We start from the raw sequence: 72,089 nt of genomic DNA, 5'->3' as shown, positions 1-72,089 counted from the left end.
AGACTTTTGAGATCCCTCATGAAGGGGCTCACCCTCCCTGGAGAGTGGAGTGAGGATTGGGTGGGGGGTTGGGAGGGCTGGGGGCTGGGGGAGGAGGGGAGGGATTGGGAGCTGGGATTGACATGTGAAGCAACCTTGTTTCTAATTTAAAGTAAAAAAAAGAATATCCTTTGAGAATTTAAATATAATGAGATATCTCTGTCCTTAATAGACTTGTCACCTGATGTTTAATCTATTATTTTTGACAATTTCAGGGAAACATTCAACCTTCTTTTCTGAACAACAGACATTTGCATACATACTCAGAATTTTAAGGAATTTACCTTCCTCTGAAACCCATTCAGGGACTCCTTTGGGGTTCTCAGGGGCCCCAGGTGAAGACTAGGATCCAAAACCTATGGTGTGGTCACCAGTGCCCCCTATTTCTTAAGAAAAACCCCATGACTTCCTTTTATCCTGAGTTTATTCTATTTTAACATTCTAAATTCTTTATCAATTTTACCCACAGTCCTTTTATTTCTACTTCTTGAGTTCATACAGAACAATTTCCTCTTCTCTAGGCTGCTTTATCTTGGGTCTTGTTTTAAATTTACTCTGAATTTCTCCAGTCTTCATTTTACCTGATTTCCAACTTTTCTCAGCAAAGAATGGACTGTGAATTCTATATGCTTTCACTAGCTGGTGGGAGTTAAAGTATGGGGATGATAACTTCTGTGCGAAGAAAAGGTTTGCGCGAGTCATGCAACTTAAGATAAGCAATGATCTGATTTCTTCAGAAAATGCTTCAAGATTTCCTGCTAGGGCTTCTAATAAGAAATGAGGCTTGGCATAGTCAAAATTTGTAAACCGGTATTCTGGGAGATGAAGACAAATGTGTAACCACAGTCAAGCTACAGGTAAAAAGCAAAATCAACTCCAAAGCATTTGTAGGTATTCTTATGGAGGCCCAGCACATACCCTGCTGCAGCTTGCCAGCTGTTCCATAAAAGACTAAAAATGACATCTTTTGGAAGCAAAGCAGAAGAATAAATTTAGGTTCAAGAAAGATGTTTTCTACTGAAACATCTCAGTATCAGATTTGGACCCTGCTCTGTCTTTTAGTATCTTTGCAAAATAAACCAAACTGTTTCTCATTTCACATCCTGGACTGTTGCATCATGAGCAAATAAAAAATGGGAGACACAGGCAATTCCTAAGGTAGTCAGTCAGTCGTGTGAAGGGAATCAAACAATGAATGTTAATCATTGGCAATTTGCAGGGACCTGGGGGTGGTTACAATCCCTTCCTGATCCAAACTACTATGCTATCTCTGCTTTTACTGACCTGTATATGCGTCATGGGTAGGGCAGGAATTATTGCCAATGTTTCATTATAGGTGGTAGACTTCCCTAGCCACAGAAAAACAGACGTCCAGACAGCGGCTGTCATTGCCCAACTGCTATAAGGGAACTAAGTCCCTCCTGCTAGAGAAAGCACTTTCTGAAGATAAAACTTCTCTGTCAGGTCAGACAACCCTAGGAGGAAGAGGAGGCCTTTGCAAATTACTCATACAACCCATACACTGTATCAGCTTCCTATACCCAAGTCCCTTGTCACCCCCAAAAGCGCCCTGACCTTTCATTCCATGGGAGAGAAGCTGTGTCTCCTAGTGTGCTCTATACAGTCTCATCCATTGTGGTCAGATTTGCCCACTCTCCTGACTTTAGTTCCTGTATTCACCAGTAACCGTGTAAATTCTAAATGTGATTATAAGGAGGTATGAAACATCCCTCCCTCCAGAGGTCTTACAGTCTTATCAGAGAAAGTTCTTAGTAAATGTGGGACACTGGTAACATAGGAAACAAAAATTCCTTATTTGGAGGACTAGGTTTTCTGGCCCTACAAAATGATTCCCTTCCGCATGACAATGAACCAAACTTTGTCTTTGGACAAGATGTAAGAAAAGGCTGTGATTTCTCTTTCCTTCATTTTTAAAGTTTAGCAAAGATATTGATACATATCATACCACTCGCCCACCCTCCCCACTGCAGGTTGGGAGGACTAGTCCAAAGAGAAAAGGAAACGCAAGTGTTAGAAGAGTAAAAAAATCCAACAAGAGAGAGGAAACTGTGACTCCATTTTCTGTCTCTCTTGTCATGTAGAGTAAACTCTAGAGTTCTTGTACAACCAGTGAGTGGTGGTGAAGATGAAGAGAGCAACCGACAAGGGTATGAAAACCTTAAGTGGGAGACATTTATTTCTGAAGCAAAAGACTTAGGTGAGTAATGAGGAAAACACTACTTTGTGTCTGGCTCCTTGACTCTGGATGTCAAGGTTGTTTCTGCTGTAAGCTGAAGAACATGGGAAAACTATGGATTGTCTGTGTGCTCACAACTTCCAAAGCATTTACAGTCAGGAGACAGTTATTAGCTTGTATGCTTCCTGAAGGCAATGTTTAGACCAAGCCCTGTTGCTTGGCACAAGAGTAGGATGTTTGTTGGAAGATACTGCTGACTGGTCAGAGGTCCCAGCCTCCCCATGGCCTGGCAGCTTATCTCAAAAAGCTCGGCAACATGAGGATCTCTCCCTCCAGCAAAGCTTTCTGCTCTCCACCTACCCTTATCTGGAGAAAGTCCCTGGGCCTGGAGGACTGACCTTAACTAAAAGCTGTCTGTAAACCAGATGCCTGATTCATCTTTAGTTTGACCCTTGGCACAGATCCCTGCTAAGAAGACGTGCTAAGAGGTCTGCTATTGGACCCTACTGCTGCATACTAAGCCTTGTGATAGGAATGTGCCACTTGATACAAATTAGGTTTTGTCCTCAGGCTCCCCAAGCCTATATATTCCTTATACTCTGAAATAAAATTGAACTGATTCACTGAAATCTGTCTCCTAGAGGGCTGTCTCAATTTGCGCTCGTGGGCTGCCAAAGCTTCTTGTCTCCCCATCTGCCTCATACCCTTCTCTGCCTGGTGGCAAACAGGCCCAGAGGAAAAGAGGACCTCCCACAGATGTTTCAATTTTCTAGGAATTGTGAAGGATTGATTTAGAGATTTTTGTGGTTAAGAGAAACCCAGTCATGGGTTCAATGATTCTTTTTTTTCTTTTTAGGTTGATAGAATAAGAGCTGGGTGCAAGGCCAGGGCACAATTTGGGGATCTACTGCAGATTTTTTGGTAAAAAAACGTTATAGTATGTAGATGAGGAATCAATTACATATAGCTATGGAAGATTAATGGGTTGTAGAATTGGGCTAATTTTACAGGAAGACTCCATGAGTTTTTGATGAGTTGGATATAGAGAGGGAAAGAAAATGGATACAGGCTGAGCATGGGTGAATGGAAAGAATATCAACTTTTACTGGAAAGCCATGGTAGACAGCAGGTTCATAGGGGAAACTGGATGACATCAAACACAATGATGTTAGGATGGTAATTAGATAAACAAATGGACACAGCAGTTTGATATATGAATCCTGAACTCAAGGAGAAATCTGGTGGAAGATATACAATTGAGAGTAACCAGGATATATATTTTTAAAAATCCTACTTAAAGTCGTAAGTCTGGATGAGGTCATCTAAGGGATACTGGATGGATCAGAAACAGAAGAGCAAGAGCAGTATTGCCTGGAACACCCCAGCATTTAGGGACCACACTGATAAGATTCAAGAAGATAAGAGATAAGCAGTTAGAAGACCACGCAAGTACTGTATCAATTACTTTCTTATAATACAAAACAATGGTTTTCAACCGGTTGGCCTTGACCCCTTCGGGGAGTGTATGACTCTTTCATAGGGGTTGCCTAAGACCATCAGAAATCACATATATTTACATTACAATTCATAACAGTATCAAAATTAAAACTGGGGGCTGTGATGTCAACAGTATGAGGCTGCCTGCTCACATCTTCACTGACCAAGCTGTAGATAGGGGACAGGAAGCAGAACCAAGACATAAAGTTAGGCCCCACACCCCAGAGAGCCATCCCTTCAGACAGACCTTTTTCCTAAGGTTCCACAGGCTCCCCAAAACAGGGCCACTATCTGGGGACAAAGTGTTTATACGGTTGAGCTTAGAGTTGTTATTTTTCATCATATAGGTGTGTGTCCAGAAACTCAATGAAGCACTTGGATAGTGGAGAAGTTATTAGCTGTCTTCAGAAGTGAGGAGGTGACCTGTTGTGTCAAACACTATAATAGAGAACTGGACCTTGAGTTCAGCAATATGAAGATATTGACAGCAGCTGCCTCTGTGCTGTGTTTGATAGGAAAGCCCAATGATAATCGTTTTCAAAGGAGAATGCAGAAAAAAAAAACAAAGATGAAAACTGGTGAAGATAGTGACAAAATACAGATGCATGAAAAGGAACAGAAAACTCAAGAGACAGACAATATGGAAACATACATTTGTTTTCATATCTAAGATCCCTTAGCTGTGTTCTTGTATATAGATAAAGACAACCAACATAATAGAAGAAATGTGATCAACAAGGACAATGAGAATATAGAAGTGAATGGAGTAGACCCTCCTTGAACAGATGGAACAGGAGGTGATTGCTGTGCTAAAGGAAGATGTTAGCGTAAGGTAGTATAGACAGCTTGTCTATTGTTTAAAAAAAAAGGAGAGGGCATTTGCAGTCCTATAACTTGTACTGGTATTTTGGTCCTGGGATAGTCGTTAGTGCTTAAAGCTGTGGTTTGTCCAGGTAAATTGCTTTCCTTGCAATACTACCTGATAAGGTCCAGTGACATTCATAACTAAGTACTGAGCTTGGTTGATTGTGCATAATGCAGGAATTCTTGTGCTTATTTTAGGTTTTTTTTGTTTTCTTTTTTGAAGAAACATGCACTGCATGTCAATTGCTGAACAGGAGGAAGTGCTCAGGTGTTTTGAGTTTTGAGAAGAATAAAGGGTGAAGTAGTGGTCCTGGAGAATGAGAACATGAATGGGAATGTATTTGCATTATTGACAGTATATTTGAAGCTTGTTACCATGAATTTAAATTGTGATTGAAAGATTTGAATGTGTTCATGTTTACCCTGACCTCAGCCTAATCTTGTGCAGCTACTTAAATTCGAGTGTGAAATAGATTGAGAGTTGGACTAGGGAAGTTGAGTATTTATGCAGCAAAGCATTTCAGTAATGGGGCCAAGGTCAAATGATGTGAGGATAACAGGTATGAGGACAACAAGTATGGGGACAGAAAGAGAGAGAAAAGGTGAAGACTTGAGCTTTTTCTGGGTCATAGAACTTTTGGAGTCACACCATTAAAGGAAGTATGGGTGATGATGTGTGGGCAGAGACGAAATGCCTTAAAATAGAAATTTGGGAAGAAGTTTGTCATTGACCATTAGAAGGTCTAAGGGTGTAATGATGGTAGTGAGTGAAAGTGATGATTTGGTGATAAAACATTGAGAGAAGAGCCATTAATTGAATTGGTTTGATTATATTCTTGAATTGGTTTGATTATATTCTTGGATTTTAAATGACCATGAATGAAGATAGGAACAAAGAGGTAAAGCCCAACCAAGAAGTCTTGAAAGAAGTCTTAAAAGACGATGTGAGTCCATCGATGACTTCACAAGGAAGCATGGCAGCTGATGGAAGGGTCACAGAAGGTACAGGGTTTTCTTTTTTCTTTACATAAAACCAGAAAGTATTCATGGAGAATCTGAGCACTCTTGAATCCTGACTCTGAACATTGTAATAAGAGAATGTGAGAGACATGGCCTGTGTAGCTGGTTGGTGGTATGAATCTGTTGTTCCTTGCTCCATGTGTTTAGTGAATTCCAGAGAGTAAGTTAGAAAGTTGGTTCACATCTCATCTCTTTTAGTCACTGGGTGTAGATGGTTTTGTTACATATCATAGAGCTCCAGGCAACTACTGTGCACATGGTTGAGCCCTTTATATAGATGAGATATTATAAAAGAGAATATTCTCACCTGCTGGTCCAAGCCTTGTCCTCTCAGGACCCTCTTACCAGTTGATGTACACGTTCTTGTGCATTTGATCATTTATTCAAAATTTTATCTGCTCTATTTTTATGCTGGGACTTGTGGAGATAAATAAAGGCTAAAACTTCAAAGGCCCTGATGTCATAGGCCTTGTTTTTGATGGTTTTTATCCCCCGGTATGTGTTGAGGCATTTACAAAACATAAGTCACATCTATCACTGTGTCTGATCTCTATGTTATGTCTTTGAACAAAGTTCTGAGAGTGACTTATCTGTGGTGACAAGTAAGCCTGTGTCTTAACCCAAGGTCCTGATTCCCTAGCCATGGCTGTGGCCTCAGAGCACCTGGCTAATCCTGCATGTTCTTGAAATATAAACTTCTGTCTCATGTGTTTTCCTTCCCTTGTGAAGAATCCCATCAATCTAAGAAGCCAGCTAGGTCTAAGAAACTCTTTGGACTCAATTAGAAAAAAGTGCTACTTAATTGCACAATAGATAAACTAATGTGTAGAAAGCTTCATCAGATCAGCTGGATTGTATTAGAGAAATATGGGGTGGGCCTCTCTTATAGAGGTAGTAAAGGTTGGAGGAAGCAAATAAGAAAAAATCATTGCTTTCTTGTCTGTCAAATGCAATCTAGTTACATTCTTCATGGAGTTCCAGTATGACTTAGACATGGAATGTGATTCTTAAATTCTATTATTGCTACTGTGTATCTTGATGCGTATGTGTGGAGACATGCATGACAAAGCATGTGTACAGCCTTTAGAGAACAAGTTGATGGAGTCTCTTCTCTCTTCACTCCTTGATGCTGGTTCCAGGGATCAAACTTAGTTTCTAATGCTTGTACAGTATGTACCTGGGTGATTGAGCCAATCTTGGATAGAATATTTTTAATTGAATTATAATCTGCCAAGTGTATTCTCAATATTCCTGTACTTTAGGAGAGGCTGTCTTCAAAGAATTAGCCCCTGCTCCATACCCTTGGTGTTGAGGAACTCTTAGGAGGCAAGCTCAGAGGGAGATTTTAAGCTGGTATTCCCCGTTTGACCACTCTGAATGTATTACGATGATTGCCAGGTAAAGAATTATTTCTCCTGAAGACTGATTAGTGAACGTGCAAGGCTGACCTCTGACCTCCAGGAAGCCCTTGTGAATAGCAATAAAGCACTTGTAAAGACTGGCAAGATGTCAAAGCCCCAAGTGAGGATCTTGGGTATGAGGGTATCTTGAAGGTGATGAGCCAGGTACTGCTGTGTTCTGTACGCAGCCTTGCCATATCCTACCTCTCCATGGGAGGATTTGAAACTTGGAAGACTAAAGACAGAGGAGGAGTGATTCTTCAGAGAGAGTGGAAGAGACTCCCAGGACCTGACCATTGCCCTGGTTCTGTTTTTGTCACCTTCTTGGGTTCTCTGAGAAGGTTTCACTACTGACTGATTAAAAATATAGCATAATAAAACTCTACTCCCAAACTCATTAAAAATCTGTTTTATAGGATTCAGGATGTTATTCAAGGCACAGGTCTGTAGAACAAGTCACTAACGCATATTGTGACCTGTATCCTTTAACAAAGCTGTCATTTTTGTTTTCTACATAATTAAAATGTCTTCAGCTCATCAATAGAATAAATTTAACTTTTAAAAGCATTTTGTCTTTATTATCTTTTTTGTTGTTGTTGTTCACTTTTTTCTGGCTGTCTTCATGACTAAGCATATAACAACAAGATATTGATGCAAAACGCTGGACAGCAATGCTTTTTTTCTCTTTCATTCTGCATTTCTTCATATAGAGGATAAATTTAACTTTATCTTCCAAATTCTGTGCTGTGCACAGTTGAGCTTGGCACTTTTGCTGAAAACTATGAGTCATTTTTCATAAACAGAGATTTTCAAAAATGCTGGATACACATTCTAACAACAAATACTGAAAAAAAGTCCCAAACTGAATGAGCTCCAATTTTTCAGATGTTTTTCTACAAAGAGAAGGAGGTGGGAAAATGGTGGTCTTTGAAGATATGTCTTGGCTTTTTATTCTCAGGTTTTTCCATGTTTGAAATTAGGAGGGCAATAGGCATTTAAAGCCGTATCGTGAGTTTCACAGAAACCATCGCAAGGTCATTGTGAAATATTATTTGCAAATTGCCTTATTTTCTGCAACTACTGAAGATTACACATATGACTGATGGTGGAGTCCATTTTTATTTTATAGGTTGTTAAATTCTAGTACTTCAAACTAAATTAATTTTTAGGGAGGAATACTTACATACAGCAGTACAATCTGAATATTTAAAAATATTTAAATCAGTAGGATGGCATCCAGCAGTGCAGGCAATTTAATAAAGCAGACAGACCAGATCCAGTGTAGTCTGTGATGGGCAATTACATTTCTACTTAGAAGGTGTGATTTCCACACAGAGGTAACTTGAGTTTATTGTGTTACATCTGTGAAATGCATCCAAGCAGACACTGCATGATAGCTACTTAGCTACTTAGAAAAAAATGAAAAATATATACCATGTGAGTGCTAAGTTCATACTTTCCCTATCTGTAACAAATAGAAAGCATATATAATGCATTTCATCAACTGGTATGCCATTCAGTAGAATCAGTTTTCAAAGTACAACTGACCAGAATTCAACTGATGTTTTAAGAGATGTGAGTACAGAATACTATGGTGACAGAAAGATGCTTTGTGGCATTTTAAGAGTAACTAAGGTAGACACTCAAGGTAGGTTTTCCCGTGGATAGTCATTGATTATGGATTCATAAGGTTATACTATGAGAAAGCCCCTATAACTGCTAGGTTATACACTCTATGTTTTCCCTTATTCATTGATGCAGAACCATGACATATAGAATGTCAGGATACCCAATTAAAATGTCTCCTATTTGAGCCAAGTTCTTTTAAAGTGACATTCATATGCCCCATTCTTTTGTCTCTCATGGAACAATATCTCACAGTTACAAGAGACAAACAATTCACCTTTCTTAGCACAAGGTGCATTCTGTTTATACAACAGAATATCAGCCTCCATGCAGATATCTTGGCAGTGCACTCTTGTGTGCTGGAGACTAACCACTGGATATGAGACAGGCTCCCAGATATGCGGGGACACGTGACACTGAATTTAGGTAAGATGAGGAGAACATGTCCTTGAGTACTGAATGTAGTTTGTGATGGAAAGTTGTGTGTGCATCTGCCTAGTATAGTGTGTCATAGGAGACAAAAGTGGTACAGGTTTGAGGAGAAGAGAGGAGCTTGTTTTCCTCTCTGTTTATGATACTTGACACAGAACTCTATAGTCTCCTGGGTCTGAAAACATTAGAGAAGATTCACTCTGATACTTAGAGAAGGGTTGTGTATTTTTTGGGCTTTGGCAAGCTGTTTTTAGAAAAAGGACCTTCATGATCTCCCATTTTGCAGTACACTTCTCAGGCTGTTCTAGTAGTTTAAAGTAAATTTGAAAGCCTGCTTGAATAGTATAAATGAATAGACACTTATGATAGACAAAATTCTGTGTTAGCCTTCAAGAGAACTCAAGGCTGGGAGGTAAGAAGCCTCTATGTGCTGCCAGTTTGGCACTCACTTCTCTCTGGGTTTATTTGTAAAATGACACATTAACAGGTGCAACAGCATGTCCTTCTGGTTTTCTCAATACTGTCTTGGCTTTCAAATGGAAGGTCCTACTTCTTGGGAACTCTTCAGTTTTAGTAAAACCAGGTTGGTTGGTTTCTCACACATTAATCATACATGATGTTAACCTATGGGTCCAACTTGAATCTTTGCCTCTACATAGTGCTCTCTTTCTTCTTGGACTCCCCATGTAAACACTTTAGATTGGACTCCAAGAACACATTGAGGCTGGGGTGACCAATGACTCTTCTTTTCCCAGGCTTGAAATGTGTTTCAGTAATCCCTCAGTCTCAAGCAAACAGAGACAGATAGTCTTGGGAGCCAGGCACATACCTTCAACTTCATCAAGCTCTACAACTCAAACCTTGCTTGTTGCAGGCTTGATCTATGTTGACCTGGCATGGTAACCCTTGGGTCTCACAAAGCTGGAAACAGGAAGTAGAGCTGGCACCACTAAAAGGCTGATGATCAAGATAAGAGTTTTCCCATCCTAATCAAATCGATTCAAAACTGTTTAATACGAAACAATACTCAAACACACATTGAGTTCATATATTTTCTCTTTGCTGTTGAACTAGGTATTGCCCCAACAAAACAACAACAACAACAACACCAACAAGAAAAGACTCCTGTGATATAGTTTTGAACATGAACTTGATCAGGTGCTTGATAGATCCTCATGTCTTACATATCTCTATTTAGAATGGAGAGTAGGGTGGATTCCTTCTCCAGTCACCTCCTGTATCACAAGGGAATCATATTCCCTGTTGTTGAGATCCCCTGGTGATTGAATAGGAAAAGCACCAATTTGTGACCCAGAAGGTCCTTCCTATCCTAGATCCACCACTTCTTGATTTTAAACTATGCTTTCCTCCCTATGGTTCAAGTCTCCCCTCACCAAACTAAGGCCTCATTCCACTCAGTCATGCAGTGCTCACATCCTCCACTGTTGGCTGGGTTACATCTCCCGGATTTGTCTTCAATTCACTTAGTGGCTCAGTGTGTACCTCTCCTGGGCATGCTGCTTTCTGAAGGGCAGCTGTGTCTGAATAGCTAATGGATGTAATCAAAGAGGCAGTAAATACTGCCTCATGAAGATAGGACTGTGTCAAAGGAAACGAGTTATTTCAGAAATCTCCATCCCAGGAAATGAGTGGAATTGTTTGTTTGAGTCAGAAGTAGCCCCAGTGATTGGCATTTATCTGGAGAACAACGTGCTGGGGTAGAAGTAGCCAGGCTAGAGATGCCTCAGAGAAAATGGGCAGCCTCAGAGCATTCAGCCCAAAAGCCACCTGGAGTCATTTCAGGCCCAATTCTCACGACCTTTATGACCTTGGCAACAGCTTCACATCCGGAAGCTGCAAGTTGTCTATCTGAAAAGTTATCTTCAAAACAGTTGGTTGTAGGGATCACACGTGCTTAGTTATATGGCACAGCTGTGAAATTTTAAATAGTGAAAATGCAATTTTTAGATGGGTGTTGGTATCCTGAAGAGTTACTTCCAAGTAAGTTGCAGTTTTAATCCCAGCTACATCACCTGCCCTGAGAAAATCACTTAATGCCTAAGAGTTCAAGTTTATTCATCTATATCATGGGCATACTTGTTCTTACCCACTGGGTAATGAGTGAGCTTGCACAAATAATGTTATCAGAACTCTTTACACCTGACAGATCATGCACCTTCTACATTTGGTGACTTCGATAGACTGGATCTAAGTAATGCGTTTGTGTGAATACTTGGTACTGAGATGGTCGTGGTCATTTGGGAGCCTCTGGAACCTTTGGGAGGTGAATTGTATCCGGAAGAAATGAGTGACTGGGAACCAGGTCATGAGGGTAAGGGCATAGACACTCTTCAGGCTTTAGTCTCTCTCTTTTTGTGTATCTGATGAGATGTGAGCAAGCAACTCTACACACTTACTGCTAGAGCTATAAGCTGTTCCCCTACCATGTGGTTCCCGATGTTATCATGTGAAAATATTGTAGAATGTGACCACAGCCAAGCCAGACTCGATATGAACATAAACAAAACTAAAAGTCTTTGCTGGTGAATTAGATATTGTCCTGTGCCCTCCATCCATCAGCTGATAGAAACCACCCCTCCCTTAGCTTCCTTCTTGTCAATCGTTTTGTCACATGCATGAGAAATTATTCACCAAGTCATATATTACATGTAAAACCTTAACTTGAGCTAAGTAGACCCATTAGCTCCTCACATCCATTTCTATTTCAGTTGAGTAGTTGTCCAGGAATCTGGCAACATGGCAAAGATAGAATTCCTCCTAGGTTGCATGGAACGTTTATTTTGGTTCTTGTTTTAGACTTGATAAATAACATACTTTACTTATTAATATATGCATAATTTATCATAGAGATTGTGACTTGTGTCCTTTCCCATTTGAAATCTATCTCTGGGACTTTGAAACATTGAGAATATGCAAATTGCCTTGATATTTGGCAAGGAGATTTGGGTGGGAGATGGGGAATTTTCTCCTGACTGGGAAATTCTGTACATGAAACTCTTCACTATTATTTTATGCTCTCCAGTGTCCCTGCTAGGTCACTCCACCCCCACTCAGCTCATTATATCCTGAAAAATCCCTGAGATTTTATGGGATTCTCCAGAATTTTCTTTGGAGTCTTTAATTTAGAATTATGTGTCAAGAGGGGCAAATAAAAAGTGGTATTGCCTATACTCTTTCTTCCCCAGTGCATCCTGCTGGCTCATGTGAAAAGATCCTCTGAATTGGGGAGCCTGGGATTAGTCATCAAGAAATCTCTTCGCTAGGTGGAGGACCCTAGATTCTCTGACAGTTGTATATGGGAGCAAGTGAGGAAGTTTAGCTGTAAGGATGATATGGGGAGGAGCTGTCAGAAAAAAAGCAAACAAACAAACAAACCCAGGTTGTGACATACAGTGGCATTTGTCCAGCTTAATTTCTCTGGCTCAGTTTGATCAGCAATTGAACTGACAATTTTAACCCCAGTTCCTGTATATGTTTTTGGTTGGTTCCAAACAGGATGAGTGTAGATATGCCCAAAATTAGATACCCCATCATCCCCCTTTGCACTGAAATATAGGGGAAGAGAGAAAACTTCCCAAGTCTACTGAGCTTGATTCATGAATGGTTTCCTATGCACTCACATCGTCCATTTTAGGATGTGATGATGTCCTGTGACCAGAAGTGTAGGTAGACATGAAGGACAGCCTACAAGGTTTAGACACACAGGTTGAAGGGTCTGCTCTGTTCCAAACATCAGTTATGGGTAGGTAGCCATGTCTCATTTTTTAGGTGCCACAAGACTTTGGTTCAGGGACCACAGCTTCTTGTCTATTCATCCTCCATAGCTCTAGACATTCTTAAGGGTAATGGGAAGCTAGGTCTTTCCACTTGGGGACTTCCTTGCCCATGCATTTATTTGCAAAAAGTAATGTGTTTCCTTGTAAATCTAATCAATGTGCAACAAAGTACAGGGGCAATTGTACTAATAAATAGAGAATGGGGTAAATGTTATGAAAGAGACTACTAAGGCATAATTCCTTACTTAATGAGAAACATTGGAGCACAATGGTCCAACAAGGATTACAATACATAACTCAAGTGTCATTGTTCTCATTTATTAAACAATGTTAGATTTTTTTTCTCATTTGGGATCCAGTTATGGTAATTCAACTTTTATTTTTTCTTGTCAACTTGAACCTTTTCAACTTCTGGCATCTTATGTTTTCTTCAGTTACAAACAGAATATGTGATTTTATAATATGTTAAAGAATGAAGCTTTAAAACTATGGTTATCATCAACTATATGGAAAAAGTAGGACTTAGGAGAAGGTAGCAACTCCTCACAGCTCAAGTTATTATGTATAATTATTATTATCTAGGTTATTATCTATGAGACACGAACTAGACTAGAGCCCCACTGGCTGGCTGTGTAATGCAAGTGCTCATTCTTGTATGGGGGGTTGTTTTATTGTACAAATGTGACTAAAACACCATCCCCCACATTTTTGTCCTATCTTACCTAATAACAAGTCTGAAAATCTTTTGATAGACTACCCTAGCTGACCAAGTTTCTACCAGTCTACCAGAATTTTGTGTTCATATTTGTCTCTTAGCTGTTCTGTCAACCCACAGGTCATTCACTCAAGAAAGTCTAGCAAGATTCACAAGGAGACATTGCCAGGATAGTGAGGAGATAGAAAACTGTACTAGATACAGGAAAGTGACATTGTGTGCCATCAAGCTCAGTGTGGGATAATTAGGGGTAGTCTGAACCAAGACGTATAATCAAAATAGTGTAGACTACAGCAGGGGTTCAAATGGAACCTGGTTCTTTCAGAAGTATGGCTCTACTAGGACAAGCCCGTTGATACTATTTATTTATTTGCTTACTTACTGTGTTATCTTTATGAAGTTAAACACGGAATTTACTCTCTGACTCTTTGTTTGCCATGTTATTGATGCTTCCTACTCATCAAATGATATAGATCCTAGCACTGATCTGTTATAGTTGTATGAACAAATAGATGAGCAGATACTTTTTTCCAAATCTCTCAGAATTATATAACTATAAGGATGAATTCCTATTAAAAAGCATTTGGAAAATACTTAGAATTTTTTTAAATTAAATAATTTACAAAGTTCAGTCTTAAATGATATTTCACATTTGTGTAGGACTAAACTGTTGACATCATATTTCTAATTTACCATTCATTATTGTCAAATTGAAGTCCATAAAGAGCCCAGTGGACGTGGACATAATAGCAGCGGGAGATCTCTTCTACTCTTTCTCTTGAAGATGGACAGGAACCTCCTCAGATAAGGAAACAGCTTGTAAATGGTTATATCTCATTCTTTGGTGAAGTGAACTTCACTAGCCATTGTTAGCCAGCCATGGCATGTGGGTGCTCACATGGTGAATGTTGGGTGTTTACCTGGTGAGTGTTGGGTGTGCATGATACATTAGGGGTAAAGAAAGGAACATGTAAGGGTGACTTGTCTATTGTTTAGTCTTTATTTCTTTTCAAAAAATTAAACAAATAAATGTTTATCATAGATTTTAATTTTTCCATCTAAGGCATTAAAAGACCTAGCCTCAAGGTAAATAAGTAGTCAGTGACAAAAACTAGGGAAGTTGCAAATAAATTCTTTCTAAAAGTATATTCACATTCAGTGTGTGTGTGTGTTGTGTGTGTGTGTGTGTGTGTGTGTGTGTGTGTGTGTGTGATGGCATGAGTATGAAGGTCAGAGGACAACTTGCAGACGTGGGTTCTCTTCTGTCACCATGTGTATTCTAGGGATCAGACACATATCTTAGGACAAACTCTTTTAACTTCAGAGCCTGTCTGTTGTCCTAATAAATACTTAATAAGCTTTACCCTGAAGAAACTACGTTGCTTATTATCTCTTCTCCTGATGGTATAACACTAAACATAAATGAAAACTAACAGTAGCAAATGAAAAGATAATACTACGTAAACCAGAAGAGTCCTTGCTTAAATGGAAACAAAAACACTATATGCTTACTAAAACACAATAAAAAAACTCCTAAGAAAAGTAAAGAATATGGGAAAGAATAATTTCCTTACTGAAAATACCAAATAAAATGAAAACAAATTGAGTAAATTAAACACAAAATTTAGAAGGTTTTATTATGGGTAGGAGCAATATAAAATAACGAAAATGAAAGAGAAAAGGTAACATGTATAGAAGCTAAGGAACTCATAAGCCAAAGAGAAGAATGGATAAACTGAAAAATTTTGTTTTGATTGAGGCAAACCAAAAGGGAATTAAATATATCTAAACCCTGTGTGTGTGTGTGTGTAAACAGAAAGTATCAAATATATTCCAAGAATGAAAAAAACTGAATAAAACGTGGAATAAAAAGAGACAGAAATTATGTTTCTGAATGACACCAGGTTCTAATAATTTTGTGCATTTTACATATTCATAGAATGATTCTGTGACTATATGGTATCTTGGATGGGTTTGTCTTCTCTGGTATTAAAGAATCAAGGGTGACAGGTAGCAGAAGAGAAATTCTCAAACCTATCGGGGGGAATCAACCAGCAAAGAAAGACTTTTATTAGTGGTGAGGAAATGTCTACACACACACACACACACACACACACACACACACACCACATGGTAGGCAGGCAGGCAGCAAGCAGGCAGGCAGGCAGACAGGCAGACCATCTCTTTTAAGCAGAGCCTGGACATAGGAGCCTGAAACATCTATTCTCTCCATGAGGGCTGAAGTTTTCGGTCTTTCAATGATCTCCCCTAATTTGAGATGGTCAATTTAAATAAAGACAGTATGGCTGCTTGACCTACAACTGTTGTGTAAATGAGTCCTGAATTGGCCCTGAGCCTGGCAGGCTGGTTCATCAGTGTGGTGTTGGTCCTGCTGGTGGGAGAAAAACCAAACTTTTGTCTAAGATCAGGAGGGTGAAGAAGAGGCCAGCCATCTTGGAAACTGGCTGTCTTTATTACCTAGTCTGAGGCTGTCTTCAGCCCTTATTCCTATGTTGTTGTCTGTCAGGAATCTGTCTAAGTTCTCTTCCCTCAACTTTCATGCTATTGTAATTATTCCTAGAGACAGAAAAGCCAGAAATACTGCACATTAATTTCACCCAAACCTGACAAGTAGAGAACAATGAAGCCATGAGTCACCTGTACTTTTGAAAATAAACAAAAAAGAAAGAAAAGGAAAACCTTTAAGTAATGCCAAGAAACTGACACCTAAAATTACTTTTAAAGATTGGCATAATGTAACCACATGGGCTGTATTATTATAATAAAAATCTTACATCAAATTAGTTGTATTATTTTTAGTATATCTAAATTCATGGATTGAAAAAAACATATTTGTTCATCATTTCAAAGGGGCCTGGAAAATAATTTAATGGTATTAATCTCCCATTTGGAACTAGAAGAAAGCATCCTAAGGGAGGTGACCCAGTCACAGAAAGACAAACAAGGTATGTACTCACTCATATATGGATGTTAGACACAGAGAAACGGATTACCAGCTTACCGCCCACACCTCCAGAGAAACTAGGCAACAAGAAAGACCATAAGAGAGACATACACTGTCCCCCAGTGAAAGGGAAAGGGACAAGAGCCTCTGAAGAAATTGGGAGCATTGGGGGAGGTGGCAAGGATGTAGGAGAAAGAGGAGGGGAGAAAAGGAAGGGGGAGGAGAACATGAGGGATGAGGAAGATTGAGTGGGGAGATGAATAGAGGAGAGCAAGAAAAGAGACACATCAATAGAGGGAGCCACTATAGATTTCAAGAGAAATCTGGCACTAGGAACTGTACAGACATCCACAAGGATGACCCCAACTAGGAATCTAAGCAATAGTGGAGCGGCTACCTTAAATGCCCTTCTCTGATAATGAGATTGATGAAGACCATAAATGCCATCCTAGAGCCTTCATCCAGTAGCTGATGGAAGCAGAGATCCACAGCTAAGCACTGAGTCAAACTCCCAGAATCCAGCTTCAGAGAGGGAGGAGTGATGAACAAAGGGGTCAAGACCTTGCTGGGAAAACCCACAGAAACACCTGACTTGAGCAAGTGGGAACTCATGGACCCCAGTCTGACAGCTGGGGAACCAACATAGGACCAAACCAGGCCCCTTAAATATAGGTGGCATCTAGGAGCACTGGGCGACTCTGGCAGTGGAACCAGGCTATATCCCTATTGTATGAATGGACTTCAGGAGCCCATTTCCCATGGAGGGATACTTCTTTAGCCTAGATAGACAGGGGAGGGCCTAGTCCCTGCCCCAAATGACTTGACAGATTTTGATGATCCCTCATGGAAGGCCTCACCCTCCCTGGGGGAGTGTATGGAGGATGGGATGGGTGTTGGTGGAGGGCATGGGAGGATGGGAGGGAGAGGGAGCTGGGATTAATATGTAAAATATAAAATTCTTTCTAATTTAAATAAAATGTGTTAAAAATTAAAATTAAAAAAAATTCTCCCACTTCAGATAGTGAGTTAAAGTAACACCACTCCCAACAATGTGTAGCAAACTGGGACTACAAGGGCGTTTCTTTGGTATTATAATAGACATGAAAAATCAAAGGCCAATTGCATATCACTTGATTCATTAGAGGCATTTCCACTAAAATTGTGAGTAGGCCAAGGCTACAGAAGCTCATTATCCTAGTATTTCAAGAAGCTGCGCACAAACAACAATGAAACAATCAGGCTCCACTAAGTCCAGTCAAGTCTATAGGATCTGTAAATGGGACAGGGGTCATACTGCCCCAATGTCATGCTGAGTCCCAGTGTCTCATTATTTAGTTAATTTAACCTTTAACTACTTCAGTTTATTTCTTTGTAGACACCCTGATGCCATCAGAATAATAAAGAACTTGAGAATGCCATGTCCCAGTTTATTGCTATTCCTACCCAGGATACAAGGCACAAATAGCAAATGACCGATCACCATCCTGTGTTATTCTTTTTGTCCAGTACACTTTTAAGCATTTTGCTATAAGCTTTTTGTTTATGTATTTTTTTTTTGGTTGTGTAAAATGAGAGTATAGGTCACCAGTCTGAGTGTTCTTATTCTTGGTGACTTCAGTTATCTTTTTATCTGTAAAAGCCCTTTGTTCTTGTGGTTGACATGTTCCAACTTGCCTCCTAGTCTGACAGATCTGATATAATTTAGTCATATATGATAAATAAACATTTCAGTGATTAAATGTGATATCTAGTTCCCAAGAAGAGTCCGAATATTCAAGGGACTCAGCAACATTTTAGAATAAATATATGATGTTAGTAATATGGTTTGATTTTGAAAAATTGAACTAATTATGTAGCTATTAGATATTACTAGGTAAAAGTTACAGGTTACCTTGCCCAGCCCTGATACGACGATTTGTACCTAGTCTTATTATATCTCCTTATGCTGTGTTCTGTTGATATCCCTCGGAGGTCTGCTCCTTTCTGAATGGAAATGGAGGAGGAGTGGATCTAGGAGAAAGGGGCGGTTGGAAGAACTGGGAGGAGTGAAAGAAGGGAAAACTGAGATCAGGATGTATTACATGAGAGAAAAACAAAAAAAAATTACAGGGGAGAAAAATCACAACTGTAATATATCAAAAACAACAAAACTAATATTAAGTAAACTGAAATATCCAGAAATAATAAGAAACATGTAGAAACATGAGAAGACTAGATATCTGTCTGAGGATGCAGAATGCACAGGGATATCTAGACTCTCATTTCATTCCCTTGGTACAGTAGGGAAAATAAAACATTGAAATTAGTTTTCATCTTAATTGTATTCCAACTTTAAAAAGTCAGGGCATTGTGTTTAATTGTTCTAACTCAGGAGTCTTAAGAGCAAAGGAAGTTTCAAGATTGAAGACGTCTTGATTATTTCTTGGCATAATAGCCAAAACTATACACCATTATTGACTCACATTGACAGACAAAAGATGGTTAAATTGAGGAGGGTTTGGTAAAGGGTCTTTTAAAAAAGTATAGACTGATTTTGGAGACACTGTCACTGAATTACATAGAAAGTTCAGGGGAAAGGCCCTAGACAGTGGGGAGTGCTTACACTAAGAAGGAAAGTGAGCGAGCATCTATAGGTGAGAGCAAGAGGAGTCGGAAGAAAAGGAATGCCCACAACAGCCAAAGTTTTTCAAATTAATCCAATGCCATGTGGTCAGGGAGCACAGACAATAAACACTGCTAACCAATGCTCCTTTCTTCTGTACCCTAAATCTAACTGGAAACTAGGGAACAAAACAGCCCCTTCAAGGTTCTTAGGAGATGCCTACTGGAGATAGATCATATTGAACAAAGTATCTAGATTCTCAGAGTAATTCTTGCATGACAACGGACATTATCTCACAACATGCCCAAGTTGACAATGAACCTGAACGTGGTCTACAACTTTCCTCTCAAAGCTATTGATCCACCCAATATTCATTGATGCACAAGGGCATTAGTATAGTATAAATCAATGAGGAAGGCAAGATTATTGGATAAATGGCATTAGAAAATTGAGTAGCACTTTAGAAAAATTAGATTGGAGCCTTGCAGGGGCTGTGTGAATGGACTCATTCAGCATCCAGCTTGGCTTCTGGTTTTTGTCACAGAGGAAGGCAGCTTAAGCCCAGGAGCTGTGCAGCACAGACCTCCAGAGCACACATTCTGGAGCCCGACAGTCTGGGTAGCATTTCTAGCTGTCATCCATCAGCCCTATAATACAGGGGAATTACTTAGCCTCTCTGTTTCCCAGTTTTCTTATATGTAAAGTGGGAATGATATTATTATATATCTCATAAGATATAAAAATCAAATTAGCTGTGTCTATAAATGCACTTAAAGCAATGAATCACATAGTTTCAGCTATCATTAGAACCTTAGAATTGACTTTTGTCTTGCAGATACAATAATGTATCAGAGTGGAATGATGACTATGCTAGACAGGCTGGATCTTGGGGAAGAGGCTACTGCTTTGGGGATCTATACCACATACTCCGGTTAGAGCAGTGAAGGGCTTCTCATAACACATCCACTGTGTGATTGGAGATATCTTGCTCGCAATTATGTGGCATCCAAAATGGGTTCCTTGGTCCTTTTGCTGAGTCAGTAACTTGGCTTAAACTCTGAAAAAGGGTGTTTTTGGATTAACCGGTTAAAATACATGGCTGTTTGATAAGTGAAGACCCTTGTCTCCTACCAAAATAAAATAGGCACATCCAGTACACTATTATCAAAGACAAAGTAAGGAAACTAAAACAAAAACCAACCCCAACCAAAAAAAAAAAACAAACAAATACAACTAATGGACACATATGAGTTCTTATAGGATCTCAGTTTGGGAAAAAGAAACAGAACTGTCAATTCAGTTAAAGAAAACCTCAAAAGCTGTGTTTTCATTGTTTCTATGCTAAGTATCATCCCAGGAATCAAAATGCATACCACCGTTCAAGAAGAGAATTTCAGCAAGGTAATAGCTATACTCTTAAAAATGAGACTGTGGAAATAATTATCAAGGCAGCAACATAATCTGAAAGATGCTAACATATACTTCCTATGGAGTAAGGATACAAAGCTTATGTTTAGTAGACAACAAACAAATTCAAAACAAACATCAATTTTCTTTGCTTTGCCAGGCCTTGGCCAAAAATAAAATAAAGACATTAAAGGATTTATCTTCAAGCCAGGAGCAAAGGTAGTGGTGAGCTGTGCTCATTCTCCATTGGTGGAAATATAGATTAGAGAAATCAGCCTGACAGAAGATTTGGTAATATTTACTGAAGCTTTATGCATCCCATTCCTGGCTCTGAAAGCTGTGCTTCAAGCTGTGGCTGAAACATGGAAAACAGCTTGAAAACAAATTCTATTTCAGGCAATTGCCCTCAGCCACTCCCTGACTATTCCTGACTGCTGCTCCCTGCAAATCTCTCCAGCCACCACCGCCCAGCTCTAGGCCCAGAGTTTGGATCTCAGGTGGTTTGGAACCTCACTAATGCCAAACTATTCAAAGTTCTTTGCTTGTCAGATTGCTTCTGCCATTTTTTCCAAACATTGTAATTTCCTGTGTCACTTTGGGACGTAGAACCAGACATCTCACCCTACCCTGTGCTTGTCCATTTCAGCCTTGTTTAGGCCCGCCTGGCTCCAGCCAGGCTGTCTGCCCCCTTGAATCTCTCTCCTCATTCTTCCGTGCTAAAGAGGAACGTTGAACATCCCTCAACTACAAAGTTAATTCAGTTTTATTCATCAAGGAAACTAATACACAAGCTCTACCATCAGCACAATCAAAGGTTATGTAATGTTAAATTGTGTTTTTCTTGATGCTATTGCTGTGGCTGAGCGAGTGAGGTACTGTCTCCTGCTCAGTACTTTCAAAACTGTAATTTCTCTGACTCCATCTTCTGGAGCTTTGATACAAACTTTTTGCTGTATGACTATTCTCTTTCAGCAGTTTTTGGATCCTTCCTTTTCTTCGCATTTAAGAATCAGTGAATTTTGTGAATCTGGACTTCAGCAATTTCAAAACTTCCTATCTTTCCCCTCTTTGAATTTTGAGCAAGATATGAGTTGCCTTTAAAGAAAACTTGGAAAGGGTGCTTCTTATACCCTTCCTATTCTTTGTGGTGGCCTCACTTAATGTGGACCATTTTGTAACAGTTAATTCTCTGTAGAAATCAGAATGAATTTTGAAGAGATAGAGAGTGGGTTAGATTAAATGGCAGGGATAGCCAGCCAGGCAAGGATCTTTACTTTCTCATTTCAGTACCTGTAATAGCCTTTCTGAAGTATTGTATTGACTGTCCTGGGGGAGAGGTGGCAGTTGGGTATTTATCTGAAGATTGCCTACTTCTGAAATTCAAATAGAATAACAATCTCTCAGAGGTGACATGCTTTACTTTCTTAAATGTCTGTCTTACACACACACACACACACACACACACACACACACACACACACCTACACCTCCCCATGGTTGAAGTTTCTTTATGTTACTAGATGTTCTTATTTATTACAGAAATCAGTCCAGATGTCTGATCGTCTTAATATCTACTAAGTTTAACCTGAATCCATGAAGCAAGACAAAGAAAAGAGAATGTTAAGCATAATGCAGAACCAGACAGTTTGATCATTATAGTTAAAAGGATATTAAGTTTACTGACAAACATTTGTTTAGTGTCCTCTATGTGTCACTCACTGACAGGCTTAATAAAACTATGGACAGGCAGAGCACTAGGATAAAAAAGATGTGACGAAACTCACGATAGACTAGTGCTACCTGTTTCATAGTCATTGTTGCTAGGAAGAGTAGGATGGAGTAGACAGCTGCCAACACCCTGAGAACTCATTGGGGGCTTTATATAGGACATTTGAGTTTGAATGTAGATAGACAAGAAAATCCAGAAAACCAAAGGGAAAAATTTACTGGAGATGGAAATCTTGAGGGTGAAAATGGCAAGGTCAGGGGAAGAATTAAAATTTCTGCGCCTATAATCATAGCACTTGGGAAGCAGTAGCAGGTGGATCTCTATTTGAGGCTAGCCTGATCTACAAAACTATATAGAGAAACCCTGATTCAAAAAAAATTTCTGGGGTGTTTAAAGTAATAGTTGGGAGCTCTTGAATAGTTAAGTAAATTGACAGTCAAAATATGTACAATTTTTTATCCTCTAGCATCATTCTTCCCAGTGCTTTGATATTCTCAAAGCACTGGGAAGAAGTAAGGAAAAATGTTGCGGACTATTTTTTTCAGATCTGTATAATACTAACATGTGAGAAACACTGCCAAGGTCTGACTAGAAGTCTGTAAACAGATTTAATTATTGTAAAGCATTTAAATTGCATTTTCATTAGCTATAAAAACAATTGCCCAACATAAATTTAAAACAATGTGCCTTAACAGTTACAGTTTTGTGAAGCACAAAATAAAAAGGATTAAAATAAGACATGATTATAAAAATGCCACAGCAGGAAATAAGATCAAGTTATTTAGCTTTTTATAAGGTTTTAAATTCAATAATACCTTTTTCTAAAAGACTGTACCCTCCCACGCACCCCCTTCCTGCCCCCAAAAGGAAACCCAGGTCTAGTATCTCTGCTTGAACTTGAACTTGTATTTGGATTTAAACCTCTCATTTGATATGAAGTCTAGGAACTCAAGCTGGCCTTGCAGAAAAGGTAGATAAGAGAAATTAGAATTTAAAATAAGTGAGCTTAAGTCACAGTATAAAATCAGGATAGATTTTTTGCTGACACAGAGATTGGTGTCTTGCTAATTTGAATAAGGGTTTATCAAGATGACTCGGCTGGTTTGCTCTAAGACACCAGTCAGTGTTTCATCTTACTGTCTGAGAAGACAAAATTCAAACTGTAATTTGGTTACAGCTAATGCCTCAACGCTAACCAGTTTCTTTGTGAAGCTCTGATGGGAATGATTTTCATCTTGCCTGTTCTACCACTCTGGGTTGATAGGATAAGTTCAGAAGCTATCTGAAACTCCCATCCATCATGGAGCTGTCAATCTTAACTGGAAATCTAGGACCACTCAATGGACTGCACTAACATCACATGGGATGTCCAGTGGAGGCTCATCCTCATATACTAAGAAGCCTTGAGAAGAGCTTGGAGACTTTACTTCTAAGAACGGCCATTAGAGTTGACTTCCTGAATCCTGTAAGGTAGAATTGTTAGACTGAACCAATGCAGCGGGTGATGCAACTATAAATTGAGAAGAGAGGAGGCAGCTACAAGTCAGTACTGATAGTGATCTCAAATAGGCTGGTACCAGGAGGGGATTCAGCCTATGAAAGACGAACACCTCACGGAACAAAGTCTGTACTTCTGTACTTTCCATGGTGTTAGACTCAGGCTCTGTAGATGTGGGTATGAAATTCACACACATTGCAACTGCATCCCAGGGGTCAGAGTTTCAGACTGAAACAATCATGATTTCTGAGAGTTGGGGGAAAATGTTAAAGAAATTGGGAACCATGAGAAACCCTAAAACTCAGATGCACATTTCCCTGGAGATCTTGTCTGGACCCAAGGCTGATAGAGGCATGATTCTAAAGTTCCAAAGTTGAAATGGCCAGTGAAAAGCTGAGAAACTGGACAGTGTGTGAGCATCTACTGCTGATCATAGATCCTAACATTAGATATTAGAGAAGCAAAATCTGTGATAGCTATCTATGATGTAGGTGGGGGTGGGAGAATTTACAGAGGCAAGGAAGGTACAAATAGAAAACACTGAAAATTCTAAATTAAACTCCAATTAATAAACATTTGGCAAACAAAATTAAATGGAAGGGTCAATACCAGAGTTGTAACTACAGAAATGATATTGTACTAAAATTAATCTCAGATAAAGGACAGTAAGTAGAATGAGAAAATATGAAATGAACTATAGGGCCTGAAAAAAAATTAGCAGAAGTAGAAGGAACAAGAAAATAGAAAGTTTAACAATATCTGAAGAATGAAAATTTTCCAATTATAAAAAATTGTAAACCGCAGAAATGTCTGTGAAGTTGACTGATGAACATAAAGAAAGTCATATCCATATCTAGCTATATCTTAACCAAATTTCAGGAACTCATTAATTTAAAAAAATCTTGAGAACAACTTGGGGTAGAATAAAAGATGCACTGTGTTTAGAATAAGAATGGCAACTGGGCAGTAAACTTAGAAACAGTGGTGGCATGAAGAAAGGGGAGCACATAACAAATTGATGAAGTTTTACTTAAAGTTTTATCCAGCATAAGTGAAGGTGAAATGGTTTGGTAAAATCTGTCACTAGCATCCCCACACCCTAGGAGCTTGGTCTGCATACCAAGCCCTACTACCAGATGGAACAAGTTTTCTATAAGAAGGAATGTGCAATCCAGACATTATTCACTGGAGCAAGCTGTGGGTATGATGTAAAATGCAGAGATTAAAAATTCAACAGAATAATGAAAATACAGTAAAAAAAATCCTTTCACAGAAAGGAGAGAGAGCAAGAGGGAGAGAAGAAGTGGGGATAGGAGCAAGGAAAAACAGAATACATTTTTTAAATTATGAAAGTGAATTTAAAAGATTACCAGACCAATAATGATGCTCAAATATGAGTGAACAAACACCTTCAGTTAAAAGGCAGCATTTTCAGAATGGGTTTTAGAAGACAGCTATGTAACTGAGGTAATGTGGGCCCTTGACAGCTCCTGAAGGAAACAGAGTCAGTTTTCTTCAAGGGTGTGGCCCCTGGTAGATCCACCATGTTCCAGTGGATGGCTTCGCACTGAGTAGTGTATGGACGACACAAAATGGATTCAATAGGCTATTAAAATTTAAATAGAAATTGCAAATTGGAAAGTATGGCAGTGGGAGTGTACTTTTAAAGATTTGAGGGCAGGAGTGGGGGATAAGTTTGCTCAAAAGACATTGTATAAAAGGTAAAATATTTAAAATAATAAAATATTTATTAATATAAAACAAAATTTTTGTTTATGCACACACACACTTTAGACTGAAGTGTTTTATTGAAAGTATCAGTGTGGAAACATGCCCATGAGAAAGAGTGTTGCTGACATACAAAAAAAATAATGCTAGAGAAGGAGATGCAGGAGTCAGAGAGGACATCACGATAAGAGGCCTTTCACAATCATAGAACACATAACCAGTAAGGACACAAAAGTTTTGAGTAACGTCATTAAACGTCTTGCTACTAATCGACATTAAGAGGATCACTGTCAAACACCTGCAGAACAAACACTTTTGAAGTTGATATGACAGATTCACAAGAAAGCAAAGAATATGTATTTAATAAAAGGAAAATAAAACTGTTTCTAAGATCCCCCAAGTAAAGTAAAAACTATGAGCTAGGTTTATAAAAAAGAAACTATACTTAAGGATTTAAATTTGCACATAGTGCAAAGGTCGGTATCTATATGTGAGATTTCCATTCAAAGTAACTTTCCCATTGCCTAACTATTCTTTTAAACCTAAATGTGGGTATGCTTTGTAGCTTTTTCGTTATACCCTTATATCACAGCCAATTGCAAATAAAGATACAAACATAGTTACACTGTAATAAAATTTTATTGTTATGCAGATAGTCCATTCATGTAGTTCCGTGGTTCTAATGCCTATACTATCAGTCTAGACTGTTGCTTAATTCTTCTACATTAAAACTTAACTGAAACAAAAAAAATGGAAAGAACTCAGGAAGTTATCTATAGGGTATCTGAAAATTTGAAGCATTTTTCAAAACATTGCTTGGGTCAATAAGAAAATATCAATAAGCCAAATGAATTATGAACTAGTAGCATCAAGTAAAAATAACAGTAAACAAAATTTATCATGAGTGAAAAGAGCTGGTTACTGCAGACTCTACAAGCACATTTTGACAGGAAATATTGATTTGTATTAAGTTCACCAGCCTGCTGAAATGGAAAAATCATCTAGCATCTTCACAGGTGATCTCGATATACACCCAGGGATCCACTCTCTACATCTAAAGGATGCTGTGTGTCCATCAGTAGCACAGGTCTATTTTGTCTCTAGTCCACCTTGACATGTTTCCAAGGATATGGACTATGGGCTAGAAGTAAGAAGCCTGAACTGCAGGACAGCACAGCAGTTGCATTTCTTCCTGGACTTACTCTTGGTGTTTAGCAGGATTTTGGTGCAGCTATAGTAACTTCCTATGACTTATCTATGAATAGCACGTAGGTTCATAGCTACACTGTCTTTATTGGCACAGGACAGGAGGGCAGTGGCATTCCTGGCATAGATGCCATCTGTACTTGACAGAGTTCAACCCTGTAGTCTTTGCAGCTACTAATTACTGTTTGGCGAGGTCATCTCTGTGTTATGGCCACCTGCCACTCCCTCACTTAGTTCAAATCTGTTTAAATATCATAAAGGCAGAGCCCAAGTTCTATTCTAAAATAACACACTTCTCACCCATAGTTCCCATTCCCTTTCTGGTACTCCAGTATTAATTCCCGCACTTCACAGCACTTCAGACACTCTCATCTCAACTCTTCACAATATATTTGGCTTATTTACTCTTTGTTTCTCTTATGGAATTATAATGAGGGCCAACTTTTCTCTGTTCACCCAGCTATTCAAAGAATATGCAGCATAAAATAAATGGTGAATCAATAACAGATTTAATGAGTACAACATCCTCTGTGTCCTTTTCTCTCTGTGGTCATAATAACAGAGGGTAAATGTGGATAAAGACACTTATGTCCTTCGAGAATTTACTGTACTTACTGCAGATCAATTTTGTAAATTCTGCAAGACCAAAGACTAATTGATGCTGCATCGCTAAACTGTTTATAATCCTCTTGTTCTTTTGCAGATATTACTCTCTCTGCTTTCTCTTTCTCTTACCATTTGCTTCATCTACTGCTTCTCCAAGGGAGAATTCAAAACTTTTAAACTATCCAGGTCAAAGAATCCTGCTATATGTTTCACTAGTGAATGACTTCAATGAGTTCAGATGACTACCCTGGACATTTTTAGTTGACCTCTTTCCCAAATACTTCCCGTGACTTCTCCGAACACGGTGGCCTCTGTCTCACAGTGTTGGGTCTCCAGAAAGCCATAGTGTGCAGTGTACACTGGGGCTGAGAAGATAAGGCAAGCCTTGAATGTTAGCCATACATTTATAAGGCTTACCTAAGAGAGCAGTGCATCATAGATGCTTCCTAGTCAAAGAGTTTTGGTTCAAAAACACATCAAGGAATATTTCAGGTAGGGTATGGTTTCAGGGCCTTGTGTCCAAAATCTAACCAGCAGTGATCTATAAGGTGATAGGTGCTACTTTACTGTGCCTTCCAGTTGTAAGTGTCTCTGTTAACTGTTGGCCATGGAGTTTGCTCTGAAGTCTGACTCAGACATTCCTAGTGTTTTTTTTTTAATCTTTGTTTACTTGGTCTTAAACTGCACACTCTCTCATCCCCATTCCAGAAGGTATGAAAAATTGAATAAAAGGGAAGGGCATATCCCATCTCCTCAGGAACACAGGGGGCTGAACAACACTTTGGGTCACATTTTATCTGTCAGAACCTTGTCACATGACCAAACCCAGCTATAAGGAAGGCTTAGACACAGCTTCTGGGAAGACATGCAGACAGCTCAACTTCCTAACTGACTTTATCGTAGGAAGGGTCAATTGTGAGAGGAACACAGAGCAGTGTTCTGAAAGTAAAAGGGGGTAGACTTGTTTTATCTGTTTTCCCCAAATCTTCAGTGTCATCCTTGAACTCAAGACCCAGCAACAGAGGATTTGATGTTCTCACTGAGCAATCCCATGGTCTGGCATGCTTATTCTAACATAATTAATTGCTTGTTTTAATAGCCTCTGTGACCTGCTTTTCAATTTTGCAAGCCCCCAAAAATAAATGGACATAGGTTTGTGCTAAAGGAACATTTGGACACAGTCTAAAGATTTATGCCCTGCCTCCCTGATACATTCATAAGAGCCTCACTTCAAGATGATAGTGTTAAGTAATGGGGTCCTTGGTGAAATTATCCATTTGGAGACATGAACTTGTTCTAGAAGAGATCTCAAAGATAGCTCCTTCCTGTCAGTCATGAGGGATTAGAGTTTGTGGGTAGTTACCTTGAGGAGTACAGACTCTTAGTAAGCATCCAGCTGTTGGCACCTTGATCTTGGATTTTCTAACTTCTGAACAATGAGAAATAATTTCTGTTCTTCATAATGTATCCAGTTTATGGTATTTTTGTTTTAGCACTGTGGACAGACTATGATATTCTCAAAAGACCAGTATATACAACCCAGAAAAAAACTTAATTGAGAAAGAGAAAAGTGGCTATTGATTTTCTACAGGCTGTTTTTGTTGAAGGATCACAGAGGAAGCCACAAAAAATAAAAAATAAAAAAAGATGAAAGAAACCCAGGAAGGTGGTGCTTGAGTATAAAGAACAAAGAATCCAGATTTCCCTAATAATCAATACAAGAAATGCAAGCAACTTCAGGGTGAATTCTTTTTATACACAATTGTAGTACTTGGAATACTTAAGGTTTATTTAGTTCAGCCTTCATTTTTGAGAAATGAGGAACATAAATCCAAAGTAAGGAAGTGACTTGAAAAAAAAGGAAAAAGAAAAGTAAAAAGAAAGGGGGCTGGAGAGATGGCTAAGAGGTTAAGAGCACTGGCTGCTCTTACAGAGGTCCTGAGTTCAATTGCCAGCAACCACATGATGGCTCACAACCATCTGTGAAGCCAACCTCTTCTGGCCTGCAAAGGATACATGCAGACAGAATGATGTATATATAATAAATAAATAAATCTTTAAAACAAAAGAAAAGAAAAATCTCTTAGTCCATTAGCAGTAGAACAGGGAATAAACAAAATATGACAAAGTAAACACAGCTCCTTATTTCATAGTAGGATGAGCCTTTTTCAGTTTAATTTACAGCACATTTCAGCCATTGCTACATTTGTTCATTCAGTAGGTTTAAACTTTTTAAAATACGAATATATATTTGAGCAGAGGAAACCACAACTCTGTAATAATCACCCAGATCGATAAATAGAATGTTATCAATGGTCTCGAGGACTTCCTAATATCCCTCATATTCATTAGTTAAATTAGCTTAAAATCATTCAATGAATCTTTTAAGAACCTATGCAAAGGTAGCTATTATCTATATACATGTAACACCTTAGATTAATTTAGTCATTTTCTTAAGGTAAACAGTAATATTTGTACTATTTTTGAAATAATGTTAATAACACTTATCTATGTCACTGAAGATAAAATTATTCATTTCATAGCAATAGTGTGTGTCTCTGTTGAACATAGGATGCATTATTTATGCTCTACATTGTTTAAATCATTGTCCACAGCTTCCTGGAAAGTCCAACAATACTGCTTTTACAAGTCCTGTACATATTTTGGGTGTACCAATGTATAGATGCTTGGGATGTATACCTGAGAACTTGGAATTCACAGTGGCTGAATATTTCTAACCTTTACAGAAATGGTCCAGAGGACATTGTCAATGACTATCAGTGGTATGCAAGAATTCTGGATGCTTTGTGTCATACAGTATTTAGTCCCAGCATTCCTTACATTTTAGCTTGTGGTTGATGTTTATTGGAAAAAGCAAGAGAACTCCCTTCATGAAGAGTTTCTACTAAAAACCTATGAAGAACCTCACACTTGTGTTCAACTTTTAGAAGTTACTCCTTTGCTATCACGAGCAATACAGAGATTCTTAATCTCGGGCTTAATATTCTAGCCAGCATAGCAAAGCAAAATGAGTGAGCAAGTATGATACTTAATTTTCATCATCAACTTTGTGGAATTTAAAATCACCATGGCAACAGACCCTCTGAGTATATCTATGTGGGTCATCTAGGTTAACAGGGGATGGGAAGATACACCCTAAATGTGCACCAGTCCATGAGTTGGGGTCCAAACATTGAAATAAAAAAATATACCCACATACATAGACGAGAGTGTAGGAAACTTCAAATTTTCAGAGAAAATATCTATCTATAGGTCTATCTATCTATGTCCTTATATATCTCTTTATGTAGTAAATCCATATCCAGAAGAATATTCTGCTGGGGTAACTAAAAATAAAGTATTTACCCAGATATTCACAGCACATTTTCAATATTAAGTTGTATAAACTATGCAAATATTTGACAATGAATACAATGATTAAATAAACCATGGGATATCCATTAGTACAATCATTTGAACTACTAAATCATGTTTACATAGAGTTTGCATTGACATTAGTGATACGGGCAGTATATTAAGAAATGAAATGTAATTATTTTTATGAATACAATGGAAAATAAGGCATGCTTTGAAACACTATTAAAGAATGACCCATATACATGATTAGTGATTTTAAATAAGCAGGACTCTATGCAATTTTTTTCTATCTCTTCAACTTTCAAATTTAATTTAATGAATAAGTCTTACTTCAAACATGTAAGGCAGATTATACCAAGAAAAGAAAGAATTGTTTCCAGTATGAATACAAATATGTTAAGAAACACGGACAATTATGAGCTGTCAATGGTTTTCCTAAGAATAGGAAACAGGACAAGTTACAAAACCACTGAGTTCCTGGGCTGGCGGACCCCCAAGTGTGGGCTCGTTTCTTTAAGTAGCAGGATGTTGGATGGATGCTTTGACAGAAAAGAGAGGGAACACTATGGTGCAAAGTAGGGAATTCATTGTGGCATGATGGAGGAGTTGTTTAGACAACCCTCAAGTCAATGCTGTAGTTTGTTTGGACTGCTATAAAAAGTACCATAAACTGGATGGTTTATTAACAACACACATTTATGTATCCCATTTCTGGAAGCTGGTGAAGTCACAATCAAAGTGCCAGAGGATACCACGTGTGGCAAATATCTGTCTCTTGGTTCATAAATAACTTTCTTACTCTGTCATCTCATGGTAGAAAAGGTATGTCTTAAGAGCACCCAGGAGAGGAAGAGTCTGCTCTAAAAACTGGTATTTTTCTGTATTGAGGTGCTAATCATGTTACCCATTTCTCAATGCTTTACTCTTCCTCCCAGCATCCCCTCTGCATGACAACCCCTCAACTCTCCTCTTTTGTGCTAACACCTTGAATGACTTGGGAATCACTGTTATTAACATGGAACAACACATGCAAGGCATTTTATATACAAAATACTATAGATAAACTATTTTACAGACCACTGATTCTCAACCTTCCTAATACTACAACATTTGAATACAGTTCCCCATGTGTGGTTAACCCCAACCATAAAATTGTTTTCCTTGATACTTCATAACTGTAATTTTGCTACTGTTATGAATTACAATGTAAGTATCTGTGTTTTCCAGTGGTCTTAGGCAACAGCTGTGAAAGAGTCATTCAACCCCCAAAGAATCCTGACCCACAGGATGAGAACCACTGTTAACAGACATTCAATGCAGGTTCATGCTCTCCCATTAAAAAGTGAGGGGAGGAATACTCAAGACACTGGATCATTTCATGCCATACCCCTAAAGCAATGAGTTAGATTTGTAGCCCTGGCTTCCAAAATCCTTTGCTCGCTCTGTTATACCACTCTTCCCTCCCCCAATGATTTGATGACTTGGTTTTATTTGTTGGGATATGTTTTGTTCTGTAGTCAGTCTATGGCTCATAAGCAATAACTAATCTCATTCAGAAGTGGAAATACCACATGTTGAGTCATCAGATGTTCTTTCAAGAGACTGGTCATAGGCAAACATTGATTCACTGCAGCCTCTCACAAGACTGCTCTCTTGGCTAAGCTAAACAGGTCTCTGCATATTAGAGGTCCTTCTGGCAGCTTCATCCCGGGTATGGCTGTTAGGGCCAGGGAAGGAACATTTTTAATTTTGAAGATTTCATTAATATATGCAATGTTTCTTGGTCATATCCATACCCACCTTCTTACAGCTACCTCTACCAAATGTTTCCCCCATCTCCCTACAAATTTCTTGTCTTTGTAAAGATAACTCACTATGTTCAATTAGTACTAAGTATATGCACATATGTGGGGGGCCATCCACCAAGACATGGGCAACCTACCATGTCTTGGCTGTTGCTCCACACTGACAAAGTAAATCGACTGTTTCCCCAACCCCCACACCCAACCAGCTTAGCATCTGTCAACTTCCATTAACTCCTCGAGTAGGGTAGGGAATCAGGACTCCTTCCCCCATCCATGTTGCAATTTTTTAACTCTCTTAGCTTATAGACGTCTTGCATGGGTATCCAGAGCTGATGCGAATTCATGTGTATAACATCCATGTCACACGGCACCCAACATGTCACAGCACTTGTTCCCGTTCTCTGGCTTTTCTATTCATTCTGTCCTCTTTTTCTCTGCATTCCCTGGGTCTTGGGAGGAGGCATTGATACAGACAAACTTTCATAGTTGCCTATTCTCAGCATTTGAACAGTTCTTAACCACTATACACCGCTTGCTTCTCTGACCAATGCTGAGAGCATCACAAATTAAAGGATGCAGACATAAATATTTGAAATCAGGTTGATAACATGACCATTTATTTACCAAACAACATCGTCTGCTCCTTAAATATTGACTCAGGGCTTCCTTGGCTCCCCACAGGCAAACAGGACTTATGTCAATAACCTACATTGTTCTGGATACCTCTGATGCCTCCTTGATCAATGACGTATAGAGAGGTAATCTTGTCATTAAGATTTCCATTTAATAACTCATGTCTTCTGGGAGCAGCACTGTTCACCCATGTTGTATTCCTATGTTTAAATTCCTTTTAATTTTTGAATTATATCTCAGTTGCTTAAAAACTGGTGGAATACCACTTCTTTAAATATCTTTACTTTTAGTGAACTTACTGCTACCCCTGGTTTCCCAACCCTTTGCTCCTCATCCCTGCTTCAACCCTTAGCTTCTACTATTCACCCTGTTATGTCTATCATGTATTTTACTATTCCATCTTACTATAATTTCATATAGGTTTGGATAGCTTAGGTCCCCATGCTAATTTTTCATGCAAACTTGATTTTGGTTACCTCTTTCTCTGATCCCTCATTTTCCCATCCTCATCCCTCCACTGCCTGCTCCCAGCATCCCTTCCTTTTATGTCCGTCTCACCTTTAATCTACTACCTCACTTCCTTAAATGCATCTCTGTACCCACTGGCCCATTACCAATTTCCTGGCTAAGCACACAAAGCATATGATTTAAAGTTAGTATCCATATACAAGAAAATGCACAACATTTGTCTTTCTGAGCCTGGGTGACCTAAATATATTTTCCCCATTTCCACCCATTAACTTCAAAATATCATGATTTCACTTATTTATATCTGAGGAATATCACATTGTGCATATTCATCACATTTTCCTTGTCTATCTATCAGTTGATAGACACAGGTTGATGTGAGTAGAGCAGCAAAAAAAAAAAAACATGAATGTGCATGGATGTAGGCTATAAAGTCTTTGGGAATGTGCCTAAGAATGATATAGGAGGGTTCTATGGTGATTCTATTTCAAGTTTCATTGAAAACCTCAAGACCTATTTCCAACTAGTTTACATTCTTAGCAACAGCGTGGAAAAGCTCTGCTTCCCTAAATCCCAAATAAGTTGTCATCTGTATTTTTCTTAAGACAGGTTTTCTCTGTGTACCTTTGGAGTCTGTCCTGAACTAGCTCTTGTAGACCAGGCTGGTCTTGAACTCACAGAGATCCAACTGCCTCTTCCTCCCCAGTGCTGGGATTAAAGGCGTGCACCACCACTACTCAGCAAGTTGTCATTTGTATTCTTGAGGATGGTCATTATGACTAGGGTGAGATGGAATCTTCAAATAGTGTAAGATGCATTTTCTTGAAACCTAAGGAAGTTGAATACTTGGTTTTTGTTACCATGCCTTACTAAGTAGCCCTGGCTGGCTTTGACCTCAAAGGGATCTGTCTGCCTCACTATCTTATATGCTGGGTTTAAAGGCATTCACCAGCATGCCTCCTCAAACACTTTTTAACTGGCAAATTCTTTCTCCCATTCCATTGGCTCACATGATTGACAGTTTCCTTTGTTGTATATATAGTTTTTCATTTCATTAGACCTCATTAGTCAATGGATGCTATTTCCTGTGCCATTGACATCTTATTCAAAAAGTCCTTACCTATTCCTTTTAGTTGAAGTGTACCTCTTCACATTTTTCTTTAGCAATTTTATGGGAGACAGATAGGTGGATCTTTGAGTTTGAGGCCAGAATGGTGTACAGAGTAAGTTCCAGGATCACACACAGAACTCTGTCAAAAAGAAAAAAACAAACAAGCAAAACCCACAAAAACCAAAACAACCCCCCCACTGAAAGGTTTTATTTTCTTCATATCTCTTTCAGTGTCATTTTCATTGGTATATGGGAGCGCTACTGATTATTGTGTGCTAATTTTTTCTTACCATTTTGGGTACAGTTATTTCAGGATGTCCAAAACATTAATTGAGATCATATAATATTTTAAATAATCTTTAGACACACTTTTAAAAGAAATTAGAAACATAACATTCAGTTACTTTTTTCTTTTTATGTTTTTATGAAGTTTATTAAATTAGCTGTTTGTGGATGGATGGGGGCATGCATGCCATCATATACTTGAGGAGGTCAGTGGACAACGTTTCAGGGTAGTTTTTCTCCTTCCACCAAAGGTTCTGAGGCTAGACCTCAGGTGGTCAGGTTACACTGCAAGCTCTTTCATCCACTGAGCCATCTCATTGGCCCTGCTTCATTTATTTTTGAGGGACTTTTTTGCTAACACATGATAAACAACTTAATATTTTTAAAATACAGGGAAAACCTGCTGACTGAGACCTTGGTCCCAGTGTAACAGACACAGGCACCTTGAATATTATCCAATAGCTGCATCTCTTATTCTGAACTACAGGATGAAAACTAAAATAACCTCAAGATAGGAACCAGATTCTATTTTAACTCTGATATGTACTTGTACTTGGAGCTTTTACTCTTGGAGACTGACAGCACACTCTCGGTGATCTGTATATCTATTACATGTCCCATAAAGTGTTTGCCTGGGTTTAGAAACCCTACCTACTATTTATTTGATGTACAATATACATACTCATCACTTCTTGAATGCACATTAGTTTAAGATTAAAAGAACTCACTGCTGTTAGCCACCTGTCTACCAGAGGTTTGGTATAAACACTCTAATATGCTAGCGGGAAAATATTAACTATGTCTTGCTCTGTAAGAAGAAAGGAGACATGAGTCATCCTAGGAAATCATATAAAACAGGGTAATGTTTTCAGATTAGAATGCCTGACTGAAAGTGACAGTGGGCTAACTGCAAGATGTGATCATTTGTGTGGGGTGTATACAGATATGCATTCATGTATGTCTCTGTGTGTAGAAGTCAGAGCCTGACCTGTTTGCTATTCTTCAGGAGTCCCCCTGCTTGTTTGTTGAGATAAGATCTTCCACCAAGTCCTGGATTGGTTGGCTGGCCAGTGAGCTCCAGGGATACTTTTGTCACCATTTCCTCCAGTGTTTTTCTATAGATGTGACATAGAACCTGTCTTTCTATGTTCTTGGGGTCAAACTCAGCCCCTTATACCTGAAAGACAAGCATTTTACAGTCTGAGCCATCTGTTTAGTTCCATGATGTGATTTTGAGATGGTAGTTGGCTCCCTACTAAGCCTCAATGGTCCCATTTGCTGACTGGTGACAGTAAGACCCTGGTTGACCTAAGGTTCCCTGGGAGGATGACAACTGATGACCTCAGCTTTGTGTCTTTGAGTCCATGTCCACAGTTACTTTCCTGATTTTGGGGACTTGTCTTCTTAAATTTCTGAATTTTTATAAATAAATACATTTGAGATACTTTTGTAGATATTAGAGTTTCCCAAGCAAGTAAAATCATTCTTACCCTATAAGTTTGGAGAGTTAAAATATTATGTTAGAATTTTCTGCTTAAAGTTACTCTGATAGATAGATTCTTCCCCTAAGTAGTCCATATTAAATTCCAAATGTAATCCTACTGTAAAAATAGGGCTCCAACATCAGCCATCCTCCTTGGGGGCTCTTGTCATCTTGACAGATTTGATAGGCAGACAAATTTAATTTATTAAAATATTCTGTCTAGCATTTTTAAAAGACAAGGGGTTTCTAGACCGCAAATGGACTGTTTTCACAGGCTTATTAAAATAAATGCATAAAGTCAGCTGTTTTTCATTGGAATTCGTTAACAAAAGATTCAATAGAGAAGGAACTACAATCCAGTCCTTGGCACACTTGTAACTGAAATTTGTGGGGAAGTTTTCCACCTTTGCATAGATTTTGGAATTTTCCTTTAAAAAAAAAAACAAATAGCAATTGCGTATAAGAGGCACATTTTTGCTTGTAAAGTGTTCTGCATTTCATGGAGACATTTGCTATAATTAGTAGAGGCATTTAGGAAGCCAAGGCTTCCTGCCAAAGGCCACTTTCAAAAATATGAGACAGCTTAGCTTCTTTGGACAATATACTTATATTTGATTTATCTCCAAGTTATTTTTTATGTAACAATTTAAAAAATCACAACTCAGAGATTTCTTTTTTCTTTAAGCAGAGACCATTTTGAATTGATCATAATGTTCTTCATAATCAAATGATTGTATAGACTTAACAATTATAACTTCTTAGAGTGACTAGTTCTAGCTCATCAACTGTCCTTCCTTAAGCAGTGATTTTGTTTTGATTCTTGAATCTTGGTCCTAGAAGACTGTGTCATGCATCTGACTAGTTCACAGTGCCTGACATATCCTGTGGCTGTCCTGTCACATCTCCTTAAATGAGATTATCCCTTCACAGTTCATAACTGCTTTTGGCTCAGCCAACACCAGGAAGCCTCAATATTTGCACATCTTTCCATTACAGAATTCATCCCAACCTTGTGAACTAATTTGTAATAAACAAGCCAATCTACCTATCAATCAAAGATTCTGTCTACAGTGCATGGTAAACTGATTGGTAAATTATGTGCTTAATAGCAACGCTAATTGTGATAGTTCAACAGCAAAAGAGCTTTGCTACTGCACGTTCAAATCTTCCTTCTAAGCTATTTTAGGATCAAGCTTAACTTACAAATAGACTCTTTGTAATAGCAGATGATGGACTATTACATTTAACTAACAGGAACAAAATACTTCTATTCTCCAAACCATTAAAAATCCATCAAAAAGGTATAGTTATTTCAAAAACATCATTCAATTTTCCCATGCCCTTCCATGCCTTTAATGTGTACATTCTTATGCCCTCTTCTTAGATGCTATAGAATTAAAAATAACTGTACCTTGAGAATTATCTATGCTGTAGGCTGTAGTGGATTAGGGTTAATGATGCTCCTGCCCCCATAACCAGATCTCCTTCCAATTAATCCATTAATATCAGAGTCCAATTAGTGCCAGCCATATGCACATAGATATGGAATCATCTAATGGGCCATGAGGAATCTACCGAAGCCCACACTCTTAAAGAAAAGTGGCCACTAGCAGTCATCAACCACTGCCAACAGCAGCCTCATTTATAATCCTCACCACATCTAAGCTGGAATGCTTAACCCACTTGACCTTGCACAGATCCTGGGTAGGTAACTACCGTTGCTGTGAGTTCATGTGTGTGACAGATGTGCCATATCTAACGCACAGCCTTTCTCAGCACCCCTCCCTGTATTCTAGCTTTCATTTTCTGGCTTTCCATGATGTTTTTCAAGCCTTGAGGAGAGAAGGATTTATAGAACTGTCTCATTGATGGTTGAGCACAAACATGTTGCTTATTTTTATCACTTTGAATAGTAACCACTGCCTATTGCTTGGGAGCAGCCAAAATGACTACGAAGAGAAACAAATATTTAGAAGGAACTTTGACAATGTCTTGCTGTTATTTGTATTAAATAATAATAATAGCTTCTCCCCTAGGGTCTATGATTTTCCTAGCTATGACTTTTAACTATGTTTACAGTACCAGGAATGAATTCCCTCCTGTGGATCGGGCCAGGCCATTGCCATTGCTTTTGGTTGCCCACAATAACTAGATGGTAAGATCCTACTGTTAAAGACAGCACACACTTTGGTTTCAGGATACAGAGAAGTCAGTCTTAAACTGACCAAGAAACTTCCCCTACTGGCTAGCTTTATTGGTGCTAGAAGGTACTCTTCTGGATCATAAGGGAAGAAATGACATTACTGGCCTTATCCATTGCTGGACTCTGCGCCCTACACTGATGACCTGCCAGGTTAAGTTGTGCCTACTGGTATAATAATGGCAGGACTGTTTATGGGATAACTAGTTGCTCTCTTGGTTGGATTTGAGGCCTGCTTTACAGTTTTGGCTGTTGAAATTTGGCTATACTTTGTAATAATATGGCTGAAAACAAGGGTTTGGGATCATATAACCTGGAAGGAAGAAAGAGGATCAGAAGTTCAAGGTCATCTTTGCTTACATGGTAAGCCTGGGCTGCATGAGACCCCATCTCAAAATCAATAGCTAAATGAAGAACTTGATGCATAAATATGGCATTTACTGTTGTTACAATAGGCTTGTTACTTTGGCATAGACTTCATGGAGCTGTGTCTTAGCAGCACTGGTTGAGCATCAAGTGTGGACAAGATAATAGCTACTACTAAACCAAAGGTCCCTGGTTCCAGATCAAAGCTATTTCAAAGGGCAAAGTGTGTTACTATTAACTTAAACTGTCTTTGATGGAACTTGGGGCCTGAAAAGTGGAATAGTATATGTCTGAAATACATGTTCAAGGTTTGGATAAACTGTTTTGGACACATGGGAGGATTCCATGTTGCCATTGCGATGGAATGATGGGAAGAAGAGATTCACAGTACAATTTCATGGGGAACCAGGCTCTTACCAAGACTCTAGGCAGAGGTGACTTTGAAATAGGGCCAGGAAGGGGAAAAGGATTTTCTCCGGAAATGAACCAGATCATAGAACAAACTTTTAGAGTCAGGTACAATCTACAGCTCCCAGCAGTTATAGGTCAGGGGTGACACTTCAGAGGTCATTGGTATTAAAAGGGCTGTAGTGAGACTAAATGGGACCATCTAGAATGTAATTTTCATGCTACCTAGGAGCCATTTTTCCCCCATTAAGTTATGGAAAGTCCTTAAAGAGTCTATGGAGTAACAGGGGCAGAAGAGCTTTGGTTTTGATGACTTTTTTTTTGGTCTATAGAGAATGTTCTCTTTGTCAATCCTGTCTCATAAGATCATGCCCAGATGAAGCAGAGGCATACATGAATGCAGAGCTCTGAGATGAGAATGGTGGAAGATGCTTAATGAAAAATCTTCTCTGTCTGCTTTGGAAATTGATCTTTGGGCAAACACTATGTTTCACCAGTATCCCTAATTCTTTAGATTTCAAAATTCAAGTTAGTACTTGTATTCATTCCAAAATACGCCATTCTTGAGTTTTGACATTCCCTCCCCCACCTTGCACACAACAGGATATATAACTTAAAATACCAAGGACCAAGGTGAAATGGCTTTCCTTAGGTACTGACTACCATAACCTGACCCAAACCATATTAAATTCTATTAAATGCCTAGAGGTTCTAAGAGAATAATAACTTCCTGGAAAACTCCAGGGCACTCTTCCTAAGAATTCTGGGGGAAAATATTAAATATAGAAGCATATATATTTCATAAGACATTAATTTAGCTACATTTTTAGTGCTCAACTTCATTTCAAATTATTCTAGCTGCTCAACCAGCCTGGAGGTCCAAATGACATCAATCAAAGGAGGTTGATTTTCTTCACACTCTTCCATCATCATGGGAATGTCAAGCAAGCAGACTTTGCCTTTTTCATGCATGATGTAAGTATAGTTGCTTAGGGGTAAGATTGGGAGAGATTTACCTTTGCAAGAAGCAAAGAGGACTTGATTTTTCGGTAGGCTTTTCTATACTGACTGAACATCTTGGGGAAGTCTTGGACCCAGTAAATCACATTTAAAACTCCTTGTCTCATGTCTATGTCTTGAAATCCAATCCTTTGTCACCTATAAATTTTGCAGCTAAGTTGTGTCGCCTAGGCAGATGTTAAATTACCAAGAGGGGAAGAATCTGTATTTCCATAGTCATGAAAATCATAAAGGTCATTCCTGAAGAAATATATATACCATTGTGCTAAAGACAGAGAAAACTTTTATTACTATATATAACTAAATTTGTAATATAGTGCAATATGAAAAAGCTTTTATCATTTGAGCTAGTTTCCTAAATAGAAGCTGGTTTCTTGCTGAGTGATGCGTAGAGAGAGTCATATATAAGTTCATGTTCAGTTTTTAGCTGTTTTTACTCTGGAAAGCCATCTCTGCCCTTCTCAGGTTTTCACATCCATTCAATTAGACTAGATAGTGCCTGGCTTTCCAACTACACAAAATGAGCAAGTTATACAATCTCCTTGTCCCCCACAGACCAAACAGATGTGAGAGGAAAGACTCTACTGACATTTATCACAGAGAAAAGAGTGTGTGGGGGTGTTTTAAGCAAAGTACAATGGAAATTTTCAGAAGAAAATGACCAAAATCACTCAATGGGTTTGGGTGGATCTTGGTCATGAGAAGTGGGTAAATATGGGTTTGTTGTTCTAGAACTGAGACAGGAAAACTGGTAAAATGGACTCATGGAAGCCTGGATTAAAACTACATACATGTTCTACAAAACATATGTGGCTTGGATCTTACAGTTGTAGGACATGCATCTGGGAAGGGACAGGTTCACACTGTGTCAGATTGTGATTGTCCTACTAACATATGTGGTGATGAATCTTGTGAGCAGTGAAACTGTGTGTGGAGAGATCACCATGGCCATGGGTGTTCATACAGAGGAATTATGGAGTAGAGACAAGCAAGGAAGCCATAGGAACAACAAGGTAGCAGGTGGGGACCCAACTTGAGTAAACAACCAATGTAATTAAAGCAACTGGCATAGAGTATTTCTCCTTGTATCCAGAAAATGTTCACCAGAGCCAGAAAAATCAATGGTGTAGCCCATAAAACACAATCACATGGAAGGGGAGATGGAGATGCTTGAAATCCCTTTCCTAATCCTCTCTCACAGAGACATATCCAACTCCCTCAGTAATTGTATATCCTATAAACAAGTCTTTCTATGGCTCTGAAATCTCTGCTTGTTCCTGAATATGAACACAGTTTGGGCCCCAAATGACACATAAGGAATGTGAAAACCCTATAACTATGGGTAGGGAGTCTGTCCTTAGTTTGAAAACTCTAAGCCTCTGGGTCTACACTAAGTTGACTCCTAAGAGATGGTATACTTCCTCCTGCATATGGCTGTGAACTGTGTGATCATTTACAGTCTAGTTTCACTAAGCACAAATTCTAGTATGATCGTATCCTACATATGATATAATGTACATATCCCCTGACAGCTATTTTCCAACCTGGAATTCTAATCTAACTGACGAGCCTGCAGTTTTGTGAACAGTATCCTGCAATACTACCCTGAGCTGTGTTTCCTTTCTGCACGGAACCCCCAACCCCAGAGACATGTTACCATTGGGAAGCAAAGACAAAGTATGTACTGTTGGGAGTTGCAACCTGTTAAAATTATCCTCAGTGACTCTAACAGATTTGTATACTATTTAGGAGAATTTGAAATCACTTAGTGAAAAACTAGCATGCTGCAGAACTATTGGAGGGGAAACACTTGTTTATAATAACTTATTTGTTGATGTAACTATCAGTATACTTAAAATGCTCTCATGTTTTCCACAGGGACGTGTACAGAATATTAATTAATATCTGCTGGAAGCAATAAAAAGAAAGAGGAAGAGAAAGAGAAAGGGAGAAAACAAAAGAAAATACAGAAACCAAATATGATCTCACTGTTGTTGTTTGAACTGAGTTATTGTTTCGATTGACTTTCAAAGTGTAGCCCAGACTGGCTCAAGCTTACATCTTTGACTCAGCATCCAGAGCTTTGAATAATAAGTATGGTCTGGCTTACACTGACTTTTGAAGCATTTATTTTGAACTGGAAATTAAAGCATTGGCTCTATTTTTACCTAGGATTTCATAAGTACCTACTGTTCAGATAAAACTAAGTCTGGGACTTACATTCACATACAAAAATAATTGGATTATTTAAATGCCAGCAAGCATAGCAATTTTTCAGTGTCTACGAATGAGTAATGTTTAATAAAAAATAAAACAAAAACCCTGACCAATTGGCATCAAATCTAATTATCCCAGCGAGGTAAGTCTGTATTCCAGTCTTTGTCTAAAGATGACCATTTTTATTTCTTATGATTATAGCAAGAGCTACAATAACAGCCTTCCTCTGAAGGGATAATTTTGTGATTGTGTTCTAGAAAAGTCTGTCCTTGAGGTGAGAGAGATGGATGTGGGAGAAAAGAACTCAGAATTACTAGTTTGTTTTCATCTTTCTGACCAAAAGACAAGAGAACAGGTTTTATTTTTCTTGGATTCATAAGTTTTTCTAGAGGCAAACTGAATACTCCAGATATCCCTGAATACGAAGTCCTCAGGGCCGAGCCAAAACTGAATATCCCAGACACCCTTGAATACAAAGCCTCAGGCCCAAGTCTTCTGAGAAGGCATTCCATGTTCCATGAGCTCTCTGAGGATTCTTTGTCAATTTCATCTGTGAAAGCTTATGTCACCTTCATACCTAAGGCAAATGCTATGCTCTTTGAGTTTCTGAGTGCTCAAGAGTTACTGAAAACCATCCAATCCAGACACCGGCTGTACCTACTAGGCGCCAGATGCCATTATCCACCAGAGAAACTGGTGAAAACCTGCAGCTGGGGGCCTGCTCCCATGGGTGTTCTGTCACCCAAATCATGGATCTTAACTCGCTCTCATAACAAGGACATAAAATACCATTCCTACCCACAACTTATGCAAACACTCGAAAGTACTTACAGTGAGGCACCCATTGAGGTAACATACAGCTCAAAGGTAAAGTCTGAGTTATGCAACCAGAGTCCCTCATAAATTATTAAAAGGTTAGAAATTCGGGTCTTGGGTTTTGTCTTTTGTCTTCTATTAGAATGGAGAACAGTTATTCCCTGTTGTAAAGCTTATTAGCTCATTAAAGTTTATAACCGTCACAGTTCATCCCCATCCTTAGTTTCTTCAATGATCTCCCCATCTTTTCAGCTTTCCTGTGAATCTTGTTTTTGATTTGTTTTTCCTACTTCGAAAAGTGAAACTAAGTGGGTTATAGTGGTGCATGCCCACAATTGCAGCATTCGAGAAGTGTAAGCAAGAGGACCGTTTTGAGGTTGAAGCCTGATCTACACTGAAAGTTCCAGGCCAGCCAGAGTTACAGAGTGAGACCCTGTTATAAAAAACAAATCAAAATCACAAAATAATTAGCAGCGGGCTGTGGTGTGGGTGAGGATTGGGGAGAGTCTAAAAGCTAACTACACAAGTCACACATTTGTTTGTTTGTACTTGGTGTTACACACAGCTCTTTGCTGCTTAACTACCCATGAGCTATGCTAACCCTTAACCCCTAGACATTCTGCCTTTTGTTATTATAAATCTTAAGTCACTTTCCATTCTGGGTTTTAAAAAAAACTATGGGTTTGTGTGTGTCCTCCCACCTGATGTGTGTAGGGGGGCGGGTATGGCAAAATGCTCTTGGCAGAATTTTATATGTGGAAATGTGCATGGACATTGTTATGAACAGGTGTGTATATGTGTATTCTAATAGCTAAAACTTTTCAATAGCAATGAACTGACAGGGTCTTAGCTGACATATTCTCCTACTGAAATGTTCACATTTCCAGGAGCCTAGAAGTCCGTATTTTTCATTGGTAGGCTTTTGTGCATTCAGTAAATCATCTCTCAAAAGCAAATATTAACCAGTCTCTTCACTTGTTGTAAGAAAAGGCATAACGAGCCATGCATAAGTTCAAGTTCAAGCTCAGCACTAATGGCAAAAACAAAACAAAACAAAAGCATCAGGGAGCTTTGAGGACAGGCATGTGGAGGAGAGAAAACTAGGGGCCTTCTATTACTGTGTCATTTACTAATTTACTTCATTTTGACTTCACCCTACGTATTAGGTGACTTGGCCCTTTAATTCTTAGGGGTGCTGAAAGCAAAAGGGAAGCAATCATTAGGGGATGCTGGAAGAGCACCAGCATAAATAAACTGAGTCACAGGAAATTCATTGTTTTCTAAATATTAATAAAATACTTTCCTGAAAAATGCCATTATTCATGCAAAAGTGATGATCAAAGAGACATGATACTGAAGGGGGGAAAACATGAATTTAAAAAACTATGTAACATCAGTGAGCTTACAACTTGCTTCTGACAGTTGACCTGAACAAGGGGGAGCTCTTGGATTGATGGCTATGTAGAAAGCATAGGAGTGACCCAGACCCCCCTGAAGGTGGGTGTCAGGGAGGAGGCCTAGGTAATCTATGGAGCCTTGGGTAGTATTTATCCCTAGCGTACAAATAGACTTTGAGTGCCCATGCCACAATATGGATGCTCTCTCAGCCTGGGAGACTTGGGGGAGGGCCTAGGCCCTGTCCTGGATGGAATGGCAGTCACTGGAGATCCACCAAGGAGGGCCTCACCCTCCCTGGAGATCAGAGTGGAGATTGGGTGGGGGACTGAGGGACCTGGTGGGGAGGGCAGGGGAGGAGGGGAGGGGGAGGGAGCTGGGATTGACATGAGAAACAAGCTTGTTTCTAACTTAAATTTAAACAAAGAACAAAAAAACTTGCTTCTGTGCCTGGCAAACTTATATTTTCTAAATGCTGATTAACTCTTCTAATTCTTTTGCCAAAATGCAGACATAGAGATCACTTAAATATTGAAGAACATTTTATACCTACCAATTTAGCTCATTGATGCAGCTGATTTTTTTTTCTTTTTAATGTAGCATATACAACTTCTACAGGACTTCTTTTTGGGCGGAAAGAATACACTTTTAAGAGTAATGACATTCGTGGGCTTTAGTTTTTGTAAGTATGCCCAGCCCACCTTGTCCATCCATCCTTGTGTCTTAGGAATATCTGCATTTTAAATTTCTCTCCTTTTCCCAATATGGTTTGCTTTAGATATGTCCATTTAGCAGGGGAGAAAACAGAGGTGCCCACTGCCTTGGTGACAGTTGGGTAGAATACAGCTTCATCGCCTCCACAACCTGGGAGTTACCTCAGAAGTCCCTAGAGGACAACAAAAACTAAAGCTACTTTATTATCCTTTCAAAAATGTTAGGAGACTCATGGCTTAATTCCTTTAACTAATACAACCCAGAGAAAGGCTATTCACCCATAACAAAACAAGTGACATCTACAAAAGGATCTCCATCTTTTGTGGCTCTAGCAACGTCCTTCATAATGCTTTCAAACAGAAACCCCCTTTCAGGATGAAGCAATTAGACAATATCCTTTCTACTTTGTACTCTTGCTAGGTTTGTGGTAACAATGACCAAGAGATAGCAATCATTTCCATAGGAACACCAGAAACCTTAGAGCTCCTTTTCAAATTCTTTCTTCGATCAGTGTTTTAGTACTGAGAATTTGTGAAACTATTACCATCCACCAAGTCCTTGGTAAATCGATCTAATAATGAATGCTATTTCTTCCTGTCCCTCTCTTGTTTTCATTGCCACCAAGCTTCAGCAAGCACCAATCTTATGAAACAGTCCCCTCTTGGCGTGGCATATAGGTTTCATCAAAGGAATAATTCAGTTTGGGGTCTGATATAGACTGATGCATCTCTTTTACCCACTCAATGACAGGTGGAAGACACAATATCAAGAAGGAGTCCCATTGGAACAAGTGCTTAGGATGGTGTTTAATTCAGCAGGGAGCCAAGATACAGTAGTAGGACACGGAAAGGATGTGGCATGTGTAGACACAATAAAGAATTTCAGTTTATGGTCATCCATCCATCATTTGCCAAAAGACTAAGTTAGAGAAATAAGTGACTTTCAGTTCTCCATACATGCAAAGGTTAAGTTTAGTTGTTACGAAAGTTTTGCTGTTGTATGCGCTGAAAGAAAACCATAAACAGTTTTAAAAAATAAATCACTCCGTTGGCTTCAGAAAAATACTTTAGTTCATATTTCATTGATTTGACCTTTTGACTCAAGATCAGGGAATGAACCCAGCATGAAAACAAAATGAAACAAAATAAAACAACAAAAATGCCCACAAAACACAAACAAACCATTTACCATGGAAAAGGCATTTCCTGTCAGCTAAAGTCCACTAGTTTTTATTGCATTATTTTCAAATGTCAAGAAACTGGCTTTGGACATAGTATTTGCTGTTCAACTAATTCCGAGCTGTCAATATGCAATTGCTCACAACCATTATCTAAACACCATTATTTGACAAACTCCCTCAAGGGACTGTATAAAATTCTCAGGTGCATCTAGCTCACAGAATCAAGTAACAACCAGTTAGGCTGCGGCTGTATCCTTTGGAGAAAATCCACAAACTCTTGCCCAAAGGAAGGAGCTCCGCATAACCATGTTTTGAAACACACACATTCTGTCCTGGTTCTAAGGGTGTTTCCCTGTTCTCAGAAATAAAGGGCAGGACAGGCTACGGAAGCGGGTACTAAAGCCCACCAACTCTAGATTCCTCTGGGGATCAAGAGGTGAGGAGAGGAGAGATGCAAAGATGAAATGCTGATGATAGAGAACATGGAGGAAAGAACTCTCATGGAACTTGCTAGCAATTTTCACCAAGGCAGCAGACCCTTGAACTGACAAAAATTCAGTACAATATACACATTAATGAACAGCTCCATCATCACAGGGCTACTTCGTAAAACCAGGAAGAAAAAAAAAGTAAATAATTACAATATCCCCAAACAGAATTCTCATAAGAGTTGAGAAAAACCAGAGTGAAAGGCAATGTCAGCTAAACTCTTAGCTAAATTCCACTCCTAATGGCCCCCGGTAGTTAAGCTATCATGGATTAAAGCCATGAAAATAAAAATTTCAATTTGAAATTTCATTAGCATGTTGCTAAATATGATCAAGAGAAGCATCGACACTGTAGGCTTTGTTGATATCGTTGGAAAACGCTGTTGTGTTTTAAAAACAACCTCCACCTCCCCCCTGCCTTCTAAGATCTTCTGGTTAGGAAAAGCCAAACTAAAGACACTGGCTAGGCTCTCCAAAGGCTGGTTTCTGGAATGTTATAGATCCTCCCTGCCTTCTCCTCCAGTCCCTTGGAAAACAGGACTCTCTGAAACTCAGAGCAAGGAGAGAAACAATCAAGGGGTTCCGAGCAAAATGCCTCCTCCTTCCTACATTCAAGCGCCCACCTACCAGGTGAATTAGCTCCTTTTCTGGAGCGGGCAGGCCTTCCTTACTCTAAGAGGTGCTGTGCCATTTTCCTCCCAGGGACCCAGAAGGTTTTCCTTCTGCCAAGGGTAGGTCAGTCCCGGGATGGCGTCTGCTTCCAGCTGTGCAAATTAGGGAAGCCAAACCTATCTAGCTCAGCCCGGAGCCTGGAATGTATTGTCAGGAGACCCTGGGCTGGAGAGCTGCAAGACAGTTCCTGGCAGCCCCAGGGAAACCTGGAGTCCCCCAAAGCTCCCAAGTATACAGGACAGGCTCGCTTTCATGGGAATTCGGAGATCCGGAGACACATCCATTTGGGAGTTGAACTGTGCACTGAAAAGAACAGTTCTCGCCTCCGACTGGACTGTGTGCGCGCATCTGGGGGGTGGTGACGGTCCCCAGTGACTAGAGGGTATCTGCCCTGTCTGCTAAAGAGTCACTGACCATTGGCTCGCGGGAAAGGTCGTGTTCTTGCTCCCCTTTGTTCACTCCCGGTTTCCCCGTCACAACCCAGGAGAAAGGCGCGGACTGGGTGACCCGGGTACGGTCACCAACACCAGGGATGTCCTAGGGGCGCATAACTGCGCCCGCCCAGTGCCGGTGTGAGTTCCTGAAGTGAAGCTTCCAGGCGCTGACCCCGGGTGGGCGCGCTAGGGGACTTAGGGTGAAGAACTGCGGGGGCGGGAAAGGAGCGCCGGGCTTGAGAACAGGAGCGTGGGGGGGCTGCTGCTCTGGGGCTACTCCTTGTCGTCCACGAAGTCCTCAAGCTCCTGCAGCACTCGCAGGCGGCCACTGGCGTCGATGCGGCGCTTCTCGCGGATGAGGTCCTCCAGGCTGTGGAAGCGGGCCGTGTGGACTTTGTTCTCCTCCAGATGCACCTTGAGATAATACTGCTGCTGCGGAGGTGGCGTGCCTGCGGGGACCTCCCCGCCAGCCTTGAACTCGCGCTTTCCAAAGCGGCACCAGGCGGCGAAGCTCTCGGAGTTCGTCCAGCAGATCTCCTCACTCTTGAGGCCCAGGTGACCGCAGGCGTTCTGCACCACCAGCTCGGCCACCAGCGGGCGGTAGCGGTACCAGTTATTCACCACCCGGCCCACGTTGGCCGCGCCCGCCTGGTACAGGCTGTCCTGGCGGATCTCGCCTTGGTGCAGGTGGATGATCTGCCCGCCGCCCACGTAGACGGCCCAGTGCGGGGCGGGCGCGGGCTGCTCGGTCGCGGGCTGTAACCACAGCAGCTCCAGCAGGTCGCCCGGCTCGCAGATCGCGGGCAGCGCGGTGACGGCGTAGACACTCAAGTCGGCGCCCTGAGGGCCGCCGGTTACTTTGGAAAAGATGCATTCCTGGCCCCGGAAGGCGGAGAACTGAGTCTCGTTGAGGACGAGCTGGTGCAGCAGGTGGTGGTGGTGGCGGCTGGGGCTCTCTGGGCAGGGGCTGCAACCTGGGGGGCCCTTCACACCAAACTTGTCCGGCTGCCCGCGTTCGTCCAGGTCCTCCTCCTCATCCGAGAAGAAGTAGGCAACCCCGACCCGCAGCTCGTCCTTCTCAATCCCAGATGGGTCCCCAGTGGGCAACTCGCTGTAGTTGAGGTGGGTGATGCGGTCCAGTTGGTTGCCCATCAATGACGCGGCGAGGCCAGGGCCAGGAACTGAGATCTACCGGGGGAGAGAGGACAGACACCATCAGAGTCCGGACTGACCCTCCTGGTGTCCCCTCCCCATGGCGTGCAGTTCCCCTGAGGCCTGAAGCTTGCCTAGACACCGGCACCAAAGTCGCCTGCGCCAGTCAACTTTGCAGGTCCTCCCCAGGGTAGGAAAGAGGACACAGAAGAAGCCGCCAGTCTGGAGGGCCAGAGCAGACATCATACCGCTCAGTCAGCCCCCAACACTTCCCGGGAACCCTGCCCTGTAACTTCCACAGGAGAAAGCACAGGCGGGCTAAAGAGCATGCGAGGTTTAAGTGGGCGAAGAGAGCGCAGGTCGTAGCTGGGTGGGAGATGGACACCCAGACGGAAGGGTGGGTGTCAAGAGAAGCCCTAAAGCCCGAAGCTAGAGCAAGCTGAGCTCACGTTGTGGTCGCCATCCTGTGCAGCCCACCTGCCCATTTTGCACTGGGTCACACCCCATCCCTGACAGCGGCTTGCACAATGACAGACTCGCTAGATGCATTCGCTTGACATCAGCACACATTTTGCACACTTGGAGTCCAGACCCTGACAGCCTGGTACATACACCCACAATGTTAATGTCATACACCCACAATGACACATCTTGGCGACCACACATTGGCACCCTCTTCTCCCCAGTCCCCTACACAATTCCGGACGTACGCCTTCACACTTGCCAAATGCACGCACGTACACTCAAGCACCGGGGCACACCTGCCCAAGCAGGCAGGTACACTCTGCCCTCTCCTAGCTTGCCTTCTCGCTAGCAGAGCCAAACGGACTGCGCCAGGGCGAGGCTGCTCTGTCTAAAATAACCTAACAAAGAAACAGGGGAAGCAGGGCGAAACCGGTGGTGAGTATTTGTGTGTGTGTGTGTGTGTGTGTGTGTGTGTGTGTATGTGTGTGTGTGAAGAGGTCTACTTTCAACCCAAAGAGCCCATCTCAATCCTACCCAGCACATGATCCACACAATCGGACGAAGAAATACCATTTTTTAAGGCAAAGGAAGAGGTTTATCCGTACCCGTGATGTCCCTGCTCCCGAAACCCCAAACTCCTTTTAAAGTCTCCAGGTCCCCATGGGTGCTGTGGAGGCGGCAGTGGCGAGTGGGTCCTGGAGGCGCGTCGGACTGCGGTTCAGATCTACCCGGAGGCAAGCAGTGCGGTGGGGTACCCAGAGCGGTGCGGGTGCGCTCCGTGTCTACGCTGGCTTGGGCGTCTGCTCCACCTGGCAAGTCCTGGCTCCACTCGGCTTCCCACAGCCGCGCGGACGACTCTTAAATCGCCTGAACAGCCGTTTTCCAGGCCCGCCCCGGAACGCTCCCATTGGCTGGGACAGGTGCCCAAGCCCTGCCAATCTCAGCTGGGGGTGGGATCAGGGGCGGGTTCCCTTTGTGCTCCGCCCTGCCCAGCCCCCAGCATTCCCCTGCCTCAGTGCCTTGGGAGCGTAGGTGTGAGCACCGTGGGGGAGCGCACCAGGGGCGTGGTTAGTGCACCCAGCTGCTCCTTTGCAACTGAGTCCCTGGCAACTGAGAACACAGTCCGCCCGCGTTCGCGTTCTGTATTCCAAGGGGACAGATTCCAGAAGGAAAGCTGAGTTTGGGGGTGGAGGAGAGAAAAAAAATCCATGCTGAGTGGTTCAGGCGCTGCGAGTGGCTATGAACTGGGAACCGCGTCTTTGAGGCTCGCACTTGGAGCTTTGATGGGACTTCGGAGTCTTGTTTGGCTCCTGGCTGTCGCGGAGTTGCTTCCGTTCCTGTCAGTCACAGATGCCTTAGAAACTGCAGGATGGCACTCAGCGCCTGTCCTTTGAGCCAAGTGAAAAGTGCTGACCAGCGCTGGCGCCTGGATTTAAAAGGAGAGCCCCGTGGGTGTCAAAGGCTACCTGAATGTCTGAGCCTTAGCTGCCCCCTTCCCTGAATGTGCCTGTGACTTCAACCTCCCATTTGCCATGAAAGGACTGCCTCTCAAACGCTAGTTGATACTAGTGCACGAAACTGCTTCACAATTCCAGAGTTAAGGAATTGTGTTTGGTGGTGGTGGTGTGTGTATGTGTGTGCGTGTGTGCGTGCGTGTGTGTGTGCGTGTGTGTGTGTGTGTGTGTGTGTGTGTGTAGGGAGGGGGGGTGTCCGTTAGTCCTTGAGGATAGAAACTCAGTGAACGAACATTCTAAGGAGACTGGATGATACAAGATAACTTCCATAAGAAGAAATTCTAGACCCACCATTTCCAAACTTCACTGTTTTGGAAGAGTTCTTAGACTTTCTGTTTTCGTCTTAACACTGAGGCTCAGGCTCTTGAGTTGTTTCTATGCAGGCCCCTCCCACTCCTCCCCCTTCCTTTCTGCTCTCTTGGCTGCTAGTGCAAACTCACATAACTTTTCATTTCTTTACAAACCTGCTTCGACTTACCTTCGGAACCGAATGTGTGCTGTAGGCTTGCAGACTACACAGCTGAGTTCTCGACCTTCCTCCCAAAGGCTGGTTGTCACAGGGCGAGCTTCATCAGCAGTAACCAAAAGGAAAACCAACAATGGTGGTCACTTTCCCTGTGCCAAGAGGGTTAAGTGGACAGTTTAATCCCCGGACCTGCATAGGGTCTTTACTAATATCTGATTTGTAACAAATTCAGCCAGAACCAACAATCTAGTCAAGGTTTATGGAAGTCTAGTTAGTTTTAAACAAACTGTACTCCTTGTGGATGAGCTATCTGTGTCACAGTATGAAAAAAAGCAAGAAAAGCAAGTGTTTCAAAGAAGCTAGCCTGCTGCCCCAAGTTCATAGGGGAATGGTGGAAATTGCCCGCCCTCCTCTGCTGAACGGCCTGCCCAAATCCTTTCCAGGTGCAGAGCCTCCAACTTCATGCTCTGTTTTTATGACTGTTGCTGTCTACCTTCATTGCCCCCAAGTGTAGGGATTTGTAACTTAATGAGTATTGATGAAAAAGATGATTTTAAATCAGCCATCTGTATAGTTGTTTTCGCTTAAATCATTTCAGAAACTTGGCCACTGTGCAAGTGGTGGTTTGAATGGGAATGGCCCCCATAGGGTCATATTTTTGTATACTTGGCCACTGTTGATGGAACTGTTTGAGAAGGATTAGGAGGTGTGGCCATGTTGGAAGAGATGTGTTGTTGTTTTGAAGTTTCAGAAGCCCAGGCCATTCCCAGTTCTCTCTCTCTCTCTCTCTCTCTCTCTCTCTCTCTCTCTCTCTCTCTCTCTCTCTCTGTGTGTGTGTGTGTGTGTGTGCACACTCATGCATGTGTGTGTACAGGGAAAATGCTGTGTGTTTGTGTCTGTCTGTCTGTCTGTCTGTCTGTCTCTGTGTCTGATTGACTGTCTCTCTCTTTGCCTTGCATTTGTGGATAAAGATGTAAACTCTAAGCTAATGAATGCCTACCTCCTTCCATGTTCACATCATCATGGTCATGGACTCCAGTCCCCTGAAACTGTAGGCTCTCAAATAAATGCATTCATTTTATAAATTCCTTTGGTCACTGCGTCTCTTCACAGCAATAGAATAGTAACTAATGCAGTCCACATACAAGTTGTCATAAAACAAATTGTCCTGCTTGAAAGTACTGACCACTGGTTTCAATGGTTCTTTTAATATTTGCCATACATAATGAACAACGCATTTATTGGCTAGTAAGTCCAGAGAGTTTAAGAAGTAATTTCTAAATTCAAGAAGTGCTACCAACTGGACTTTGGGATGTTGGGGAGATGACGTCTGATCTGATATCGGAAATGTAGATGCATTAAATGAAGTGCAGCTCTTGATTTTGAATAACATTACCTTTTAGCTCTTCATCCCGTGGTCAGTGTTGCACACCTGTGTGGCCTGCAGGTCATACAGTCCTACCTGTTGTATTTCATCCCACTCCAGAGTGCAGAGTGAGCAGACTGCTCTTTGTTTCTTAGTGTCCTAATGCTCCCAAGGATATTTCATGTAAAATGTTATTGCATGGCTATACATTCCTTAAAGTTTAAATGTCACTATGCATATTTTGATTCTCTCTTCCATCCCCTCTCCCCTGCCAGGAGAAAAAGCCGATTGCCTTATTCACAAGGGGGAATAAATGCCCAGGGGGCCCTCTGAAATATAATGAAACTGGGGAAGAAGGGAGTTAAGTGTCAAGTGAGGTCTACATGTCTGTTCTACATAAACTTTGGCAATTACAAAGATAGAAAGAATCCCGTATTTGGAAATGCTCACATTCACCAGAAGATATTGTTTGTAAATTGTTTTATGTGTTAATTTTTTAGTACATCCTGCTTCTACAGAGAATTGTAGAGGCATCAAGACTAGAAGTTAACAGTTAAGAGGTCAACTGGAAGCCAACTAAGTTTGAACTGTGTGCTTCAACACTTGGAGGCTCAACTTGGCTGTCAGTTTCTCATCTGTAAAACAGATAATAACAGCTTCTGCACATTTGTGAATCTGAACATAGTGCTTGGCACATTGATCCTTTGTCAGTCCTATCTTGTTATTACTGGTGGTAGAGGCAGTGAAAGAATCCTATGCTTCAGTTATGGTAACAGCTACAGCTGGGTGAATAAGGCTGTCACTACCCAGAGTTTGGGACTGATTCTAAGAGCTTGAGGAGCCATGTGAGCAAACTGGGAGCATGTTCATATCTAAAACTCTTTGTACATTTATATGTGAACTCTTGAACTAATCACATCTGGGGTACCCAGAAGACTTTGAATCATGTAAATGAGCATTTCAGATGTGAGTAACAGGAATTGGGAAATCTTGAGAGACTTAAGAGTTGTCTATCTGTATGTTACTTTTTCTATTGGTGTCATTTTCCTTCTTTCCCTCTTTGTTCCATCTTTCATCACCAGAAGAGAGACTTTCCTTTGGATTTTACTGACTAAGCCTTTGGGTGCTTGGGTTTTGGGTTCTTGAATTAGGCTGTCATCCCTTCTGCTGACTCTGAAGGAAACGACTCAGCAGTGTGTGTTTTCCCTCAACACTTGATTTTTATCATTGTTTGCTAAGCAATGCTTTGTTTTTAATTATCTGCCCTACTTTTAGCATGTATCACTTACTGAAATAAACTGTCTCGTTTCCTGTCCTTGGCTTCCTTAGGCGATTGGCATGCTTACTCTGATCTGTGTTGAATACTCTGTAGCCACTTGGCTACAGAGGTTGCACTGCAGTTTCACAAAGTCCCTTGCTTTCTTTAGGGCACCTTGCTAAAATCCAAGAACCAGAATGCAGTGAGACTGGATGAAGATAAAACCATTCACTCTCTGATCTTCTGAATGGTTAATGTGACCTATCCATGAAGAATCCATGATAGAATTCCCAAGATCACCTGGATGGAAGCATCATTAGATGGGAGGGGACCAGAGTTCTTGAATGACTGTGCACAGCAGATGATATCCTTTCCCAAAAAAAATGTACTGGGTTGCGGTAGGAAGAAATAAACCATACTGGGTGAAGACTCTGGAATATCAGCGGTTATCTGTAATAATAGCTACTCTATAGAGGTTGCTCATCTCAAAACAACAATTATTTATACAATTCTTTTTCTGCTAATATTTCCCTGTTTTCCAGATTGACTTTCCTGGGGTCCCTGTAGCTCTTCAGCAATGTCACATCATTCAGATCATTTTGAGTGTGATGTTGGTAATGATGGATCTCAAACCCAAGTCTTCACACGCATTTGTCTGTGATACATGCCCAGGATTGGAGAAATCCATAATGGCTTCCTGGCCTCCATTAAGTTCTATCTCAGATCTCCCTAGTGTGCTCTCAAGATTCCCATAGCTCTCCTGTGACGAACTTATTCATGTCCACTAAATATTCTGCCTGCCACCTTAATCTTCTAGACTATGTGAATGGTAGGGTTACATTATAATGAAAAGTACCAACAATCCTGTTTCCTTCACCTGTTCTCATGTATGGACTTTTGAATGTTCTAGTTTTCCTTAATTGGCCTCCTGGGAGCTTGAGTTTGACTTTCACCATTTATTTTTATTTTTGTTTGTTTGCATATTTACCATCTTAGTTTCTGTCTCTAAATGAATGTTCTTATTAAAGTATCTTCAGTGCCATCTTATCATTGAATTCCTAAAGACTCATGAATATTCTCCAGAAAAGCCTTCAGCAATCATTCGTCTAATATTTTGCAGTGTTTGGATTATGTAAAGATATCTACACCCTTTATCCATCTTCCTGTATGTCTTCTTGCATTCTCAGGTATGCTTTGGGGAAAGGTTTTCATTAGCTTTTTAGGTTTATCCTGGGTGCTACTCCACATACCACAGTTATTTCTTTTTCTGTTTTGTGTTTCCCTCTTCATCCAGCTTCCACTCAAAGTGTACAGCCCTTTCAAGTGCCAGATATTCTAATACATGTCCTTTCAACCCATTCTAATCATATCCATCATTTGTGTTCATATATCACTGTGTGTGTGTTGGTCATGAGATGTCGAAGATGTCAAAACACCTCTTCAAAATCAACTCATGTTATAGATGGATTTTCTACTTCATTTTTTTTCCTGTACAGACTAGGAAATACCTGAGGATAAACCCCCAAGAATAGTCAAATTTGCATGCCTTCTGTCAAACATGAAGTTTGGTGCCTACTATAACTTCACAGAACTGGCCTGACTCTATCCATGAATGCATCATGGTCTCTATCTTAAGCACCAAGGTTTCACTGTTTGTGTTTATTTCAGTTTTTACTACCTTGAACATACAACCAACATGTTTTAAAACAGGTCCCATACAAGAGTGCTGTCTATGTGATATGCAGCCATTGGGCTTTTAAATGGTCCCCCAACATCATCAGTTTAGCCGAGAAAATGCAGATTCTCCATGCTGGAGGTGGTTCAGTGGGCTAGAGTTCTGTTAAGCAAGAGTGATGACTTGAGTTCAGATCCCCACATCACCTACAAAAATCCAGGCTCAGCCCAGTACAATTGTAATGCTAGTAACAGAGTGGGGATAGGGGGCAGAGAGGTTGAGGAGAGGCAAGGGTATCACTGGGGCTTGTGTGGACCAACCAACCTCCAAGAGAAATAGCAAGCTCCAAGTTCAAGGAGAGACTGTGTCACAAGGGAATAAGGTGGAGAGCAAGAGAGATCAATTGACGGCTCTTCCCTGACTTCCATAGGGGCATATTAATGTGTACATTTGTGTGCACATGTGCACGTGCACACACACACACACACACACACACACACACACACAATTAGTCAAGATTCTCTAGGGGAACAGAACTGTTAGTTCAACAATGGCTGTCTACCAATGGAACAATAATCCAGTAACTGTTCAGTCCACGATGCTAATTGTTTCAACTGGTCTTCAGCATAACCTGGGATCCTGAAGAAGTAGACTTTAATGCCAGTGAAGGAGTGGACTTGCCAATGAGAGCAAGAGAAAGCAGGCAAAGAGCAAGGGCTTCCTTTTCCATGTCTTTTATATAGGGGCTGCCAACAGATGGTGTGGCCCTGATTGATGGTGGGTCTTCCCACCTCAAAAGATCTTGATTAAAGGTGGATCTTCTCACTTCAAATCATTTAATTAAGAAAAAAAATCTCTCACAGGTATACCCTGCCTGTTTGGTTTTAGTTAGTTCCAGTTGCCAATTGTAGTCAAGTTGACAAGCAAGAATAGACACACACACACACACACACACACACACACACACACACACACACACACCACTACCATCACCACCACTGACAACAATAAATGCAGATTCCCAGGCTCATCCCCAATCTGTGGAAACCTAATCTCAGGACTGGCTCTAAGAAGGGGCTAGAGAGATGACTCAGCAGTTAAGAGTACTAACTGCTCTTCCAGATGACCTGGGTTCAATTCCCAGCACCCGCATGGCAGCTCACAACTACTCCAAGATCTGACACCCTCACACAGACATACAATCAGGCAAAACACCAATGCACATAAATAAAAATAATTAAATTAGAAAAGAATAGGAAAGAAGATGCATTTACAGTAGCATCCAAGGCATTCTGGACAGTGCTTTATAGTCATTAGCAAAGCACAAGTCAGATGTAGGAAATCAGTTTTTAACTCTCCAGTACTGACAACCCTTCCAGGAGGTCGCTCCTTAGTAAACACTTGGGATTCCACTCTGCAGCATCTCTGGCCTATTTCAACAGGAGTGGGAGACATTTTAGACTCATTCACACTAAGCTGATTTGAAAAGATAACAATTTGCATTCCAAATGAGCATGGCAAGTCTGGGCTTTGTCCCTTTCCCTTTACATTGCTTCTCTGCTGCGTTGCTCTTTCCTGTTGATTGGCTGTATCTGAGTGTACTATGAGAGCACAAACTCATCAGAGGGTCCATATTATAACGATCACGCTTTTATTCCCATCACTGAGTGCAATCTGAAAGTCAGCACTTAATACCCATTGGTGCAAAAGAACTAAACTGGCAGTTCTTAACAGCCGGGTTTCCCCTTTCTCCTTTTCCCCTTCCATCCTTTTCTTTCTATCCCTTCCCTTCTCATTTTTCCCCGCCCCTCCCTTCCCTGCTCTCTGCTTTCCTTCCATCCTTTCTTCCCATCATCTCCCTGTACTCCCCTCTCCCCTCCTCTCCCTTTTCCCTCTTTTCCTCCCCTGCCATCCTCTTCTCCTTCCCCTTCTTCAATTTCCCTCATCCTTCCCCTTCCCCACTCCCTGCCTTCAAATTAATTCCATTTACAACCTGAACTACAGAGCGGGGAATTTGCGGCAGACTTTAATAACTGTATTAGTTATTGACAGAGAGGCTTTAATGCTAAATAGAAGTGGATAACTGATATTCTAAAACAGCGAAGACAACGGTGCCCACATGGGTGTGTGTGCGCCTTACTTTTTCATCAGAGTGTTTTTCTTCTTGTGCCATGGGATATTTTTCTAACTCCCCATGGTGATTCTTGCTTAACATTTATCTTTCTCATAATGATGTATTTAAATGTTTTCAAGATGTCAAAAGTTTGACTCTAATCACAGACAGCACTTAGTTAATACAGTTTCCATTTAAAAATGTATACTTAGTAACTACTACAAATACATGCTCAGTCTGTGTTTACATCGCCATGGGCAAGGAACTGAATTTATGCATGTCCTCTTGTTCCCAGCCCATCATTCCTCTAGCACTGATGTTGTCTTAATTGTTTGCTGTCTTTGCCTCTGATCCTAACATCACAGTTTGTTCTCTTATCACAGAATGGCTTTAGCACAAAGGTTCTACTTTTCATACACAGTTTCAAGCTGTGGTCCTGCTTACTTGACAGCTGCATAGCCTTGCATGGGATATTTGATCCCTACTTCACTTTACCTTTGATATACAGAAAATAATATCCTTCTATGGGGAGCTTTAATCAGCATTAACTGTAAGACTATATTCATTTATTTAGCATGGTGTCTGCACCAGAAGAAAGTCCCAGTAAGTCTAATTAAAATTTAAGTCTAATTAAAGATTTCTGTCTCTTTAACAATACTAAGTATTGTCTCTAATAATAATAAGTAGTATTAATTCCACAATGGAAAAGACACATCACTGTGGTGCCTGCATTATATGGACATTAACAAAGGCTGACTAAAGGAAGCTAATGAAAACAAGTTCTGTAAAAGCCCAGAGGAGGGAATGGTCAACTGTGTGAGCATTCAGGATCATGCTGTTTTGAATGGAGATGTTACATAAATAGGGCATTTCTGAGCAGGAAAGAATGAAAAGGTGCTATATTATAATGTCCACTCCAAAATTCAATGTTGGAATGTAGTTGCGTCAGATTCCAAGTTAGGATTGGGAAGAAGAGTCCATCTACATGATGGGTGAGTGTCTCCATGGTGCAAGTTGTCATTGTGAGTTCTTCCTGTTTGGCTCTCTGACTTCCTCCCTCTCTATCCCACTGACTTCTCCGACCCTCTACTATGCTATGGCAATGCAGGCTCTCACAAACCTTTACTCTTGGACCTCTATGCTTCTGTGATTGTGAAGTTTGGAATGTGCTCTAGCTGTAGTAATCTCTCACAGCAGCACAAGACTAGAAGTCACATAATGTAAATGCATGAGTGATGCTGTATGGTGTATGGTTGATCCTGTGTGAGTGTGAAGTAGGCACAGTCAAGAAAGAACCTTCTGGGACACCATATGTCCCAAGTTGTACTGAAACAGAGGCACCAGAGGCCTGATATTACTAAAGGGGAATTGGAAAGATGACAGTAGTCTTAGTCATTTCAGGATGCAATAACAAAGACCACATGAGAAGTTACCAACAACAAAGGCTTACTTCTGTGTAGGAATCTCCAATTCAAGATAGTATCCTGCTCAGGTCTGGTATTAACCCATTTCCTAGCTTATAAACCATTGCTGTCTTATTGTTTGTTTACTGTCCAGGAACTGGGAGACTTCTCTATCCTCTTAGAATAACACTAATCCTATCACTCAAGCCCTGCTTTCATAATAATTACTCTCCCAACCTTCTAACACACATCATCTAAAGTCAACATACTGACACACTGGAAATTATTGTCTCAATATAGGAAGCCTGCATGAACATAAATGTTCAGTTTGCAGTAGTTAGTAAACCAATCTTAACGGCGAGGGAGAAAACAGAGGTCGTGGGCCCATAGAGGAGTATGCGTGTTTGAGATACTGTGGATTGGTAGAGTATGTGGCTGGCTGGGTTTTGTGGGATGAGTTCAGGAGAGTGAGTGACTTTGAGTTAAGTGCTTTCCTGACTCCGAATGCTGCTCCCCCAAAATACGCTTTTGCTCTTTCTCTTCATTTCAAAGTATGACCCAGCACCCACTCCTTATGACTATTTCTCCGTACACTTCACCCCACTGTTCCCCAGTGCCTTTCTACCACCATCTAAAGAGAGACCTCTGCTTCCTGTGTCCTGCATGCTGTCTTCTGTGCTCCTTCCCCGTGATATGGGCTCTGATATTTCCAATAAAACTATTCCTGAAAGCAACTCTAATATTATTCCTTGGAAGAACTTTGCCCGGCCACAAAGAATGATGTCACCCTCTTCTGTGTCTGACTTTTACAACACATTTAATCTCTTCTGTGTGATGGACTTGTCCATTCCTGTCGCACCTGCTGTGCGGCCTGCATCCGAGAATGTAGCGAGGTAGTAGGGATAGATGACACAGAGACCGGTCAGTTGCTTTAAGAAAACTTTATGCTTCCCCAGTCAGCTTAGGAGGGAGACCCCAAGTCCGCTTAGGAAAGAGAACTCAGGAGAAGAAGTCTCTCCAAGAAAAAAAAAAAAAGCTTCCCTTTTAAGGACTTCTGCCATCCATCTACATACAATTCTTTCCAGACTTCTCACCCTCCTGGCTGGTGGTTTAATCTCCGGCCCCAGAATCAGGGAGACACCACCCGCAGGGGGGACAGGAAGAAGCATCTAGCCATAGGGGGTGTCAAAGTCATGGTGTTTCAGTGAGCAAGCCCTTACCTGAGCCCTATCAAGAACTTTATAGCACTGAATTGTTTTCAGTAAACATTATCTCACAGCTGCCTGCTCCCAGGCCAAAAGGGAAGTGGGTCTCTGTTCAAGGTCTGGTGTCCCCACACATTCCTGCTTCAGATAAGGACATTGTGTATCTCCAGCCTCCTGTCTTTAGAATTTTAACCCTGTGAACTGGATCACTGGGAGTTTGAGCAGAACTGACATGTATCATTTTGGGCTTGGGCATTTGGGAATTTGGGAGTATCCCTTAGTTTTCCTTCTTCTGTCCATGAGTTTTGAGGGAAGAACTCCAATGTGATGAGGTTGAAAGTGTGAAATGACAGAGGATGAAGTCTCTAATTTAAACTTCATATTAGTGACCAAAGCCAAGGTAGCATGTGAAACCCTATCCTGGTTAACTCCCGTGATTTAGGAGTCAACTTATTATCACAGCAAGATGTAGTCTTCATGAACAATTAAACTCTAATTCTTGGTATCTTCTTATGGGATAGAAACTAAGTTAATTCATGAATCCTTTTTTAAAAAAAATTTCATTGTCTTTTTTGATTCATAAATACATCTTGTGTGTGTTTTATATAAGTACCACACACTAACAGATTGTATCACTGGAGTACCATATGGATACACTTTGAATAGAATCACATCATATATTTTTATTATCTAATGAAAATAGATTTACTCAGATATGTGGTAAGTTGATATCCACGTGTTAGCTTCACCCCATTTCTATTTTCCTGTACTTTTAAAACATCAAATTATCCTCTGCTGTACTTGACTCTGCTTCCTTATTTCAGGTCAGAAAATGGACAATGTTACTTATGGCAGTTTTGGGAGCTTTCAGTCATAGTCTACTGACTTATACTTTGTGTTTATAAGGAAAACAAAAGGAGCAAAACTTGTCTACTTCTGACCATCAATCTCATTTGGAGGATGCAGGCAAGTACGAGGATCTTCTAGTTATGCAGAAATGCCTAACGCAGATGGCATGTTGGTAAGTGTTTCTATCGTTGCTTGAAACTGGGCCTCAGTTTACTCACTCTCTTGTAACAATGTCTTTTGTTGTGTTTTCCCTGAATATTTCTGTGTTGGTGTGATGCCACCAATTAAAAATATGTACAGGTTGCCTCTTGCTCTTGTGCAGTGTTTCTTATCCTGTGGGTTGCAACCCCTTTCAGGGATCAAACGACCCTTTTACAGGGATCACCCATGACCACCAGGAAACATAGATGATAACAATTCATAACAGTGGCAAAGTTACAATTATGAAGAAGCAACAAAAATAATTTGATGGTTGTGAGTCAGTACAAGATGAGGAACTGTATTAGATGGTTGTGTTGGTAAGAAGGTTGAGAAGCATGGCTCTTGGGGCCCTTCATTAAAACAAGATGTCTTAACTAAAATGAAACAGCAATGGTTTCCTCCTGCCCTGCTGTTTACAATACAATCTCTGTGCATGCGTGGGACTTTGATTTTTAAAACTTATTATCACTGAGTGATTTTAGAAACATTACAAATAATAATAATACATGATTGGAAAGCAAAGGGGAATTCCATCTGAATGACAGCAGCCATGCACGAAAACCCTCGAGTAGTCTCTCCTTGAAGGCTGAGATATTGGCAGAAACTCTTACCTAATTCGCAGGACAATTTAATAGAAAATTTCAACTGCTGCGTGTTCTGATTCTTTTTATTTTCTTGCTTTGCAAAGGAAGTTAGATGTGCAGGGAAAATTATCCCTCCTGATTATGGCAAATACATGCTTTTAAGACTTTGAAAGTATTGCCTTTATTTTTTTTTTCTCCTAATGAAGCAGTACCTGGAATAAACAGAATCAGGAGGTGTGAGCCATTCTCAGCCATGAAGGCTCTGAGTTGCCTGTGTCCTTTATTGGAACTCTGCCTACTGTTGAATTAAACAAGTGTTTGACGCCACTCTGGGCCTCACCATGAATACACATTGGAACACAGAGCACCCTTAAAACACCCTTAAAGGTAACACTCCTCTGTTCTGTCCATGCTTAAATCACGGTATAAAGGGGAAAGGGCCTAGGCATTTTTTGGTTTGGAAAGTTACTATGCATTCTGTGGACGTAGGCATTCATAAAGTGGAAGCTATCGGCAGCATGCGATGGAACAGGAGGTTGGACTGTAGGGAAGTCCTGCAGTCAAGATATCCCTGAGTGGCTGGATATCTGTGAATAAGGATTATCACAGTACCTGGAGGCACCAGGGAGAGGTTTCTAGAGCTAAACCATACCTCCGTGATGGTTAATGTTGTCAACTAGACAAAATTCAGAATTATCTAGGAGTCAAACCCCCAGGCATGCTTATAGGGGATTGTCTTAATGACTTAGACTGATGTGGGAAGATCCATGTTAATTACTGTGAAATCACTCCTTGGTCAGGGAATTCTGAACTGGAGTTTCTTCATAAAGTGGAGAAAATGATCTGTGTACACATGCATGCATGCATTGCTCTTTGGTCCTCATTTGTGGTATAATGACACCAGATCCCAGAAGCTTTTGCCACTATGACTGCCCTGCTGTGATGAATGGAAACCTGGAACTGGGAGACAAAATGAACCCTTTCTCCCTTAAACTGCTTTTATCAGAAGGTTTTTCTCACACTAGGAAAGAAGTAAGACACCTGTGCCCATTCTGCCAGGATTCCTACTTATTGGATTTTGGCTGATGGCTTTATTACATATATATATATATACATATATGGATATATATGATATAAATATGATATATATATCATAAAGCCATCAACCAAAATCCAGTAAGTAGGGATATCTATGTATATGTCTATATCTATCTATTTCTATTTCTATATCTATATCTATATTTCCACCAATGTCTGTAATTGTAATACTGATTGTTGTTAAAATACATTCTGGGGGTCTCTCTGCAGCCTCTCAGCTTCTCTGTGGATGAAGTAAATTCCTGTCTTCCTACTAGCCATATTCCTTAGTTTAAATTGATTCCTAATATAAGTACAGAGATATGAAGAATGTGCAACCAGACTGAAAATTGGCAGGCCCGGCCTTTGTCAGGTGGTCAATTCCATTACATTTATCTATACCCATAAATACCTGAGGGCCATTATATGCAGTTAAGGTGTACATGTGAATGTAAGGTAAAGGAAAGGGTGAAAACTTAAGGGAACAGTTAATGTCTTCTGGAACAGCAGGAGCGAAGATAGATTTACAAACAACTATAAGTAGAAAGGGCGTAGGTACTAAGGAAAGCACAAGGGAACAATGAGATTCTAGAAGCTGCCAATTGTAGCTGGGCTAAGTGGGAGGCTTAATTTGTTTAAGCCTCTAGGAGGCTTTCTAGAGAAACCAGCCAGAGTAGAATTCCCCAGTGCTGGTTGGGAGTGTCAGCACAAAAACCCAGCTTTCAACTCAAAGGGATTCAGAGACAGTTTATTTTGGAGCCCAAATATGAGTGACTATGGCCCAGGAACACAGAATTAGGTTACCTCAGGTTTCATGTTTCAACGTGGAAGCAAGCACAAGGAGCTTTTAGGGTAATGGAGCAAAGAAAGTCATAAATCAAGGCTTTTAACATGAATTGTTGGAAGTATTAAGTATACAGAACACAGTGGAGAAATCTTAGATATGACCTCAGATGTAAACTCATAGCATTCTTTGTCCTTAGCCTGGGAGTGAATAGACCGTTGTGTAATTAATATATTCTGAAGTTGTTTGTTTTTTTTTTTTAAATATGCTGTCAGGATGTTTGGCTTGGCTAGTAACAGAACGTTAGATCTGGGAGTGATGGGGGCCAGAAATGGATAAATATATAAAGCTAAAAATTGTCCCTGTTAAATAATAATTGGGCTTAGAAATTGCAAAATTCTAACCTTTTCACACCTTCGAAGTTTTAATTAGACAATTGGCCTATGTATAGGGCTTCTTTCCAGGAATTCTCATTCATAGGAGGCTCATAGAAGGGTGTTCTAATTATTATTATCTCTTTTATTTGTTCTTTACCAAAGAGGAGGAGAATCTGGTCTCTTAATGGACTAATGAATGTGACATATTGCTTGTCATTCTTGTACTGCTTTGTAAGGACTCTCCTGTCCCCGTTGTATTTTATGACTTTTTGTCTTGCAATTCTCGGCTTCGTGAAGGCAGGAAAGCAGTGTTTCCTCTTTCCATTGTACTGTGCACACTATAAGTGCAAAGGTAGCGCTAGTTAAACAAATAAAACCATGATGAATGTAGAGCTGTGAGATAAAAATGAATAATAATTAATGGGGATGTTGGTAAGCAGAACCAGGTAGCGTTCCTATCCACAGGTGCCACAGGAGCACTGAGCTCACAATGAAGGCTCAGGATCTCCATTTACACAGAGAGAAACGGAGATACATAGAGGTCTAGGGGCACAGTGAAATGGCACAGAGTGCACAGTCAGTGATGGACATCATTAGGGACTTTTTTCTTTTTCCATCTGCATGTGGTGTGGGAGGCACAGGGATCATATGCATTCTTTTTTCCAGAGGAGGACAAGAGGCTCAGAGAGGGGAAATTTTAGGTAGAAGTTACTGATAGAGACAGTGAACTCCGTGGGATAACAGTATAATAGAATACTTTTGCAGATGCCGATGGCCCCCTGGTAGCCTGCTCTGTGGGAGTTGCTTGAGTGAGCACAGGTCAGAGAGCTTCTCTAATGGAAGACAAGGGGGTTGGCATGGGTCACTAGGGCAGAGAGATATAAAATCAAGCAGCTCTTGAATGGGAGTGCTAGTCCTGACTCCCCTATGAATTTGTGACAGCTGGGAAAAGTTACTTCCCTTTGTTTGGCTTTGACTACTTCATTCCTCACCCCACAAGAGAGAGCTGAGCCAAGATAATTTATAAGGCTCCTCGCGATTGAAACAGGCTGAGTTGAATATACAGACGTATCACATTGTAGGAATAATTTTAGAATAGTAGCATATTCACCAATGAGTCTAAAGATGCTTAAGTTAAAATTGGGTTTAAACCTAGCTCTCTCTATAGATCATTCAACTTTACAGATACATAAAGAAGGGGTGACTGAGACACAAATAACAGTGGAATTCTTATGTTCTTCAGTATCACCTAATGATGAGGTAGAGGATGAAGCATGTGACATTGTCTCCCAGGCTCTATCATATGTTACAAAGTATGACAATGGAGCAGGTGGGTCTCCATCGCCTCGCTTCAGTTGCTTCCTTTAAAAATAAGAATGAAATGATAGCTTGGTCTTTTCCCAGAGTCATGCCATGTTGATCATGTGTGATATCAGATGCACAGATAGCTTGCAAACTGTAGAGAACTCTGCAAGTCATAGACCGGTATATACACTGTAGAGGTGCAGCATTATTATCATCAGTTACCCAGCGACTTCTGGTATATTCATGTGGGGACAGCAAGCTTTCCTTGGCTGGGTTATTCACTTCCAGCCTCAAAGTTGGTCTTAGGGAAAAGAGCAGATCTATTTCTGTTAGCTTTATCTAAATCCCCGAAGTGACCTGGCTGGTTTCCCAGAACTTCATCAAAGCAGAGTATAAACCATTGGGGCTGGTCAGCCTGAAATGTGAAGAAAATCCATTATGGCTTCCCCTTTGCTAGGCGCTTGACACATTCAAGGGTTTTACGTACCTGGCCCATTTGCTGTTTGAGTAGTAGCTTGCATGTATGACCTTGAAGGAGCCACTCACTTCTCCTTTGTAAGCCTGGGTGTCTTGATCTGCACATTTTAGTTGGGTTGACATGATGAGGTTATTTACAACCCCCTTGAAATAATAAGGTTGTAAAATGAAGAGATCGATATAAACCAGGGTCAGGGCCCCTCCCACAGACTGCTCAAAGTCAGTGTTTCCTGTGTCAGGTGAAATGCTCTCTGGACTTTTTTCTTCTTTTTTCTACCCCCCCCCTCTCTCATATGTAGATTAGACACTAACTTGGATGTCAAGTTTGAGTTACTCTGCCCTAACACCTGAGCCCTCTGGTCACAGACAGAACCAAAAAGTGAGACCTGCTCGCCTTCTGGGCTTCTCATTTCCTCACATTCCAGGCCAGCATTTTGAACTTAGCATTCTGGATTTGTTACCTCCAGGACATGGTGGTCACTCCATAATTACAGCGGAGGAAACCTTAATAATAAGGCAAGGCAATGCCTGGGCATAGGAGACAAAAATCAAAGACATCCCTGGCCATTATCAACAGAAGGCAGAACAGCGGAGTCCAGTGTGTAGGAGAGAGGGAAGGGACATATGTGAAATTCTGGGTCTCATGGCATGCATGTGGGAGCACTTTATAATGAGTCATCGGATGATCATTTGCTGAGTTGAATTCCTTCCTGTGTCGGTCACATTTGTTTTTCCAAATATTACAGTATCAGCGCTGGGGAAGCCTATGATATGCCTGGGAGCAGCCAACCCCTTAGCATGTGTTCTTACTGGGGCAGCAGCAGTTAATGTGTGGGCAAGGCCACAGTGATGTTTTTGCTTTCACCACCAGCCCCATGTGCTAAAGTGTCCACAGGCAGAAAAGGACACAATCTGAAGAAAGTTTCTTTTGTATGTTGTAGTCCCATCCTCAAGCCGTACTGCCCACATACAGTGTGTCTGAGCCAGCCTCTCCCTCCTGCCCTTCCTCTTTTCTTCCTAGTCTATCTCCCTGTTTTCCCTCCCCTCCCTCCTCCTTCCCTCCCCTCTTCCCCCTCCCTCCCCCTCCCTTTTTCCCTCTTCCTCCCCCTCCTCCATCCTTCTCACTCCCCTCCCCTTCCCTTTTTCTCTTTCCAGAGCCCTCCCTCACTCCTCTCCTTCCTTCTCTTTTAAGAGCAGAGGAGGGGATTTTTCCAGTGTTACGTAAAATCCATAGTGGTTATCTACTGGCTCTTACTGCTTCCTTTAAACCCAGATTCTGTTTCCTGGGCTCTTCTACTGATACTTCAAATCATTCAAGCCCTGTTGCTGGAAAAAGTGGTTCAACTCCCATCATTCCGACTGCCGAACACATATACCTGGTCTGTAGATGAACTTCTGCCTCCTACCTACTTCTCACAAATTGCTTCCTCAGCAGCCTCCCATGCCCACCACCATGACAGGCACACAGCAGATATGCAGACTTACTGAACAGTCTTAGCATTTCAGAAACCAGTAGATCAGCAAAGGGAAAACTCAATGGAAAGTATGGGCCCCCTCCTCATTGACAGTCACACAGAGCACTTCAGATTGTTTCTGTAGTTTCTGTCACTGCACCCAAACTGAGAAGGCCTATAGGAACCAATGCAGCAGAAACAGGCGTGGCAGTGGGGGGCATTCCTCCCCCAAATTCCTAGCCATTTACTCAAAGTTTAGTTATGGTTACTCCGTGAAACATGGCACAATAAAATCAAATGGAATATAGGGTAATAGAAAGGCCTTTGTCTGATTAGGGAGATAACGTGGTTGGTGAAGTGCCTTCCGTGCAGTCATGAGGACCTGAGTCAGGATCCCTAGTACCTACACAAGCTGAGCATGATGACAGACATCTAGAACCCCAACATTGCGCAGTAGAGCTGGATCTCATTGGTGGGCACCTGTAGCTCATTGGCCATCCGGTTTATTTGAATCAATAAACTCCAAATTTAGTAAGCAAAAGAAAGGGGGAAGTGGCTTTGGAAGAGACATTCTTCTTTGACTTCTCGCATCCATGTATGAGTTCATACATGTGTATGTGCACCCACATGAACATTTTCATTTAACACATGTGTGCATACCTGCATGTGCACATATATACAGAAATCTTTATAACCAAGATTACATTGCAACAAAGGTATTAATTTCAATAATCAGTCAATAGTTGATTAAGATGAATGGACCCAGTGTCTTTAGATAAACATTAGTATTAGTTATTATCAGCTCCTGTCCCTTCTCTTCTGCACACATAATAGACTCTGTGTCTCAGTCTCTTTGTTGTTGAGCAGAACTATAAAATTTGTCTTATACATGACAATTGGCCTCCTAGGCAGAGTAAACATTGTAAAGCCAACTTGTATTTTTGATGTCTTTTAAACTCTGTTTCTGGCTTATACTTCTCTAGCCTTTGATTCTCTGTTCTTACATGATAAGGGGATGGAGATGAACAAATGGCCCATAATTCATGGCTGGGAACCCACAACACTGGCATACTGCCCCACCCTGTAATTTGCACGTGGGAAATAAGAACATCAGTACCATACCCCCGAAGTTTCAGTTTGTCTGTTCCTATAGTGTTACCCGAGTATTCCTATAGTAGTTCTCTGAGTAGTGGCTCTCCTGCGGGTACTGGCTGGTGTGTACAGATTTTCTTGGGAGCATCCATGCTTCTGAGCAGGATGCTCATCCTTGTGTGCATCCCTTACTACCTCCTTTACAAACCACAGATCAGAGCAAAAACAATAGCACATCCGTATGTCAAAAAATGAACAGTTTTGAGATGCTGGTGACTCTATCTACAAAGGAGTCACTGGCTACTCTGTGCCTTGTGGTCCTGGATAGAAATGTGTTTAAATTCTTCCTCCCAGGAAACTGTGAATGGCATGCGGAAGAGGAGAGGGTCAACACATGGCCACTAATGTGATTAATCCAAGTGTTTAGTATAAATGGCTGCTAGTATTTAGCGGTACCTTAGAGGGATTGAAACTAGTTAAACATATGGGTGGAGGGGGCAGATTAATGAATAAGTCAGCAGCAGTGGAAGGGGTAGGTTATTTTTCAGTGGAGCAGTTAATAAACATCCCTACCTTCACATTACATGTGAGGGATCTCAGCTTAATCCTTTAAATGCTTTCACCATCTGTAATTAGGTAATTAGTTTGGGGAGAGTTGTAGCACATGTACAAGGAGAGAGGAAAACAACAACTGCATATGAATAAATACGAGCTGTTTATTTCATAGCAAAACAGGGCTGTTCAATTCTCTGTTGGTTCAGCATAGCATTGGTCCCAGGATCGACACTGGCCTTCCAGAGAGTAAGAAGGATGGCTTTGCTCTCTGTAAGACCAGGGCAGTCGCTACAGAACTCTGGACTCTTCACAGAATATCAGATGCCCTTGATTAATTTCTAAGCAGGCATCAGGGGAGAGCATAAGGCTATGCCCTGAAGGATTTCCAAGCCACCAGATCTGAAATGAGCCTGGTCCTTTTTTATATATTAAAGAATGCCTTGGTGTACCCTGAAATTCCATGACATCTGGTTCTCATCCTGTCGCTTTTTAATCCTTAATTATTCCCCTCTATATGACTTTCTAGTGCTATGACCTTTTTGTGTTTGAGAGTGAGGCTGGGTGCAAGAGGAAGTTGGAGATCTCACCTCTGAAAAGTTTGCAGTCCCTTGGTAGTTGGGTGAGTAGGACACGTGAATCCGTGAGCCATAATACAATGGGGACACTTTTACCCAATCAATGGGCTGTATGTGAGGGGGTCTCCGTGGGCCTTGGAGACACTGACTTCAGGGTCTTCTCTCCCTTTTGCTCTTCTAACCTCTTCCAGAATGTATTTTCATTTTTCTTCTCCAGATCTGCAACTTCCCTGTTCCTGTCACACTGTACCTTGGGCTTGGCAATATAATAAAGCTGAAGATTGTTTTTAAAATACATTGTCACTGTGACATGTGACAAAAAAGTCATTGCTACTTATCTTTATGGGAAAGACAATTTTCAATTAGGTTCAATAGCATGAAAAAACTGTGGATTGTTCTTTTTTTTACTTGAGTTTCAAGAGAAAGAACATCTCATTTTGGAGAATGAAAGGACATGCAAAGAACGTATAAAAAAAGAAATTGGAAGAATGAACAAAGCGATGAAATTGTACGTGATAGTTAGCCTGAGGTACTCAACTATTTGCTTAATAAGAGAGTTAATGGAATGGGAAAGAAGGTTCAAAAACTGATGGTACAGATTGTACTAATGATGAAAGGGCATATGTAAAATATTTATTTTTGGATCATTGAGGGAATTTATCAAGAAACTGCAATAATTTTTAAAATAGACATTCTTAAACATACAAAAGAATTCTCTCTCAATAAACCCATAATATATCAAAATGCATTAAATTCACCTACCCCACTTAATAGGTCCCACTGTTTAGCAACACAGTGTAGTATTCGGAGTTCCTTTGGTGATCATAGGGATGGCTCATTGCTGTTGCCCAGTGTCAAAAGAGAGCATTAGTCCATGTCATCAAGAAGGATGACATGACAGTTTAAGGATAGTTGATATTAATGTGAACTGCATTTATAACATTGTAAAGTGTAGAAATGGTTAGTTCATCCATCATCAAGTCAGTGAATGTTAGCACTATGAGTCCTGAATTGAATTGTTAATGGTCGATGCCATTATATACAATCATTTTTCATAAAGCAATGGAGAACAAAAATTTATAAGCAAGCTTCATACATTGTTGAACTTTCGCATCTACACATTTAAGATTTAACCCCATCCTCAGGAGATCAGTTTTATGCTGGATTTATAATCCTGTGACTGTTTTAATTTGTAATAAAAGTTTACAACTTGATTTTTTCAAAAAAAGTCAACAAACTGCAAGCACCTGTTAATAAAGGTCTTAAATAATAAAAAAATAATAATCCTGTGACTGAATTTGGATGTGCCACATGGTGCTCTGAAGAGAACAGACTTAGTATATGTGCCCAATTATAGGTGATTTCTCAACAATTTGGAATTAACTATTAGAAGAGCTGTTTAGTATGTCTCCTGAGAAAACCTCAAGGATTTATCTGGCCCAGAAACACTGAGTTACAGAGAACTGACATTATAGCTGCATAGATAATACTCTACACTAAAGATGAACTGAATTTCCAAGAGTTGATGGTTCACTTTACAACGCAGGATTACAATGGGGAAAAGCAGGCCCAACAAAAATGATTCTGATAATTGAGTTGGCTCACACTTTTTTCAGAATCATATTTGCCTACATTCTGTCTGTGCACCACAGGTATGCCTAGTGCCCAAGCAGGCCAGAAGAGTGCATCAGATCCCTTGAGTATGGAGTTACACATAGTTGCAAGCTACCATGTTAGTGCT

The 72,089-nt window shown here is 40.7% G+C and overlaps 1 protein-coding gene and 1 long non-coding RNA gene across 2 annotated transcripts; one reads left to right on the top strand and one right to left on the bottom strand.

The window, feature by feature from the left end:
• The first annotated feature begins 16,513 nt into the window (after nt 1–16,513).
• Nucleotides 16,514–43,673, top strand: LOC121133816. Its single transcript, XR_005870812.1, has 4 exons — nt 16,514–16,553; nt 40,324–40,440; nt 42,018–42,162; nt 42,364–43,673. It is a non-coding gene; the product is annotated as an uncharacterized LOC121133816 (long non-coding RNA).
• Nucleotides 43,674–46,418: 2,745 nt separating this feature from the next.
• Nucleotides 46,419–51,115, bottom strand: Lratd1 (LRAT domain containing 1). Its single transcript, XM_005084950.4, has 2 exons — nt 50,624–51,115; nt 46,419–49,589 (listed from the first exon to the last, which is right to left on the bottom strand). Exon 2 carries the CDS (start codon nt 49,551–49,553, stop codon nt 48,675–48,677), a length of 879 nt encoding a protein of 292 aa, XP_005085007.1. The 5' UTR covers nt 49,554–49,589; nt 50,624–51,115; the 3' UTR covers nt 46,419–48,674.
• Nucleotides 51,116–72,089: the final 20,974 nt, after the last annotated feature.

This window comes from Mesocricetus auratus, unplaced genomic scaffold (assembly GCF_017639785.1).
Source record: "Mesocricetus auratus isolate SY011 unplaced genomic scaffold, BCM_Maur_2.0 Super-Scaffold_100024, whole genome shotgun sequence".
Classification (NCBI taxonomy): domain Eukaryota; kingdom Metazoa; phylum Chordata; class Mammalia; order Rodentia; family Cricetidae; genus Mesocricetus; species Mesocricetus auratus.
Note: the sequence above shows the minus strand (reverse complement) of the source record. Positions and strands in the feature narration are given on the sequence as shown.

Excerpts from the sequence above, each read along its gene's own strand:
- Lratd1 (XM_005084950.4), bottom strand. The coding sequence starts at position 49,553 with ATGGGCAACCAACTGGACCGCATCACCCACCTCAACTACAGCGAGTTG.